The following is a 72,089-nucleotide window of genomic DNA, read 5'->3' as shown; positions in this document are numbered from 1 at the left end:
GCGTGCTGTCTGCTTCTCATGCCATGGTGCCTGATTTATGATTAGTCGTTAGCCCTGAATACGTATATGAGAGTCATGTATTCAGGGCTAGATTAGTCGTATGACTGTGTGGCGCACGGAACAGTAGATTTCCAAGATCAAACTGTGTCCCTCCACGCTACGTTGTAGGGTTTGTAGATCAGGCAGTGGGCGTGTACTTGCAAGAGCAACATATAGCGAGTCAGTCCGTCACCCGTGCGCTGTTCCCATGCTGGTAGTGACTATCTGGATATATTTCTGCTGATATAAAACAAACCTGTATTGAGTTTTAATTCCCATCGCAAGCAATCATGATACAACCTGGGCGGATGGATGTGGACGGTATGAAAAGTGTGTGCGTGGGTGGCTGCGTGCGCGCGCCTGTACATGTGTGCGAGTGAGAGAGAGAGGGAGGGAGGGAGAGATGGAGAGGGAGAAAAAGAGAGAGAGAGATCTGTCGATCAGCAGCTGTCTTTCTCTGACGAACGCTATACAATGGACGTTAATTAAGCGGCGGGGGAAAGCGTTATATAGGAGGACGATATGGACCAGAAAGTCATACTTTATTCGAATGTATTGTCTGACCCGTTTCCATTCACTTTTGCGCATTTAGTTTATCCGATTAAGCCTCATAATCCTCCTCCTCCAAGCGGATAATCTTTTTTGCGGATAATGAAAGTTTATTCGCAAATTGAAGTGTTTCCATATAAACATTTTGCGAATCAGCCGTTAATGCGCAAAAAGTAGTCTTATGGAAACACCACTTTAAGAAAGGACGACACAAGAAGTCCTATCTGCCTCCAGAACAAAAAGTGTGAGGTCACAGCTGAGGTGGAGACTGAGATGCACTTTCTATAAATGTGACAAATATAATAATATAAGATGAGAAATTGAGTCCTAGATGACAATGACAAACAAGACATTCTATTTGGAGAGAGACCTGCAGCACACTGAGCTGCACAATATGTGATGCATGTCACAAACTGAGGGACACTTAAACAAACAATCTTTAGGATCTCTGTTATTTTTTGTCATTAAATGTCTTGATGGATTGAATACAAAGGACCTCAATGGAAATAAGCCTTGGGCTTTTTGGGTCATCCTTTTAGCATTCTTTTAATCTGTATCTCACCTCTTTTTACTGTTAATAAAATATTCCATAGATTAATGTTGTGTGTTGCTCCCGTATGCAATTTACATCCGGCACATAATCCCACATCACACTCTGAACTCTGACTGACTGGGGAGGAAGTCTGGGAGATAGGTGGGTTAAAATAGGTTAACATATATTTTAATAAGAAAGACAAAAATAAGAAAACGAAGTTCTTTTACCCCATGTAGGCCTACTCCGCAATGTAGAAGATAGATAGCCTATCTTCCCCACGTACATTTCTGTGTTGTCACTGCTGTTATATCTGTACATCTGGCTCTGTCATTCAGTGACAGTTACACATCTCCTCCACCAGGGGGCGAAAGGCATTAACGCAACAGGGCGACTGGATCGGTTATTGCGCATGCGTTGAACACGTTGATCCGGAAGCCGGATCTTCCGGAAGTAGAATGTTTCTGGCGTGGCGTTTCCACAACAAAGGAACTGTTGGTGTTTCATGGTGGTTTTGGGACGCGACCTGGTGTTTACCAACGAACCTAAGCATAACGGTGGTTGCCGGGGGGCAAGGAGCTCCGCTGTGTTCACTTGGACCGCGCGGAGGTGCCGAAAGTCGTGGGACGAATATGTACTATTCTGTCCCTATCAGGACATAACTCGGACGGGCTCGCTCGGCGGCGGTTTCTCACTCAGTGTTGGTGTTTCATGGTGGTTGGGACACAGCGCGTGGTGAAAACCTTCTCATATTAAAAGTAGTTAAAACGCTTCAAATGGAGTCTGTACGGCTGAAGATAAATGAACACATGACGTCGGTGGGAGAGGAGATATTGTGTGTTTTGGAAAAGCAACAAAGTGTTGATGTTTGTCATGTGAAGCTCGATGTCAGAGTGTTTGTGTTGGAGCGCCTCCGTGTGGCCGCAGAGGTCATGTGCAGCCTCTTCCAGAGAGAGATGGAGACACTACACAACACTCAACTACACACTGCAGGTATGTCTGTTACACACACACCACCACACTACACACTGCAGGTGACACATATTAAATGGTTTCCTGGATTATCTGGCTTCTTGTAGTCCTATTGGCTCGGCAGATGTTGTTTCAGGAAGGGGGCGGAGCTCCCTTTGTCATTCATGCTGCATAATGTTCTTTCAATAAAATATCTTTACATATCCATCCACTTGTTTGTGGAATCTTACTTGTATGTAACAGTAAAGACATGCACTCCTAAAACACAGTTAAGTGGTGGCCATTGTCCGCGTAATTCCTCCATTATGTTTCAACTACGCGACCCTGTCGGTTGGGGTTGTTTCGAGGTCCCAGTCCAGTAGTCCAAGGCTAACCTGCTGCAGAAGTGAACACTAACTTGCAGACACTGGTGAATGCCACCCCAAAGCCTAAACCTTAACATTAAGCCTAAACCTAACTCTTACCCTAACCCTAACCAGACTATATATATATCAAAAGAACTAACATCGGTTGGGGAGGTGTAGTGCACTCTGAAATGGCCATCGATTGGATTAATGCTTTATTCTTCATACAAAATCAATTTCAGTTGTGCCAAACATCAAGTTAAATTATACGTATGTGCCCATTCTGCTTAACATTTGCCAACACTTTTAGAAAATAAAATAATATATCAAACAATGACATAGGCCTACTCAATGTGGATAAGCGGTAACCAAAAGGACCCTATGCCTGCAGCCTATGCATAATATAGACATGATGCAATTCCACCGAATTGTTTTTTTTTTTTTTTTTTTTATGATTGGTACTTTATTAAGTTTTCCTTTTTTTTTAACAAGACAATAATGACAATACAACATACAAACATACACATACAAAAAATAAAAATACAAAAATACAATATAAACAGTTTTCAAGCGCGCACAGGAACAACGGACATCCACAGTCAAACCCCCTATAAAAATGTTATTGTTCACGTTCACCAGTGAGTACAGGCTCGCTCACGAGCCGGGAACGCCGCCCAGTCCCAAGTCCTGCAGCAGGTAGTGACCCCACTTCAAATCGTATTTGTCCGTATTGTTAAGCAACCTGTAAGACAACCTCTCATAGGCCGCGACTTGACCTAAGGCTGCACTCCATTGTGATAGAGCAGGAACTGTTGGATTTTTCCACTCTTTGACCAGGAGCCTCCTGCCTAGCATGATAGCAGTCTGAATCCATTCGGCCAAACAGGGGGCAAAGGCGGACAGTATATTGGGGTCTCCTAAAATGAACAAGCTAGGATTGAAAGGGATGATCAGGCCTGTTATCCGCTGCAGTCTCTCGTGAATGCCCCCCCAATAGTCTTGGACTTTAGAGCAGCTCCAAAGCATGTGTACCAGCGTACCGTCTCCGTCTTTGCATCTCCAACATTCAGAGTTTTCAGTGAGGCCCACCCTAAATAGTCTTGAGGGAGTCCAGTAAATCCTATTAATTATTTTAAATTGAATCAATCTAGTACGTAGTTCTCTCGACATTTTCCTGATATTCCCCAGAATTCTGAATTCTGACCCATTCCCTGTCCGAGATTGTCACCCCCAGATCCCTTTCCCAAGGGATCTTGATTGCGTGCATAGTAGTATCGGATGCTTCACGAAGCATGACATAATATGCCGACGCTTCATGGCCAATCCCGAAAGTTTTTAATAGAATTTCTACTGTATCGGATTTGGGGGGGGGGGGGGGGTGTAAAGGAGCCGAATGTTTTTCCCAATAAATGTCTTAATTGGAAAAATCTCCATTGATGATTCTGTGGTATACCGAATTCAGTTTTTAATTCTCCAAATGATTTTAAGACAGAGCCATTATACAAGTCTCTCAGAGTTGAGATACCTTTTCGGTGCCATGATTCCCAATAGAATGGCTCTTTATTTATGCACAGTTTAGGGTTAAGCCATATCCCAGCAGACCAGTGAAGAAAGGGATCGAACTTGAACGTACATGATATTTTCTTCCAAACCCAAACAATATGAGATATAATAGGATGTTCCCTGGTTACAATATCCAGTTTAGTTGACAATGAGTCAAAGGGCTTGATTGGTGATAACACCGCACTCTCAAGACCATACCACGGCGGGGCCCTTTCCGGAGGTAAAGCCCACTGCATCATATGCCTCATAGTGAAAGCATAATGGTATAATAGAAGATTTGGGACACCCAGGCCTCCTTTGTCCACCGGCCTTTGTAATTTTTTCAAATTCATCCTGGGCCGTTTATTATTCCATAGAAATTTGTTGCAAATTTGGTCAAATTGTTTAAAGTAGTGCAGTGGAATTTTAACCGGGAGAGCCTGAAGCAGATAGTTAAGTCTCGGAGCGCAGTTCATCTTGATAATGTTCGCCTTACCCCACATTGAGAGATACAGAGATGACCATCGCTCTACGTCAGTCCGTAACTTATCCAGTAAAGGTTCAATATTAGTCTTAACCAAGTCATCCAATTTAGGTGGGAAAGTTATGCCTAAATATTTTAGGCCCTTTTGGGGCCATTCAAAGGAGCCCAAATTAAACAACGTCTTAGGACAAAATGAAGAGAGAGGGAGAGCTTCAGATTTGGACCAATTCACCTTATAGCCTGAGATAGATGAGAACTTATCGATAATGTTGAATAGCACCGGGAGGGATCGCTCTGGTTCAGAGACAAAAAGGAGGATGTCGTCGGCATAAAGCATCAGCTTATGCGTTGAGTGTCCCATTATTATACCTGGAAATGCCTGTTCTCTACGAATAGCCGCGGCTAAAGGTTCAAGGGCGACGGCGAAGAGCAGGGGAGAGGCTGGATCTCCCTGTCTGGTCCCCCTACCCAGCTGAAAAGGGGATGATATAATACCGTTGGTTAAGACCGAGGCAGTGGGAAGAGTATATATAAGTTTTATCCAATTGATGAATTTTTCGCTAAAACCAAAACTTTCCAAAGTGGAAAGCAGGTACAGCCACTCTACACGATCGAATGCCTTTTCCGCATCTAAAGAAATGGCCGCCAAGGGGGCGGAGTCATCTTGGGTGGTCCACATTATGTCAATCAGACGTCTAATATTGTCAGAGGAAGTGCGGGAGCGAATAAACCCGACTTGGTCTGGGTGGATAAGGGTCGTAATAACCTTGTCCAGGCGGTTAGCCAATATTTTCGAGAATATTTTACTGTCACATGATGTTAAACTAATTGGTCTGTAGTTTTTACACTCTAACGGATCCCTTCCTGCCTTAGGAATGAGTGTAATAACTGCTTCAGTTAATGAAGGAGGAAAGTGACCCTCCGACAGTGCCTCATCATACATTTTCAATAATAGCGGAGCTAGCTCCTCAGCGTAAGCCTTAAAGAACTCAGCCGTGAATCCGTCCAGACCAGGAGCTTTACACGTAGGCAGAAGTTTGATAATGTCTATAATTTCGCTTATAGTAATTGGCACATCCAGACGAGCAGTTTGGTCCTCTGACAGTTTTGGCAAGTCTAAGGTCGTTAGAAATGAGTCAATTTCGTCTTTGTCCACTCGTGACTCAGAAGTGTAAAGGTGTTTGTAAAAATCTCTGAACGCATAATTAATCCCTCTGGGGTCCGTGATAAGATTGCTGTCGCCGTCCCTAATAGCAGGGATTGCACTCATAGCCTCTCTTTGTTTTATGTATCTGGCGAGTAATCTTCCGGCTTTATCACCCTCCTCAAAATATTTCTGCCTAGCCCGGAATAGACTGAATTCCGCCTTCTGAGTCATAATAAGGTTGAAATCATATTTGAGTTTAGTTAAATCAGCCAAATTTTCCGTAGACATATCATTTTTGAATTTAGTTTCCGCACAACCAATCTTGCGTTCCAATTCTAGGAGCCTAGCCGCATTCTCTTTTTTTTTGTACGCCGCATGTTGAATTATGTGGCCTCGGAGAAAAGCCTTCAAGGCCTCCCAGGCGATCCCAGCCGATGGAGCAGAGGGCACGTTGGTTTCTATGTACAGGTTAATCTGTGCTCTCAATGATTCCTTAAAGGTCTCGTCCAAAAGCAGGCTAGAATTGAGTCTCCATCTGACAGATCTCTCAGGCTTACGAAATGACGACAGGTTTAAGTAAATTGGGCTGTGATCTGAAATAATTCTATTGCCTATTTCAGTTGTCACTACTGATGATACATAAGACTGCGAGACTAAAAAATAATCAATTCTACTAAAGGAGCCGTGAGGGGAACTATAAAAAGTATATTCTCTTTCCATTGGATGCATTAGACGCCATATATCTACCAAACCAAGTTCCGTTGTCATATCATTTAGAGCAACCTGCGCCCTGGATAAGCGGGGAGCTGACGAGCTACGGTCAAGTATATTATCCCGGACTTCATTGAGATCGGAGCCAAGAATAATAGGATGATCCCCCATTTCTCCAATCATCCGTTCAAGAACACCAAAAAATGAGGGGTCATCTACGTTGGGAGCATACACATTAGCTAATATCACAACGTTCCCTTGGATTTGACACAATGTTAACACAATTCTTCCCTCCTCGTCCCTGCTCTCCTTGATACATTTAAATTGCAGATGTTTACTAATCAGTGTGACCACCCCTCTGCTACGACTATTTCCCCAGGCTGCTCCCACAAATCCTACCCAGTCCCTACATAACTTCTTTGTCTCTTGAGTAAGTAAATGGGTCTCCTGCATGAACACAATATCACATTTTTTGGATTTAACAAAGGTCAAAACTTTTTTCCTTTTAACCACGTCATTGAGACCTTTGACGTTCCAGCTCATGAGCTTCAACCCACTTGAAGTGCCGGTTGACACAAGGTCAGCCAGCTAGTGCAGAGGTCTAACTGCAACTCCCCTCCCCTGTGCTTGCTTAGCTTGAAATATACATTATACAAAAAACACATAGACATACACTGAACAAAAAAAACAGCAGACACCCCCCTCCCTGACCGTCTGGTAAACCAGGCATAATCCCTGCCCTTAGATTGGTCCATGACTCCCTCCAACAGCTGCCTGAAATCGAACCCTCCCACACCCGCCCCACATCCACTAATCTAACCCCAGCTGGGCGGGAAGGGGTGGGTGAAACGCCCCCCCCCCCCCCCCCCGCTCCATCATTAACCATCGTATATTATAGTAAAGAGACAAAAATTATAATGATTGTAAAGTACACCCACCGACCTCATTCGATTTTTAATTATGCCCAAATTAGTAGTGCCGCTAGGACCCTGGATCATTCAGTCTAGCTCCCTCATATACCCGCATACACACACATGCACGCCCAGATTAACATACAGAGTGTGGGGCCAATAGCTTCATCCCCCACTTTATATAAGGCAAAGAACGAAAAGGAGATGGAAAACGTTGTTGGCCCCCGCCTACAATCTCGCACGCACATGTGCGCACGCACGCACGCACACACCCACACACACACACACACACACCCACACACACACACACGCACACACGCACACACACACACACACACACACACACACACACACACACACACACACACACACACACACACACACACACCAGGACCCAGCAGCAGCTACTCTCATTTGCAATTTCCCATCAAACAGCCAGCCCTGAATTGAGCCTGCTGCAACAGCCCTGAGAGTATCCCCGTTTTATCGGGGCCTCTTTTAGACCCTATGTGCAGTTGTGCACCTAACCCCTCAAACAGAAAATAAATAAAAATAAAACAACAGTTTACCTATATAAATGGGAGGCTCTTATGAACTGTCCCCCCATGCGCACACACACACATACACACAGAGAAGGCATACACACACACACCCAGACAAATAACTCAACATTAATCTGAAGTATTTTCATACTAAACAAACCCAAGCACACAGATACACACAGAACACATACCCACACACACACTCCCACAGACACAAATGCTGGCTGAGCGACAACGTGAGTACACTACATGAATTTACACTATCTAACCACCAGGTGACGACCCCTTCCATGTTTAGAAGGGTCAGAGGCCGTAACCTAGCAACAGAAGAGGCCATGTGCTTTGAGCAGCTGTAGCTTGTAGTTTTGATCAGAAGGAATGCACACACGCCCCCTAGTTACCGGGCAGGCCTCTTCCCCTTAAGACATAACTCCATGACGTCACTCATTCACACCCTCCCTTCACTCATACACAGTGCGCATGGCTTCGCAGCCCCAAGGAACCAGCCATACGGTTCACGTTTAACCCCACCTCATCTCGGGTCTAAATTGAATCCTTGAATTAGATTAAACACTTTGTTGAACACAACATTCACCTAATTACTTCTTCATAACTAAAAATTGTTACAGAAACACAATAGAATAAAAACTGAGGATGAAAGGTAAGAAATAAGAAAAATAAAAGATAAAAGCTATACATATATATATATAAATATCCACCTATACACACATACGTACATACATACGTGGGTGGGTGACGTGACGTAACGTTTTCGCTGTCCTCGGTGTCAAACATGTATAAATAAAAAATATATTTGTCAAAAGCCTTCTGAATATTGTGCAGGACATTAAGCTTTATGTGAACTTACTCAAGATTAAAACATTTCATTCCTCATTTCTTCAGAATCTTCAACCAAACATGGCAAAACTCATATGGTGTGACTGTCCTGACCTTGTTTCTCAAAGTGGGAACTTGAATAAAACTAAGAAAAAGAATTGCTAAAAATCATTTGAAAATGAATTTAGGCTAAAAAAAATGTCTATTTTGAGCCTATATCTTTTCAAAGTCAAAGCATAATGTTTTCAGTCATTTCTGATCAAAAACATTTTGTCCCCCAACCCAAAATCATTTGGTGTGACACTAGTTTGGAAAAATTAAACAGGCAATTATTTGGACACCTATTGGCTAGAGAGGTCCTTCTTCTGTAAGGCTATTCAGCACTCCCAGCACAACTGCAAGACAGGTGTCTGAGGTGAGTTATGATTTTAACATTTTCATGAAATGCCATCTTGTTGAAACGTTGACAAACTCACCATTCTGGATGTCTTTTGGTGTGACACCTTTTCTTTAAAAAAAGCTTAAGTTATTTGAAGTTTTGGTCATATTTCCATGTAGATCTAGGCTGCTTTGTTATAGCTAGCATGCTGTTAGAATGCTAATGTGTACATAGTAGCCTCAAGGTAAACCTAAATGGAGAAAACAGTAATATGGTGTGACACTTAATCATATGGTGTGACATGTCTGCTTGTCACACCATATGACTTGACTGTCACACCATATGATTTATACTGTATTTAACTACAGATATAACAACAAATAACAAAGTTCCATGTTTCTTTTGTACATTTAAACATTTGTTTTAAACATTTTTACATAAAATGTAATTTAGCTTCATTCAGTGATACTTCAAATTCATCAGACAGAGCAGAAACCCCTTCACAGAAACCTTAACATATTGTTTCAATCTAAACAATATTTTCTCTTTGTCTTAAACTATACATTCCATTTTCTTTTGTCAGCTGGAAAATGACAAGTGCTGAGAGAACGAGAAAGTACAGGGAGAAACTAAACAATGACCCAGCAAGGAGAGAGGAGCCAAAGGGGCGAGACTGCATTTTCTACGAAGAGCAGGAGGTTGTCTGTGGCATAGCAGAACCGCAACAAGGCAGCCGGTTTGCTACCCTCACCAAATACGACTGGCTGATGTACAATACAGTCTAAATGTATAATCTAATCTGATCTAATACTTTTGTACTTTGACTCACTGGACTGGACAGTGGACAGTGTTAAGGTAGGACCCGAGACAAAACTAGCGAAAATAGCTGATCTACAAGCTCTCAACACGTTGTGCTGCGAGAGCTTGTAGATCAGCTATTTTCAGAGTTGCGCAACCCAGCACTCTTTAGCTAGTGGAGATGTGGTGTAATGTCATGATTCCTAATTACATTTGTTCAACACAAAATGCTGTGTTCAAGTTCAGGAGACTTCGGAAAAAAGCAATTTACCTGAATGCTGAGTTCTGTTTCCACTAATTGGTGTTAATAAAATGTTGCCTTCAATGCCTTGGCTCCAAGTGTGGCTATGCGCCTTATTGTCCCTTTAGGATCCTTCTGCCGTGGGCCGGCAGAAGACTTAGGTGTGCGTAGCATTCCTGTGCACATCCTCATCATCCATCTACTACTACAATTCTTTCTTATCCCATGTTAAAGCCCTACAATAATATCCTGTTCAGAAATATTAAGGCCATGTTATCCTGGGTAATTGTTTAATCAATCAGTAAAGTTCAGTACTCACTAATAGGTAGGTTAAAACACAGTTTGCTTTGACACATGAAGATATGATCATACGGTGTGACACTAAATCATTTGGTGTGACATTCCAAATAGTGAGAAATCATACCTTTATTAATGATTAAACCAAAAAAATGTTTATGGATTACATAGAGAATATTATCAGGAAGAGTCACAAATATTTGTGTAATTTTAGAGAAAGTTTTGACAGAATACATTTAAAATATGTTGTAAGATCATGAACATGGGCCTCACACAGAGTGTCGATTATGAAAAAAATATACAGATATAATTAATTTTCAAAAAACTATAGTGGATCACTGGTTAGTTATGATAAAGGACTTTGATAAAGTGAGTAACTTAAGAAAGATGTACTCCATTTTCATTTTATGAACAATTATTTTCATGTCACACCATATGACGATTTTAGGCACAAGTACAACAAACTGCTGAATAAAGTCTGATTCCAATAAAATATCTAAAAACAAAATGTATTTCCATAAGGTTGAGAGTGAGTAGAACAAAAGTAAATAACTTTTATGCCTGCAATTTAAAGTTTTTTTAAAAACACATTTTTTGGGGCGTCACGTCACTGACCCACATACATACAAAGATCCACAAACCCATAAGTATAAAAATAAATACAGAAATAAAAATAAAAATATATAAAGTAAATTATAAAAAGAATCACCCCAGGCATGGGCCCCAGAATGAGTATATAATATGGCCTGCCTTAATACAGAGCACTCTTAAGTCACCAACATGAAACATGTTACCTATAGCAAAATACAAAATGAAAAAGAACCAAGATCCAAGACTAGGCCAAGTTTTAACATTGCCCCACCAGTTCTATCCTATACTATCCCTTACGAAACAGAATGGTAGCCTAGCTACACTTATTATAAAAAGTAAATACCATTAGCTTAAAAGCTAGGAAAACAGTAAAAATAGAAACTAAGGAATATAAAATGAGACCAAAAGAAAAAGAAACAAGGAAACAAGAATAGACTTGATTAAGGCATTAAAAGAAAAGGGTCATTGTAAATTAAACAAACAAAAGAAAAACAAAACAAAGAGAGAGGGTTAAGTAGAATAAATAAAAAATGTAGGTACTTGTACTCAAAGAGCTACCACAGCATCAGCGTGCGAAGATCACCCCAAGGATCGGATGAAGACCATGGCCTTTGAAGCATCTTCAAAGCGGCGCTTCCCCTGCGGCGTCCGAATGACCAGGACCGCAGGGAATTCCAGGGAGAAACGCACTCCCAAACCGTGGAGTGCTTTCTTGCTCTCCTTGAACTTGAATCGCCTCTCCATGACGAGCTTGGAATAGTCGGCGAACACCATGATGTGATGGTCGTTCCATACGACGTTGCCCATCTTCCGTGCTGCGTCGGCGACCAGGTTCCTATCCTGGAATCTCAGGAATCTGGCGATGATGGTTCTCCCAGCCGCAGGTTGACCACCGCCGCCGTCTGCGCCGCCCGTCTCCCCGTCTCGTAGTGGGCCGGTTCGATGTGCCCTCTGGAACTCCAGACCGTGAGGGAACTGTATGTTCAGCAGAGTTGGTAATGTGTCGCACAGAAACTTGATGACGTCACCCTGCTCGCAATGAGGTGGAAATCCAACTAGTCTTAGGTTTAAACGCCTTTCCCGGTTCTCAATGTCGTCCAATTTCAGTCGTAGAGCATCTAATTCAGCTGAGGAGGTTCCCGGTTCAGCGGCCCGTATGTCATCGACCGCCTCCTCCAGCGAAACCACCCGTCTTTCCACCTCGGAAATGCGGTTAGCTATGTCAGCTAGCTTGCTATCTGTAGCTTTCGTCGTCACACTAATAGCCTCCAACTTTTTATCATGAGCCTCGGATTTCGCCAAAATAAATGCAGTGAGTTTCTCAAACTCCTTACTCACGTCCCCAGACATCCCCCTGTTGCGAGTGTCCACGGTTTTATCTTCCAGTCGTGTCGGAGCCGGAGATGGGGGGAATAAGTATACTCTCTGCGAGTTACCCTGTGTTTGGTCGACGCTAGCCTCGTTGTTAGCCGCGTTGCTAGCTCCTCGTGTGTTGACCGACGACGTCACGCTTGCTTTAGCCGCATATGAGACTTTTCGTGTCTCTTGGGGCATTGTGGCACCTTATAAAGGTTTCTACAAGTCGGTTCGAAAAGTTTTTAGTTCTTTACTATTAAAAATAAGCAGAATGTGAAAAGATGTGAGAGCCGTTCTCCTCTACGCAGCCATCTTGGTTGAGCGCGTCACGTGACTCTCTTCCCACCGAATTGTTTTTATTTAGTAGGCTATTCTTTTTAAGAGCTTAATTATTAGGTCCCTTAGCGTGTTAAAGTGGGCGACTCAGCCAAAGGTTCAAGTAATGATGAAAATAGACGATCATCAAATAGACACACAGTCACCGCTGGCCTGCGGTTTTCTGGTATGAAGTTGCTTGTAAATAATGGTGGTTGCGGTTGTGAGCTTGTAGATCGGCTATTTTGAAATTGTATATAGGTTTGAAGTGCTCATTCGGCCTATAGTCGCTTCTCTTGGGCTTGTTTTCAGGACCTGGTTGCTTATTCCTTTAGCACAATCTGGCAACACTAATCGCATGGCTTTGAAGAGGGGCAGATCTACAAGCTCTCACGTCACCATGACTCAGCCATAAACCTAAAAGGAGTTTGTTGTCGGGGCGCCCTAGGGTGGATCTTAAATTACCTTTTTTAGATTTTCTTGAGTCTCACCCCCCAATTATGTTCCAATGTACAAAAAAATGCTTTGGTTAAAATTTGGTTGAATTTCAAGCATATTTAGAGGTAGCTCAATCAAGTCAAAGATTGTACATTTTATTGGTCAAAATCGAATTGCACTGCAGGCACATTTAAAGCTATACTGTGTAAGATTCTCAACTAGTGGTCAGTAGCCCTATAGCAAACCGCGGTCGCGTTCGCGTCTTTCGCCCGTTTTTCGTACCTTCACATGCACCCCCGCGTCTGCCTCCACAACGCCGAGAGCTATCTTTGGAGGGGTCCCTGGTTCCTGTGCGTTCAGGCATTCCGGAGAAACGGACTACTTCACCCTGCCTGGTAGACGAGATTACCTTTTGAGTAAAGAGACACACGGGCGACTACAAATATGGCGACCCCACTTCAAGATGCGCTGTGATTGGCCGGTAGTGTACCATGTGTGCATGATCGGCGATGTGATTGGGCAACGTATACACAACGTATACAGATGATGCAGATTACGTCAATTTTGCGCGAAATCCGGTCCACGGCCAGGATCATAGAAAACATATAAAGAGAAGGCTTTAGAAGCTGAAAATAACGGAGTGGGTGTTCTAAAACTTTAGCGATTTAACAGTTAGGACAATTTTAAGATTTGTTTTATAAAAAAAGTTACATGGTAAAACTTTAAGTTATACATTACACATTATTCTTATACTAAGCACAGAAATTATATTTTTTAAGCTTACAAATCTAAACACACAACTGATTACATGTTTGTCATAATATGTCAAACCAGAAGTAATGCATTCTAGGACATAGCAAAGCAAAGAATGACAAATTGCTATTTTTCATTTAACGTGCACAATGACATGTCTTTATTGCACACTCTTCATAACCCTAACCCAATCATACTCACAACACACAACAAGCCCCACTTCATTGTTTACCCCCAAAACCCCCGAAAGTCTCTGCAGTATAGTAATTCAGTAGTTACTGATCAATTAAAGTTTGTACGGCTATCGGGATACTTGTGCCGATGGTTCTGCACAATTTGCGGCAAGTATTGGAGTTGGGACTCATCTTTAGTATTGAGACCACAATATTCTTGTAGTAGGGCAACCCCACGCTCTGCATGATCATTGACAACATTCATCGCCTTCACTACAGCCTGAGCTTCTTGGTAGTCCACCCTGGGCTCCCACTCATCGGGATCAACGTCAGGGAAGTCATCTGGGAGATCCATCATTTTGAAAAGCACCTTGGATTTGGGAGACACAAAATCTTCAATGTTCCTCCTTGCAATTGTTCCAAGGTCAACAGTAATTCTCTTCATATGCCACTGTTCACCATAAGTGATTGGAAAACCTTTGAGAAGCAGCTTTAGACACCTCAGCATTTATTGATGAATAAAGAGCTCCAGGAGCTACCCATCATGCCCTTTGGATGGCAAAGGTTACGGTATTTATTGTTTGAAGATCTGGATGTTTCATGGCCAATTCAAACTGACCCTCAGGGAAGAAAAAGCATGCATGGATGTGTGCATTTTTGCAGTTTGTATTTATGTGAAGGCATGGATGATGGCACCTGTTGCTGTCAGCGCTCCACTAAATGACTTGGCAGCTGTTAAAATCATTGCTGGAATATTCATCAATAAATGCTGAGGTGTCTAAAGCTGCTTCTCAAAAGTTTTCCAATCATTTGGCTCCAGAGATCGTCGGACTTGCATTGTTTGACAGTCAAGTGAGCGTGCAAACGAAGAGGCTGATGGTGAGAGCTATGAAAGATGGAAATGAAGATGATGAACAGGGGCATATGAAGAGAATTACTGTTGACCTTGGAACAATTGCAAGGAAGAACATTGAAGATTTTGTGTTTCCCAAATCCAAGGTGCTTTTCAAAATGATGGATCTCCCAGATGACTTCCCTGACGTTGATCCCAATGAGTGGGAGCCCAGGGTGGACTACCAAGAAGCTCTGGCTGTAGTGAAGGCGATGAATGTTGTCATGATCATGCAGAGCGTGGGGTTGCCCTACTACAAGAATATTGTGGTCTCATACTAAAGATGAGTCCCAACTCCAATACTTGCTGCAAATTGTGCAGAACCATCGGCACAAGTATCCCGATAGCCGTAAACAAACTTTAATTGATCAGTACTGAATTACTATACTGCAGTGACTTTCGAGGGTTTTGGGGGTAAACAAGGAAGTGGGGCTGTGTGCTTGTTGTGTGTTGTGAGTATGATTGAAGAGTGTGCAATAAAGACATGTCATTCTGCACGTTAAATGAAAAATAGCAATTTGTCATTCTTTGCTTTGCTATTTCCTACAATACATTAATTCTGGTTTGACATATGACAAACATGTAATCAGATTTGTGTTTAGATTGTGGAAGCTTAAAAAATATAATTTCTGTGCTTAGTATAAGAATAATGTGTAATGTATAACTTAAATGTGCCTGCAGTGCAATTCGATTTTGACCAATAAAATGTACAATCTTTGACTTGATTGAGCTACCTCTAAAAATGCTTGAAATTCAACCAAATTTTAACCAAAGCATTTTTTTGTACATTGGAACATAATTGGGGGGTGAGACTCAAGAAAATCTAAAAAAGGTAATTTAAGATCCACCCTAGGGCGCCCGCTGGCCTAGTGGTCAAGGCGCATACCACATACTAGGCTATGATGCCTGCTGGCGTCGCCGGTTCGGTTCCCAATCCCGACGACCTTTGCCGCGTGTCATTCCCCATCTCTCTCCCCATTTCCTGTTGGTCTACTGTCCAATAAAACCAGTAAGACTCCAAATAGGCCAAAAGTTTGTTTTACCAATTATTACACTATGTGAACATTTACATCAACAAATCCCAAGTACTGGTTTTTAGGGGTGCTGAGTGTGGCGCAGCAGCGTGTCATGCATTTTCTGCAGGGCCTTGTCACACCTTTGCCCTGCTCATATCTCCGCATCAGTATGACATCACACTGCTGACATCAGTATGACATCACACCGTACACAAATGACCCTTATATAAGACCGGCATTATCTACCGACAGATTAGTAACAAGATGTCAAAATCGTTGAAGGTTGAATCTCCAGATATGGAGATAACCAACACATCCCTCCATATATGGAGATAACCGACGAATCTCACTAAGTCTGACCTCACAAGCCCCATATTTGGACACGAACAACATATAACTCCATATATAGAGACATAGCTGCTGACATCAGTATGACATCACACTGCTGACATCAGTATGACATCACACCGTACACAAATGACCCTTATATAAGACCGGCATTATCTACCGACAGATTAGTAACAAGATGTCAAAATCGTTGAAGGTTGAATCTCCAGATATGGAGATAACCAACACATCCCTCCATATATGGTGTGATGTCATACTGATGTCAGCAGTGTGATGTCATACTGATGCGGAGATATGAGCAGGGCAAAGGTGTGACGTGTGACCGACGGACGGACGGACGGCCGGTGGAGGTTTTGATACCAGTAAGACTCCCTAATCGGGAGATAAGCGACCGTTGGTCGCTTATCTCCACAAATAGGCCAAAAGTTTGTTTTACCAATTATTACACTCTATGTGAACATTTACATCAACAAATCCCAAGTACTATGCAGAACGACCCATTTCAAGTTTTTAATGTACAACAATATTTAGAAAATAGGTCTACAAGCTCACAATGCTACGCATTGTCCTCATCCCTTATATTCCCATAGGTTATATGGAGATCTCAGTGTTTGTCAGTCCTTGTTCATTTATGCCCATATAAGGACATCTCTATATCTACTGTAACAGTCCTTGTCCCTTTATGCCCATATATGGAGATCTCTTAACTGTAAGTCCTTGTCCCTTTTATGCCCATATATGGATATTCCTGATGTCATCAGTATATGAACATATATGGGCTTTCTGATATGCCCATATATGGAGATCTCTTAACTGTAAGCCCTTGTCCCTTTTATGCCCATATATGGATATCCCTGATGTCATCCGTATATGCCCATATATGGGCTTTCTAATATGCCCATATATGGAGATCTCTGTATCTCCATATATGGGTATAAAAGGATACTTCAGGTCTGACATCAGGTTTGTTTATATTGGGTTGCTAGGTTTGACATCACAAACTCCATGGGCCATCTGACCTAGAAATCTATATTTGGGCATAGATGACTCATCGTGATTTCAATCGCTATAAAAGGACTCTCAGTGACATACACTCTCCACAGATAAAGCAGTCAACCAGCCTACCAGTCAACCCATTCTTTGATTACTTTGTACAACTAGATTAACTTTTCAATGGCATCCCCACTGGAATTGACCGAAATGTACGACAGACAAGTCTGACCTCACCAGCCCATACTTGGGCATGGACAACTTATATCTCCATATACGGAGATGGCCATATATGGAGATACGATGACATCACAGAGTCCACAGCTGATGATGTGGCGTGATGTCATACAATACACAAACAAGCCCTATATAAAGGGGCAATTCTCACCAGGGAAGAGAGCATTCCCCACTAGCTGAGTATCTTAAGATGGTTGGATGTGATGATAAGCTATAAGCTTAGTTGATCCTGGCGATAAGGTCTGAGTCGAGGAATGCTCTCTTCCCTGGTGAGAATTGCCCCTTTATATAGGGCTTGTTTGTGTATTGTATGACATCACGCCACATCATCAGCTGTGGACTCTGTGATGTCAGAGTGATGTCAGACTGATGCGGAGTGATGTCAGACTCACACGTCGACCGCACGTGTGACCGACGGACGGCCGGTGGAGGTTTTCATAGTAAACTGCTCCCTGACGGTCGCAACTAAACTGCGACCTAACGGTCGCAATAAAGGCACCAGTAAGACTCCCTAATCGGGAGATAAGCGACCGTTGGTCGCTTATCTCCACAAATATCACAACCTCCACCTCTCACGTCATACGGGCAGCCATAGTTACACCTGGAATGTTGAATCTCCATATATGGAGATAACCTACGCATCACACAAAGTCTGACCTCACCAGCCCATACTTGGGCATGGACGACTTATATCTCCATATACGGAGATGGCCATATATGGAGATACGATGACATCACAGAGTCCACAGCTGATGATGTGGCGTGATGTCATACAATACACATGCCAAACTTTGCACACACACTCCTTGCCTGCCAATCCACAACCTCCACCTCTCACGTCATACGGGCAGCCATAGTTACACCTGGAATGTTGAATCTCCATATATGGAGATAACCTACGCATCACACAAAGTCTGACCTCACCAGCCCATACTTGGGCATGGACGACTTATATCTCCATATACGGAGATGGCCATATATGGAGATACGATGACATCACAGAGTCCACAGCTGATGATGTGGCGTGATGTCATACAATACACAAACAAGCCCTATATAAAGGGGCAATTCTCACCAGGGAAGAGAGCATTCCCCACTAGCTGAGTATCTTAAGATGGTTGGATGTGATGATAAGCTATAAGCTTAGTTGATCCTGGCGATAAGGTCTGAGTCGAGGAATGCTCTCTTCCCTGGTGAGAATTGCCCCTTTATATAGGGCTTGTTTGTGTATTGTATGACATCACGCCACATCATCAGCTGTGGACTCTGTGATGTCGCCACATCATCAGCTGTGGACTCTGTGATGTCGCCACATCATCAGCTGTGGACTCTGTGATGTCATCGTATCTATGAGTTGGGGAAAAGTGTGACGTGTGACCGACGGACGGACGGACGGCCGGTGGAGGTTTTGGTAGTAAACTGCTCCCTGACGGTCGCAATAAAAAGCCCAAAAACAAATCTTAGGAAAAAAAAGGAGTTTGTTGTCTAATCTCAATGTTGTCTCGTCATGGGCATGGCATCGGGGGTTAAAAAAAGAAGAAAAAAGTCAGCTTCATATATGAGCAAAAAAGGGTACATGCCCATATGGGCTGTCCAGATATGGGCATGAAAGGGACACGGACTAACAGATATGTATATCAGTTGGATTGTCGATGCAACAGAGGTGTGAGCGCTCCGTAGTGGCCCAAACTCTTGACCTATAGTAGTGAAAATAGCCAATCTATAAGCTCACAATGTCCCACATGTTGAGCTTGTAGATTGTTTTGTCTTTCTCTTTTTTTTCCGGATTAAAATATATTTTTACCTGGTGTTTACATCAGGATGAGGACAATTATTTTAGCTCTTAGAAGAAGTAGTGAGTAGTGACTGAACCTTTCAACTGAACAAAACATGGTAAACGTCTATAGTTTGATTTGATTACGTCACGGTATAATATACGGTTGCTGAATGATAACCAAAAGTTCTTTCTACTGGTGATTTCCACAGAGCACCACAGGGAGAGGTCTACAGAGTCTAGAGAGATGGCCTCCCAAACATATTCAGCGTTGTCAGAGGAACTGCAAGAGATGGACAAGGGACGTGGACTGTTTGATGCAACGATGCAACCTGTTGTAAAGTTGTACAGGATAGGTATGTACTGTTTTATTTTCTTTACAACCTGTTGTTAAGTTGTACATTATAGATGTACTGTTTCATTTACTGTGGTTTAATCCTATAGTAAAGTTGTACAGGATAGGTTTGCATTGTTTTATAATTGAATACAAGAACGCAAGCCCTAGAACACGCTCGCCCCGGGTAAAAATCCGGCGACCTCAGAAAAGTCACCATCAGGTATTCCTGAACGTAACCTCAGTAAAACTATCTATGCCCAAACGTAACCTTATTCATAAATGTAACCTTGGTAAAACTATACCTAAGCCTAACCTTATTCTTAAACACGCTCGCCCCGAGTATGAATCTGGCGACCTTGGAACTGTCACCACCAGGTATTCCTAAACATGGTAAAACTAGGTCTAGACTAAACCATATTCCTAAACTTGACCTCAGTAAAACAATGCCTAAACCTAACCGTATTCATAAACTTGACCTCAGTGAAGCAGTGTCTAAATGTCATGCCTAAACTTATTGCTAAACTTAACCTTAGTAAAACTAGGTCTAAACCAAACCATATTCCTAAATGTAACTTCATTAAAACAATGCTTAGACCTAACCTTATTCAGAAACCTCAGAAACCTCTTCCATCTGCAGAAAGAATTGGGTAGAGTGTGTTTTGCGTTGAGCATTTAGGTTACCCTTAATTCTTATGACAAATGGACCCTTACGGGTTGATTTGGTTCCATGTGTACACCCCCAGACTTAGACACCCGTAAGGGGCCATTTGGAACCCCCTCAAGGAACCAGGGTCCCTGGACCACACCTTGAGGCCCACTGGTGTAGCAGAGTGTTTCAGCACCCTAACACCTCATCCGCACAGCACACAAGCGAGCGACGCGACACGATGTCCCGCAAAATACTGTCCGCTAATGGAGCGTTGGCCATTGCGTTATGACGTAGTCTGAACCAATCGAATAAATACATTGTAATATAAAGTGTTTGGGGGGGGCGGGACATGGCCATTTACCTCTATGGACGTCGCCGCGAAACCTCACTCAAATAGAAGCTCCGTGAGCGAAAACAGGAGGGGTGGACGACGTCGCCGCATGACACGTTGTCACTCACGGTAGGTCAGGACGTCCTCATTGAAACAAATGTATTCAAATGAGATTTCATCACTCGCGTTGCGTCCCTCACTATCATTGGTAACACCTGTGAAGAAAGTAAGGAAGAGGCCCAGTCTATTTCTAATATGGCTGCTGTGCATGCAGTCAATGCGTCCTTGTCCGGTGACACACACGTAACTGCCTCTCAACGCTGAACCTCTCTCTGCTCCTGATGAGCCACACAAGGCTTTAAATAAAATACAATGTTGCTCTCTACGAACTGCCAGAGATGGTCAACCCACTTTACATATAAATACACAAGTATGGGTATGAAAACCATCGTCAGTAATAAATTGTAGAGCACTTCCCCATATCAAAGTCCTTAATTATTTAAGTCCTTATCCTATTCCTTCATTGCAGACCAGTGTGCAGAGTCCAGCCTGAAGGTGAAGATGAGTTGGAGTGTTTCTGTTAAAAAGGAACCTGAAAACCACCTGGACAACAGTACGTGTCATGCTATTTCTAAAAGTTTGAATGTTGGCATTTTTTTATGAATGTGAATAGACTTTAAGGTGTGGAAATGGAAAACATATTTACAGCTGAGGTTTTCCCAACTACCAAAGCTATGAAACAGTGGAAACACTGCATGAAATAATGTAAAGTTCAAACCATTCATGTTCTTTCTCTCATTCTATCTTTTTATTCTTCCCTAGACTCTGTTTCCCTCCCTGTGTGTAAAGAGGAGCTTTTCCCTGAACATCAGGAGGGGAGTCCCAGTCTGGAGGAACCACAACCTCCACAGATTAAAGAGGAACAGGAGGAGCTACTACAAGAGGAGGCTGATGGATCAGCGTTGACATTACTAGCAGTGAAAAGTGAAGGTGATGATGATAACAGAGAGACAGAGAATGTAGCCAGCACCTCAACTGAACACACGAAAACACAAGCTGATGTAGAGGACTGCGGAACATCACAACCAACTAGTGGTGACCAGCTCCTCTCTCCACACTGTTCTCAATCTGACGTCTCTGAAGACCGTGATGAGCGGAAGGAGACCAGGGAAGGTCAGTCAGTTGTAAACACATTGGATTCACACAAGACACAAACTGTGGAAGAACAAACATTGTCTGCAAGCCACAAGCTGTCCCAGGACTTGCTATCATCAAAACAAACTCACTCCACGCAGAGCCACACATGGAAGAAAGATTTTAGTTGTACAGAGTGTGGCAAAGTATTTAAGCGCAAGGAATATCTGAAGAAGCACACAGTTGTTCATATAGGAGAAAAGCCCTTTACTTGCACAGTTTGTGGTAAAGGTTGTAGTCGAAGTGCTAATTTAAAAGTACACATGAGAATGCATACAGGGGAAAAACCTTTTTCTTGTACTGTTTGTGGTAAAGGCTATAGTCAAAGTAGTGATTTAAAAGTACACATGAGGACTCATACAGGGGAAAAACCCTTTACTTGTACCATTTGTGGTAAAGGCTGGTGTCGAAGTGATAATTTAAAAGTACACATGAGAACTCATACAGGGGAAAAACCCTTTTCTTGTACTGTGTGTGGTAAAGCTTGTAGTCAAAGTCATGAGTTAAAAGTACACATGAGAACTCATACAGGGGAAAAACCCTTTACTTGTACAGTTTGTGGTAAAGCTTGTAGTCAAAGTCATGATCTAAAAGTACACATGAGGACTCATACTGGGGAAAGGCCCTTTACTTGTACAGTTTGTGGTAAAGGATGTGTTCACAGTGGTGATTTAAAAGCACACATGAGAAATCATACAGGGGAAAAACCCTTTATTTGTACAGTTTGCGGTAAAGCTTTTGGTCATAGTAGTCATCTGAAACAACACACAAGAACTCATACACGGTAAAGCCTTTTACATGTATAGATTTTGGTAAAGGCTGTAATCAAATGCAATCTATAAACGTAAACATGAGGTCTCATATAGGGGGAGAAAACACTCCGCTTGTATCCAGTTTGTGGTAAAGGCTTTGTTTAAAAGGGTAATCTAAAACACACAATATCATGCAGGGGGAAAGCCCTTTGCATGTACAGTTACAAAAAAAAATCACAATAAAAAGATTAAATCTATAAACATTTTGAAAGAAAACATAAGGACAACCCTGTTAGCTAGAGTTGGTGGCAAATCCTTGGTAAAGTTACTGAGGATTAATACGGCGCTATTATGGACGTTATAATTAATGCCAGGTCTTGTGGAGGTGTGACCAATTCCATTTTGTGACTATGGTTGCTGTAATAAGCACATCAGGGTGTGTCATGGTAAAACAGCCCTGAATTAGTCATGGGTGTGTTTGGGTGTTACTTTAATCAAACCAATCAGAGTATCTACTGCCATTCCCTTTAAGATCAGTGCAAGACACGTGTTAAGAGGTGAGACCAAAAGAGTAAGAAACATCATATTGAAAGGAGAAATGTCCAAGTGCATCCATGGCCATGATCATATGTGATTGCAATCCCAATGCTTGCATTATAAGCTGCAGCCTTTGACTGCATTTGAATGAAACCACATTTGATTTGAAGTAGGCTATCACCCACATGTTACTGATTCTAGACATTATTAGGACGTAAGAGGGGGGAACATCGCAGACGCACACATTCACTCACTTCTTTTGTTTCTCTTCTAATCTCTGGAAAAACGGCTAAACCGTAAACCATTCTCTGTTGTCATTATCTTGTATATTATTTTGTTTTGTACTTTTTCTCCCCCTTTTTTCTGATGTTTTCTGTACACCTTGTATTGAACTGTGAATAAAGTATATAAACAAGTTTCACTGTTACAAGTATTTTATGTGTGTTATGTATCGTAACAGAAATGTTCCATCAAATGTGTGGTTCATCTCTAACTGTTGTAGTTGTTATGGCCTAACCATAACAACTACAGCAAACAAATGCATGCCTACCCCTTAATAACTACTGTGAACAATACAGCAACACTTATTGCTATGTGTGGTTCTCCCTGTCTCTGTGTTATTTAATCTGCATCCTCCTGACAGAGTTCTCTATCCTGATTGGATACCATTTGCATCCCAACCTGAAAATTCATTTTCTGTTTAGAGCTGGAGAGACAGGGAGACCCCTGTTACTGATTAAACACTCCATAGCAATGAGTACTATCATAATATAAAGCTATTTAACATTTAATTTAACCACAGACTTAACTTATAGACTTAACCATATGCTTTTAAACTGACTATTTTCATTTTAGTCAGTGTACTTAAAACTATATGACACAGTATATTTAACAGCATCACAATGACAATTATAATGTTTTTTTTCTGCCTTTAATGATAGTGAACAGTAGACTAACAGGAAATGTGGAGAGAGAGATGGGGACACTCAGCAAAGGTCATCAGGACTCAAACCTGCGACACGCTGTCAGGCTGAATTAGCAGCGTGGTTCCTGGACCGCTACACTAGCTGTCATAATCATTCTAACCACCACTTTATCCATTAATACGCTGGCTATCAAGAATATCAGATCTACAAGATCACTGTGTGTGTGTGTGTGTGTGTGTGTGTGTGTGTGTGTGTGTGTGTGTGTGTGTGTGTGTGTGTGTGTGTGTGTGTGTCTGCGTGTGTGCGTGCGTGCGTGCGTGCGTGCGTGTGTGTGTATTTAATACAACACAATTTAGTTTGTTTTATTAGTTTTTTACATAAATCTCTTCTGGGTGTCCCTGGCACAAAACATTAAAAAACATGGGCTAATAAGAGCGTCAATGTTGGCGTAATTTCTGTGCATCAGGGGAGGGGGGGTTGGAATGGGGCTTCGGAAGGGGGGTGTTAGAAGTGGGGGTGACTGTGTGTCTGTGTTTTGACATAATACTGTGTATTTCTGTGCATCTGTGCTTCCCGGGTCAAAATGACCCGAACAGCACTTAAGGTTCAAAAATATGAGGGGGGTGTGGCATGGGTGTAGTGCAAAAATATTTTTTGTACATGTTCATCTCAGAAGAATCTTTAAGGCCAGTGAGTTTCAGGTGGAAAAAATGTAAACTTCTACCTTTTTTTTCCAAATGAAAATGTAAAACGGTCAAAATGACCCGAACAGAACTTAAGGGTTAAGGACTATTAATTCAGACCAAAGGTTTATGTGTTATGCCCAACTCAGGACATGATGCATGTTAGATGCAAAATGCACTAGTCATGCTGAAATACTAAAATATCTAAAAACACAGATTGAACACAAAAAAAATAACTCAGGATTGTGTTGACCGTGTCCCAAACAACAATAAAATAAGATAGTTACTGTACATAGCAATAAAGAAACTGCTGGCTTATTGTGTCTAAAAAGACATATTTAGCCACTTGTACGCATGCCCCCATGCGTACGCATGCCCCACATTTTAGAACGGGAAACATGATATAACATGATAAAACAATCGAACGAAGCAAATGAAAACATTTTAACACTCACTTTTTCTTTTCTACAATTACAATCTAAAATATGAACCCTTGTTGTAAAAAAAAACAAAGTTGTCCTTTAAAGTAAGAATTTCCAGTTTGCTGTGGATTCAAATGTAATTTCGGGAATGACCCAACTCAGTTTGAGAACAACTGCCCCCTAGGTCATACGCCAACAGTACATGAAGCAGAACTGCTCTTGGTTCCATACTGTTTTTCCATGCAATTTTCACACTTTTTCACCAATACTGTTAACCTGATCATAAACACACCTTCTTCCAGAAGAAGAAGGTGTATAGCCGGTGATGCGGCAAACGTCGTCTGCCGGCAGGCGGACGTCATCATCCTCATCGTCGTCATCACCGTCTCTGGCTGAAGGCCAGCTGATGCTATTGATGATGATCTGCAGAATGTCATCAATATCAAGGCAATATTTATCTTAGCTGTGACTTTAGCTCATAAACAAATGCATTTATTACAGGGACAGCAATTTAAAGACAGACTTAATTTAACTGGATCTTATTAAAAAGAAAAACACTGAATCAAGCTACAAACTTTAAAGATGTACTGGTTCCTTTACACAATAGTGAATGTGACGTTTAGAGTCACCCTTAACTTCAGAGTGACAGTACATACAAATAAGCACCTACATTAGGGCTGTAAGCGAAAGTTCTCAGGTTCGAACCTCCGTTCATTAGGTTGGCATTCGAAGTTCAAATGGGCTCAGGTTTGTTTGTATTTTCCTCCCCCCCCCCTCACATGAAATGTATCAGAACGTGATAGGCCTATTCAGAATATCACAGTAGTAGGGAAAGCAAAATAGGTTACCGGTAAACACTTAATGATGACTGTTAATAATTAGTTGTTAATAATTAGTTAATAATTTTGGCTTGTAGCAATCGAGGACCGTCCTCCGCTCCAATTCTGCTCCTGTTGGCAGAGGTGTCGCACCAAATTCTGGGCCCTGGATACAAGGATTCACTGCGGCCCCCCATGAATGTTCATAGGGGTAGGGGGTTGAGCCCATTTAGACATTATTACCCACTATTTTGCGCTTTAACTATTGAAAAATAGCAGATATACAAGCTCACAGCGCGGCTACAAGTGTCTTAATAATTAAGGCCCCTCCACCTTGGGCTCAGTCCCACTCCCCCCTCTTGTGACGCCCTGCGAACCACATGCATGTTTGTTCTCGTTCTGTGCCTTGCTGACAACGTTGCGTCACAGCAGCCACACGCTTGCTGACTGAGATCAGGTCAAACTCTGTGCTCCGAACACCCATCCACCCACCCACAGATGAAATAGCGTTTCTCCTAAGCATGAAGCAAATATGGATTTCATTGCAACCCCCCAAAGGATCCATAATGCAATTTCTGGGTTTGTTACTTTGAGACCTGATCAGCCCGTGGGCGATGCAGTCTCAATCCATGCGTCAGGAAAAAAAAAACTGCTTCGATTGGATTTTCCAAAACGGATCCCATCACCCCTCGAATTGAACCCCAACGCGGTTTTAAAGAGAAAAAGTAAGAGCTTAAACACAACTTGCAAGTGTTTTAATGGGTGAAAAAGCGCATTTCTTTTAACAAAGTAACAGGTTAAAGTACAGAACCAATGATGGATCGGAGGTTTAGTATTTATTAATTCAATTAAAATTCGATCATTCGGTGGTCCTTTAGGAAAACCTCACCTGAAGTTCGAATCCTTAAAACAGGGGTAGATTACAGCCTTAACCTACATACAGTAGGCACCATCACCAAATGCTGTGTGATGAAGGTGTGGCAGGATCAAGGCATCACTTCCAATAATGTTGTAAAGGAACCCATTAGGGCTGCAAGCGAAGTTTTCAAATTCATTCTACCAACAAACACAATATTTCTTGACTTGAAAAGTTTATCGAGCAGCACGTACCAGTGGATCGATCACGCCGTCTATCTCTCTGGGGAAGAGGATCTTCGCAGCGTCTCGTCTTTCTGTGACAAGTTTCCAGACTCCAGTTTGTTTCAATCCACGCCGCAGCTGCTTAACCTGGGACGACGTACGGGTTAGGACCTGTTTAAACATGGACAATATTATTTTAGACAGTTGCAAAAGCCTTTCAGCACAGGTACAGGTCTATAGAAGGTAAAAATGGAAAAGAAAGGTCTATAACATGGTATGAATACACCATGAAGCATCCAACTTGTATATCTGAGCACAACAGGCACATATGACTCCTTTCCTTTGGATCATTTAAACTGACAGACACATTGAATGCAAAAGACATCCAGGATCTGTTAACCAATTGAACTGAGCTGCACCAGGTAGGGCTGTCACAATTATTACATAATAGTCTAATCGCAAATATTGTGTCATAATCGTTTACATGTTGAAATTATATTTATACATATTTTCAAAAATAGTGGAAATAGCACACATCTACAAGCTCACATCTACAAGCTCACAACACGTCGCGATGTGAGCTTGTAGATTGGCTATTTACACTGTCAAGGTTCTTTTTCAAGTATGAAGTTGCAAGTAATTTCTTTGTATATTTAGTTTGTGTCATATCTGCCATGTGCAACTTCAAAGCCTACCAGTGTAGCCTATGTCACAAACACAATTAAATCGTTAATAGCAATTATTTGAGTGACAATTAATCGTCATGTAAAATGTCCCAATCGTGAAAGCCCTAGTGCGGAGTGAGTAACACAGATGTGTTCACTCACAGACGTGGCTCTGTTGCACTGTCAAATGTAATATCAACTCCCATTCATCAACTGAATGGGTTTGATGCTGTCAAAGGCTGCATCCTGAATTGTTGAAAACCTTTGCACTAAAGTGTTAACCGACAACAGAAATGCAAAAATGTATATAGTCTATTAAATAAGCTGACAGCATGGACAAGGAGCTTCTCGAAGACGATGTCTTTGGTTGTCGGAGTAGGTGGCTCCATGTCCCAGGGCAGGCAAAGATCTCGGATTTTAGACATGTCATCTTCCTGGATGTCTGCGAAATCTTTCTGCAACTGAGAGTCAAAGACAGAGTTCAGGGAACAAGTACTCACATATGTTACACAAGTTCTTATTTAGCTATCTATTTATTTCTTTAATTAATCTATTTATTAATCTATTTATTCATATTTTTCTCTCTTTTCAAATCTTTTATTAGATTTTAACATAAAGCCCAGGGGGCGAGTATACAATCACGTTCATGTATGTGGGTATAAACAATAGACCTAGAGTAAACTCCTTCCCCTATCCCACCCACCCCCCCTCCCTCAATCCCCCAGATGGTTGCAAAACAATCTGAAATGAAATAAAAAATACATATATACACAAATAAATAGCATGTTTAAGTATGTTGCGGTCTAAGTGGTCAAGGCAAAGCACGCCTCGCGGTTTGTGTGTTGTGGTAAAATATCATAAATGGGACCCAAATTTTATTAAACATTTTTTCAGAACCAGAGCCAATAATCGGAAATCTCAACATCTCCAGTTTAAGACAAGATCTCTCGAAGCCACTGACTGTGCGTGGGCGGGGCGACATCCTTCCATTTGAGGAGAACAGCTCGCCTTGCGAGCAGTAGAGTGAAATCAATCATGCGACTCTCTGCGTATGTGAAGGGGAGATCGTCCCCACTGGAAGTGCCAAATAAGGCCAAGGGTCTGGGTTCAGATCACGCTGTAATATAGTGGATAAAGTACTAAATACATTTTCCCAGAATGGTTGCAATTGAGGGCATGCCCAATATTGGTGGAGGAGGGTTGCGTCGTCACCCCTGCACCTGTCGCAAGTGGAAGCCACATCCGGATAAATATTAGCCAACTTGGCCTTAGAAATATGAGCCCTATGGACCATTTTAAACTGTATCAAACAGTGTCGGGCACAGAGAGAAGACTTGTGTATATAGGAGAAGATCAAGTCCCACTTTTCTTCCGTTAGCGTCACACCCAAATCCCGTTCCCAGTCTGCTATTATCTTATCACAGGGTGCAGACTTCAAATTAGAAATGTCATCATATAATACCGAAATAGCTTCCTTGATCGTTGGGTCAAAAGATAGGAAGTTATCGATCGGGTTAGCATGAGGTTGTTCAGGGAAATGGGTTGGGTATTTATTTATATTTTTCAATAAAAATAGCTAAACCCACCTCCTTTATGGTCTGCCTGTAGTCCAGGTCGGCAACATCGTCCAATTGCAGGAGAGGAGCTGCCGTATGTGCTTTCCCTCCGCAGACCACATGGACGATGGCAGGGCTCAAACCTGCTAGCCTAGGCCCCCCGTGAATTAAGCTTCGTACACACCGCCGGCGAATTGGCGAATAGCGAATTAGCGTATAATTCGCCTTTTGTTTAAAACCTTATAAAGTCAATGGAAGCATCCACACCAAACGCGAATTTAAAAAAAGCGAAAAGGCGTCTGTTTTTTATTCGCCCTTGTGTCGAATTTAGCGAACGTTCAAAGGCGAATTCCTCTCTCTCTCTGTATCAAAGTAAGCTCACTCTACCCTATTTCAAGAGAGAGAGAGAGAGAATGGTGGAGGGACCTTCACGTTACATTGAGGCCGAGGGGAACAGCGTCGTTCTCCTTTTCCGTGTCTCGTCTGCGTGGCTGTTTGGAAAAAGTAGCCTACTCGAATGTCTTACCGGTAAAAGCATGGTTTATGTGTTTGTTATTGTAGGCTACTTTATATCTGCAAAAAGACTAATGTTTAAAAATAAATCGCTGGGTATTAAATAGCCTACAATAGGATCCGAAATGAGTCGATTAGAAGGAAAGTACTGGAAATTCGACTCAAGTACAAATACCTACAAGTACAGGCTACTCAAGTAAATGTAGGCTACTTTTAGTTACTTTACACTGACTGTCTTTTTTTAGAGACCGAAATCCTTTTATTTCCGAGAGACCCGACCATTTAATCATTGTTAAAACCCTCTTTCATGTACTAACTCACTGCAGCCGTGCAGCGTGCGCTGTTAACTGATTGACAGGCAGAAGAAGGCTAAGGAATCTATAATATTAAGATCGAAACAAAAGCCAGAGATTAAAAGGAATACTTTTAGGCTATTTTCTAACTACAGAGAGTAAAGTCATGGTTTAACTTGTACGCGGTCGTGGCTGCATCATCCTGGCAGCAGGCTACGCATCACGCATGCATTACGCACGCACCAATATCTTTTCCCCCTGCTGTTAAACTGATCCTAGACCAGCATTATCATCTCACTGTTACACAGCCAATGAGCCATTCATCTCGCTGCCTCACGGCTAACAGACCATGATCCTAGGTCAGGCCATCCTAAACACAGCACACACGACACGTTAAACAGAACTCCAGTAGTTCGTTCCTTATAGCGCACGTCAGCGCGCGCACACACACATTGATTGATTGCTTTACAGTTTGCATAAAAAAAGCAGAAAGTACACACACAATACGGGTCCTCTTGGGTCCTCTCGGGTAATACACATAATGATTGACAGCCCCGTATTCCGAGGTGATGCGGCCACTCCGACCCGGCTATAAAACACTGACCGACACTGTCTACTCTGCCCCCGGCCGGAGCTGAGGGGAGGGGGAACGGAGAACGCGTTACGCGTGTTGTCACTTGTCTCTTCTGTTCTTTTTCTTATTTATTAGGCTAACAACCACGGCCAGGTCTCATCATCACTTGAGGATATAGTTTCCATTGTTTTATTTGTTTCCCTGTCTCCGTTCTCCTCTCTCCTCTCCTCTCTCTCCTTTCTTCTCCTTTCTCCTGTGGCTATGCAGGCAGATATCGCCCCCTCGTTTTTAGGCGAATTAAGCGAATATTATACGCATATTCGCGTCGCTTTTTGGTGTGTATGGAAAACGGCGAATGGCGAATTCTTCGCCTTTTTGGTTCGCTTATTCACGTCGCTTTCGCTAATTCGCCGGTGTGGACAGAGCTTGAGACTGTGACCCAAGATCCTTCCAACCATGACAAACAATTCGCTGTCTAGTAGGGCGGCAGCCGTCGATGGTACGAGATGGTCCTCTTCGCCCTCAAACAATTTGGTTACTCCTTCCCCTAAAATACGACAAGAGATAAATGTTAGCTCTGGTGCAGGGACAATTTAGAACAATAATTTAAGCATTAAGCAGAAGCTCTTAATCCAGACGATTTACAATGAGCAAGGTGATACATCATACATCAAAATGCAAAGAAATATTTGACTTATAGAACAAGGTGGCCAGTAAGCAAAGCAATACATGATCATGATACAAATGCAAAGCAATTAGGCTAATCTATATCTAATGAAAAACAGTGAAAGAAAAAAATATTGAAAGTTACATGTATGGTTGTTGAATAGCTTTTAAGGAACAAAGTCACATTATGTAAATAAACCCGTCTTGTCCTGTAACTTACCATCATCAAATTGGAAGCCATATTTCACCCTGTGAATAGCCGAGGAGAGGGCATATTCACCCCGGTTCCAACTGCGTTATCACCTGATCAGACATTTTAAAAACACCAAATAAACCCTTCATTCACAGTTCAGTTAACATGTACAATAGTAAAAGACTGTAGTTTTACTGGAACATTAGTAGACTGTGGTTGCACTCTTACACTCTGTTTTTATTCTTAATTTTATATTTTAGAACCAGTAAGACTCCCTAATCGGGAGATAAGCGACCGTCAGGTCGCAGCGTGATTTTAGGGCAAAATGTGTAATAGCAGTGTACAAAAATATGTTTGAAAAGATCAGCCTGATGGTGGCGCTATATGGGACAGATCCATGTTGATGACATGAGTGTGTAGACATACTGTGTACCGATTTGCGTGATTTTAGGGCAAAATCTGTTGGGGCAGTGTCCAAAAATGTTTGAAAAAAATCTGCCTGATGGTGGCGCTATATGGGACAGATCCATGTTGAAGACATGAGTGTAGACATACTGTGTACCGATTTGCGTGATTTTTGGGCAAAATCTGTTGGAGCAGTGTCCAAAAATGTGTTTGAAAAAATGGGACTGATGGTGGCGCTATATGGGACAGATTCATGTTGACGTCTCTCTCGGCGCCGCCGAGGCAGACGCGTGTGACGGACAGACTGACTGACAGACAGCCGGTGGAGGTTTTGGTGGTAACTGCGACCTGACAGGCACAATAGTAAGACCTGGAAAAGTATGAAATGAAAATCCACTTTTCCACACTTTCCATACACGAAAACAGTGATGTACAATCTCAAATGATCACATACCTTGCAGTCTGCATTTGAACGGTGCTGCCCACACCCTCCCTGGTTCTTTGTAAAAGGTCACAAGGTCTGCAACCTGCTGGTGGGGTTCTTCAGTGACATCCAAGGTCAAATGGATTGCCCTTTCGTGGCGCTTGGCGTGCAGCAGTTCCTTCGTAAACATGCTGATTGCAATTTCTGGATCTGCAACTGCTTTCCATGCTATGAAAAAGTAATATTGACACTACCGTTATGCACAGCTTGCTACATAGTATTGTCTTGCATTGTGTGAGACACCATCTTCCATCCAATAAAAATCACTACACAGCTCAAGGAAGCATGACTATTTCATGAATCATTGGTTTGATTTGATTGAAGACTTTATTAGAAGTTTGCATAGGTCATAGGAAAAGGTAGTTTCATGACGGTACAGTTCACTGGTACAAGGTCTACTAAAAGGAGATCCATGAAAAGACTAAGCTTATTTCCACAGGAAATAAGTATGATTTCCTTTTTGCTGTCACATTCTTTGAGCATGGTCTGTAGGTGCTCATAAAACAAACTGTCAAAATCCATTTCATGGTGTGACCATTCGATGACGCTACATCCAATTGTGTTTCTAACATATATTAATACTCCACCCGCCCTTTTCACCCCCATTCTATCCCTTCTAACATGTTATATCCAGGAAAAGTAATAGCTGCCTCTGATGATTTTGAACTCAACCATGTTTCTGAAAGGCCTAGTAAGTCCAGGTTAGAGTGAGACAGCAAAGTGTTCCAGTTGAGTTTGCTTTGCACGGGCGCTGCGGATGTTCAAATGTCCACCCAGTAGCCCCTTTGGTTTGGACTGAGGGTCCCAGATTATTTTTGCACGATTAAAAGTTTTGAACATTTTTGTCATACAGTATTTCTTGGTCGCTGGTTTTAGTCCCTTTAACTCTCCCCACGCTTTGAACGATCACGTTCGCCCCATTTTTTACAGAACCTCGATGCCAATTGTACGTTCTTTCGCTCGTTCTTTTGTACCTTGGTTTGATGTCTGTAAGCTCATGAGGGGTCCCGCCGCCGTGTACTGTAATCACATTTTCCGCGGTGATGGTGTAAAAAATCCATTATGCGTTAACATCAACGGAGAGCAATTCACTTCCTTGTTGATTTCTCTGGCTCTGAGGCTCTGTAGCCAGTGACTGCTCTGAATGTACGGCAACACATAGCAGGACAATTCACATTCATTCTCGCATGAGGCCGCCCTCTGCTGCCTGGCAGACCAAAGTGCACTATTGCACAATAAAAAAATAAAAATAAAATAAAAATAAATGTCTGTCTATCTACTATAACGTCGCAAAGGTAAGCCGCTTTTTGATGGCACCAGACCCAATAAATAAATAAATAATCTGGCAGTAGAAGAGTTAACGTTTGTTTCTTGGGACGTTGAGAAGATGTCGCAGTGGTACTTCCCGTTGTTTGGTACTCACTACCACCGCTGGCTATCAGTAGACACAAGCGTCCACTGCCGGCGCCGATCACCTCCGTGGCCGCAGATGCAATTTGAGATGTCGCAGTGGTTGTTTGGTATTCGTCACCACCACCGCTGGCTTTCTGTGGAGACACGTGTCTACCGCCGGCGCCGATCACCTCCGCGGCCGCAGACACAGGCCGAGCCGCGGCCCGCACCCCCGGCTCTTCCAACGGTGAAGACCGCGCCGCACCAAGAGCAGCCACGGCCCTCTGTGGACACAGCAAGCGTCCCCCGTCGTCCGCCGTCACAGCAGCCACAGATACGGGTAGAACTGCATGCGCATTCTGCGCCTCAAGCAGCGAAGACTGCCCAACTCCAAGAGCATCCACTCCCGGCGTGGAGATTATGGACATTACTGCCAGGGCACCCCCTCTCCTGCCATCGGCTCCCCGCATTTGATGGTGTCCCCCGCCGCCACTCACCCCCGGCACAGCCCCGCCAGGAATGGCCCGTGCAGTCATTACATCGAGGGGGGAAGCAGCCTGCCGTCGTCAATCAAGTGAGGTCCTGGGTTTGGCTGGATATCACCAACAGGAGAGTTGTTAAGGAGAGGATCACCCGAAATGGTCGGTTTGTTCTCTCTTTTCTCCCTGTTGAGCTTGTATGGCTCGTTGTTGGTGGAGTAGCTCGGCTGTTGTTTAGCAGAGTTGAGTAGGTTGCGTAATGGCTCTGTATGTTGAGAGTGATCTCTCGGCGGTAAGACTGGTTTGAGTAACAGCAACGCACGGATAGTAGGACTAACACGAAGACGTAACACATAACAAACGCTCTCTGAGCAACTTCAGATGGATTCTGTCGCTGCAATATATTGGCTTTGTGTATATAGTTGAAACACAAACCAGTTTGGGCAAGTTTGTAAAGTTTGACGTGGTTGTTTGTTTGTGCTCCGGCAGCACCTGTGTGTGTGTGTGTGTGTGTGTGTGTGTGTGTGTGTGTGTGTGTGTGTGTGTGTGTGTGTGTGTGTGCGTGCGTGTGTCATCTGTGCTGTACACTGTGCTGTACACAGCCAACCCACCACAAAACCCTTGGTTGGTTCAAATCATGTACCATATCCTCCAACTTTGCAATCAATAATTGTTTTTGCCTCTCACTAACAGTTTGTTGTCTGCTAGCTAGCTCCTTTCCTGTAAACCGTTTAATCTGGCTGGGTTTTCCATCACACATAGGATCGCATTCACATGAGGAAGCACAGAAATCACAGCATGAATGAATAGAGGATATTGCATGGCTTTTCTCTCCATCAAAGAGTTGCATCAATTTTGCCCGATGGCAGGTTTCTTTATCGGACAAATAAAAAAGTGGGACTGGGGCCCAAGGTGGAGGGGCCTTAAGTATTTTATATTTTAGCTATTGAAAAATAGCAGATATACAAGCTCACAAGCTTGTAGATCTGCTATTTTGTGTTGTGAAAATGTGTGCAAATCTTTGAATATAATTATGTATTTTTAAGCAAACATTTGTAACTCAAATTTTGCTTCTGGGGGGTCCCTGGAACTAAATATTTTGAGATGGGGGTCCGTGGCCAAATATGGTCCATGCTCAAGCTCCCTCAGCCCTATGTTCCCTCAGCCTTATGTTCCCTCAGCCCTATGTTCCCTCAGCCCTATGTTCCCTCAGCCCTATGTTCCCTCATCCCAAAATAGGACCCTATGTTCCCTCAGCCCTATGTTCCCTCAGACCAAAAATCTCAGTCCCCCATGGCATTGTTTCCGACGTCTCATTGTTCTGACGCCCCATTCGTCCGATGCTGGTGAATGCTAACCTGGTGAATGCTAACCTGCCGACGCTGTTGAATGCTAACCTGGCGAATACTAACCTGGTGAATGCTGACCTGCCAACGCTGGTGAGTGCTAACCCGTGAATGCTGACCTGCCGACACTGGTGAATGCTAACCTTTTGAATGCTGGTGAATGCTAACCTTGTGAATGCTGACCTGCCGATGCTGGTGAATGCTAACCTGGTGAATGTTAACCTGAAGAATGCTAACCTGATGACACTGGTGAATGCTAACCTGGTTAATGTTAACCTGGTGAATGATAACCCTAACGTCAGTAAAACTATGCCTAAACCTAACCCTGCAGGACTAAAGAGATGTCAGACTTATGGGCAGTCCCCTAATAGGCCCTATGTTCCCTCAGCCCACACATTTTTCTTTACACCTGTGTTGATGGTAACCACAACATCAAATTATACATGCACTGTTGAAAGCACATGTTCTGGGGATACTTACACGTGTACATCATGTTGCAAGGGATTATCCGTTTTGGTTAGAACTGATTAAAATAACTTTGTATTTAACACAGAAAGAAGGCTAATAGCCACCGTCAGGTCGCAGTTACTATCAAAACCTCCACTGGCTATCTGTTAGTCCGTCAGACAGTCCGTCTGTCCGTCACACATCACGTCACACTTTTGCCCTACTCATATCTCCGCCATCGTTGCCCCTATCCATGCCAAACTTTGCACACACACTCCTTGGCAGCCAAACCACAACCTCCACCCCTGAGCTCCAGGGACCCCCAGGGACCCCCTGCCAAAGCCTGCCAAAAAGTAAAAAAACAAATAACCACCCCAACGGGGCTGCTCACGGGGAATTCCCGGGGACCACCAACTCCTGGTGCTACAGAACGGATGCAAAAGTGGTTGCAAAAGTGGTTCATAGTGGAGGACCCCCGCCACTGCAGCGCACATAAAATGCCGTAACAAGGCCTACGAGCGACCGGGACCCGCGCGTCTGCACACTCCTTGACTGCCAAACCACTACCTCCACCCCTCAATTCTCACATGGCCCTCTTCTAGCGCCACCATGAGGCCGATTCTTGCAAAACACATTTGTGGACACTGCTCCTACAATTTTTTCCCCAAAATCACACAAATCGGTACACAGTATGTCTACACTCATGTCATCAACATGGATCTGTCCCATATAGCGCCTCCATCAGGCCAATTTTTTTTAAATACATTTTTGGACACTGCTCCTAAAAATGTTGCCCTAAAATCACAAAAATCGGTACACACTTGCTCTACACTCATGTCATCAACATGGATCTGTCCCATTTAGCGCCACCTTCAGGCCGATTTTTAATAACACATTTTTGGACACTACTCCTACACATTTTGCCCTAAAATCAGGCAAATCGGTACACAGTATGTCTACACTCATGTCTTCAACATGGATCTGTCCCATAGACGGGTTTCTGGTCCACGTCACACTGATGGGTCGGTACCAAAATTAGCCAATAAATAGAAACCATGCAGCGCTCCCCAAAACAACAGGTTTGGGGATTGGTGGGAATTGATTACATGATACATTCAGCTGTGCATTTAGTCTCAATGTTTGTAAACAAGAAACCGGTCTATATAGCGCCACCATCAGGCCGATTTTTTCAAACACAGTTTTGGACACTGCTCCTACAGATTTTGCCCTCAAATCACGCAAATCAGTACACACTATGTCTACACTCATCTCATCAACATGCATCTGTCCCATATAGCGCCACCATCAGGCCGATTTTTTCAAACACATTTTTGGACACTGCTCCTACATATTTTGGCCTAAAATCACGCTGCGACCTGACAGTCGCTTATCTCCCAATTAGGGAGTCTTACTGGTTATTAAGGCCATATCTGTGAATGCATGGGTAACAGGGATCTCCATATATGGGTAACTGGTCCGATATATATTAATAAAGGATAACATAAATTAAAAGTTCACATATGGGTATTCCCAGATGATGCCCTGTTAGGGGAACCACACCAACAGAATCCATATATGGCCAAGACTGGTGGTCAAGACAGATGGCACGACCTTGCCCAGTAAGACGCCCTTAATGGGACATCGGAACAATGAGATGTCAGACCAATGCCATGGCATCTATTTTGGGGCTGAGGGAACATAGGATCTATGTTATGGAAATACAATTTATATTCCCTTTCAGGCTATCGATCTATCGATTATTGAGTTATCGATTATTGATATTTATTATATATTTAATATTCATCTTACTTCGGTTATAATTAATATATGATATATATTCATGATGTTAATATATGACTGTATGCTGATGTTATGAATGTAATATGTAAGCAAGAGCAAGTAAATGAGTATGATAATATGTCTTATGAGATTAGGCCTCAGTGTACTGTGTACACGTAGTTATGCAGCAGCACGCTCATACAGTAAGGTCAAGTTCACTAGCTATTCCCCTGTAGGCAAGCGGCAGACCCAGACAGCAAGACGACAAGTTAAGGTGTTATGAACGCAAGAAGAATGTTTCTTATATCAGGCGTCAGTATTCTGGCTAGGGTAGTGACTACACACTACGGCGTAGAGCAGAGGGCCTTCCATTCTCAGTCGATAAGACTGGAACACATGTTCATGCAGCATTGGTCAGGGTAGTGTCGCCGCTCTCAGTCGCTGAGCGTTGAGCAGCACATTTCATAGTTAGGCAGAAGTGACCTTCCATACTCAAGTGTTGAGAGAACAAATCTTTTGGTCAGACAGAAGGAATGGCAGTCCTCAGAATTATCTTAACAATGTGTATGTATCCTTGCAGTATCTGTATTTAAGCTGCCTCAACATCCAGATCGGTGTCAGACTCCCGTTGCCTTCCGAGACAACTGGACCCTGTCCATCTGTCCTTCTTTCATCTCTTTTTCCTTTCGCCTTTCTTCTTTCTATTCTTTACTCTCATTTTCTCATTATTGTATTACATAGGAATTATTGTCATATTACTCTTATTGTCATCTGTTGTATTGAATAAATCTGTTATAGACATATCAGGGTCTAACTCTTCATTCTCTCACCGAGGAAATGTTCAATTTCCACAACAGTCTATTTTTGGGTTGAGGGAACATAGGGCTGATAGGGTCTATTTTGGAATTGAGGGAACATAGGGCTGGGGGAAACATAGGGTTGAGGGAACATAGGGTATAATAAATTGTTAGGGAGTGAGGGAACATAGGGCTGAGGGAACATAGGGCTAAGGGAACATAGGGCTGAGGGAGCTTGAGCATGACCCCGCCAAATACATGTCATTTTGGGGGTCCTTCACATGAAAAAGGTTCAGCACCACTGACATAGAAACATAGGTTTTTCAAAACAACAAGTAGGATTTGAAATATTCAAAGACTTGCACAAATGGGGGTATATCTGCTATTTTTCAATAGTTATAGCAAGAAATAATGCTTAATAATGCGTTCCCAGTCTAAATGGGTTGAACCCCCTCCCCTTATGAAGAACATTCATGGGGGGCCCGCTTGGTGGACCATAGTGAACAACCATATTCATTCCTGGAGAATCTACACCCATTCCCAAGGCAGAAGTGGCAACAACCCCTCTTAAAGTTGAGGAGGGGTCTTTCAAGGAGCCAGACGTGTCGCACCAAATTCTGGGCCCTGGGTACAAGGATTCACTGTGGGCCCCCCATGAATGTAGTATGAAGGTAGTTGGGGTTACAACCGAGGTATAGGGGTGGCAACAGAGATACTTGGAATGACTGGGAGTTTGCTCTGAGTTTGCTCTGGGATTTGTTCATCAGTGATCAAACAGAACCGCTCAATTACTGTTTCTGGAGTTAAGAGCCCATCTGTGGCCTGCTGACTGCTGGCTTTCAGGAACAGTTGTGCTGCAGCAGCCACAAGGTTGAGAACAGGGGAGAAGCCCTGGTTTAGTGGAGAACATGAACACTGCTCTGGTCCACGCGCACTTTTGTGAAAGCTGTGAAACACCCATAATCCAGTTGATCATGATGATGATCAATGGAAAAAAAGTTACATTTATTATCGTTTAAGACCAAGGCGCAAGTACTGTTTTCAGTTTTGTGAGGCGGAGAGAGTCACAGCCCCAGCCTGAAGCCTCAAAAGTCTAGTATCTGCCCTGGTTCCATAGGGATATCCCTTTGGAGTAATGGTTAAGATATTGGACTTTCACGCGGGAGACCCGGGTCCAAAGCTGGGTGGGGAGGTTCAGATCACCTCTGTTACATATATATATATATATATATATATATATATGTCACGGTTTGTTAGAGAAACAGGACGGTCGAGAAACGGAGCACTCGGTGTGCAGCACGGGGCGGAACAAGCGGTCGCCCACAGCAACATCCTCCAGGCGGAGCCGCGCCCGCTCGATTGTCCACGACATTGCAAGCGGCGCGCAGGCCAGCGGACCTTGGTCCTGCTCTTCGCCCCCGAGCACCGCAGGTGCGAGTGGCCGCGAAGAGCGGGCCAGGGCCGCGCGGCCGGCGGAGCGCCGCGCGAGTTACGAAGCCGTGGTGAATGCAATAGTTATCTTTATGCCCAGGCCGTAAGGCCTGGGCAAGCCCACGATAAACACCCTGTCCAAGTGACTACAATGGAGCTAATGGCTAAGCTAGGCTAGGCTAGGCTAGGCTAGGCTAGGCTAGTAAATACAGTCGCAAACGAGTGACGTCAGCGCCTTCACTAGTGAATGCGAGTGAATGGCTGTCGTCGCCACCTGGTGGTGATTAGTGTGTGGTGAACGACAAAACAAGCGCTCTTACAATGAACGTCCTGCGTTACCCAAACATCCTGTAACATATATATGTTACAGGATGTTTGGGTAACGCAGGACGTTCTATGTAAGAGCGCTTGTTTTGTCGTTCACCACACACCAATCACCACCAGGTGGCGACGACAGCCATTCACTAGTGAAGGCGCTGACGTCACTCGTTTGCGACTCTATTTGCGACTTTATTTACTAGCCTAGCCTAGCCTAGCATAGCCTAGCCTAGCCTAGCCTAGCTTAGCCATTAGCTCCATTGTAGTCACTTGGACAGGGCGTTTATCGTGGGCTTGCCCAGGCCTTACGGCCTGGGCATAAATATAACGATTGCATTCACCACAGCTTCGTAACTCGCGCGGCCGGCCCTGGCCCAAGGTCCGCTGGCCTGCGCGCCGCTTGCAATGTCGTGGACAATCGAGCGGCTCCGCCTGGAGGACGTTGCTGTGGGCGACCGCTTGTTCCGCCCCGTGCTGCACGCCGAGTGCTCCGTTTCTCGACCGTCCTGTTTCTCTAACAAACCGTGACATATATATATATAACATCATCATCATGATGACATCATCAAAGCATCTTTCAAGATAATATGAGGTTGCTATTTCATAATTAAGTGTACAAAAAAGAAGATGTATGTTTTGCTAAAGTTATTGAAATACATATCCCACAAGCAGGATGGGCGTTGGTTCCCACGGTCCATCTTCCGCCCACTCATCAGTGGGCTGATTGCTAACAGTATATAGGCTGCACAACTCCAGCTGTCTGTCTCTGTTCACCTGCTGCCACGCTGGTCGTGTGTAGGCCTACTCAGCAAACACTAACAGTGTCTAAAGTAATGCTGGCCGTTGGGCTACAGCGGTGCCTTCGTTTTACTCAGTGCAGGTATGTGTCTCTGTCTTGCTGCTAAGCAATTGCCAGTATATGCTGCGTAGTGGACTTGACTTTGACCGTGATTGTTTGTTGTCTTTCTAGTATTGTGCTACAAACACTGTCTGGAGCTGCTCTGTTGTACGGTGACCTATTGCCACGCACATCAGGTATGTTGGCAGTCCTCCCTCTCCACAGTATATGTTCGTTCGGTGTTTTCACCAGGTTAAACATTGGGCATTGTTTTGCCTTTCTAGTTTACTAACTACCTGGGGGCCGCTGCGCGGACAGGACATACATTGTGTGTGCCGCCTGAGTTAAAGTGGTAGGTTCACTGTTCATCTCTCTGCTGTCTCTTTGAATATAGGTATTATTAAATAGTATTTTAACACGACCACTTGCTATTTCAGGGCCGAAGACGCAACTGCTGCTTTGCTTCATGTACAGTATATCACTGACCACATTCCATTGAAATGGCCCACTGGCCACGGAACCGAGCCAATCAGATCCCTCCCTTGCTGGCTCTACACTAATGTGGACCATACTAATATTGTATGTCCGTTTGTTATTTCCTAAGTGGGCTTGATGTATTTATTTGGGTTATGAGGTTAGTTATCCATATTATCTGCAACCCTCCAGTCTAACTGTTTTATGTCTCACCCTCTGGAGTGAACAACTTTTATTATTCAATGAATGAGATTTTATTATTATTAGTGACAACTGTATAAATAAAGATTATGTATTTTTATATCTGAGCCATGTTTCTGCCTGCCTTATTCTTGTAAGAACGAACTTGTGTGTTCCTTTGAAAAGCAAGGCGTTTAAATTAGATAATTCTATTATAACTATTTCCGGTGGCGCAATTCAACCGGTGGCGTTGTCTGGCAATTACCTTAAATTATACCACTATGCCACACATACAAAGGATTGAATGAACAGTGCAAAACGCAGGTTACCAAGATGAACAATAATTCTTATATCTTATTCTTGTTTTGGGCCATTTGATGTTTTCTAAACATGTATAACATTACACAAAGTATGTAATGCACCACCGTATGGGCTGTGTGATGCTGCAGCGTGACACATAGTTAGCTTGTAGATCTGTTCCTTTGTCACGTGACATCAACCCAATTTGGAATAGAATTATACAATACCATTTGTTTTTTTCCCCTCTACACTGCCTGTCTTTGGGCATGGCACATAGGAGTAAGAGAATCATTATTGTGCTGAATGATTGTTAAATAGGCCTGGAAATTTGGTTAAATATTCTGGAACAGTTTTGGAAGTTCATTGGTAAAAATGTGTGGGAACCCTGGTTCTAACAGAACATAGACAGACACTGTAGTGACAACGGATTAACAAGAGGTGGCGCCAAACACACAAACAAGAACACCCAGAACAGCAGAGCAATTCAACAGCAAACCAAAATGGGTCCATGTGGTTCCATTTGTACACTCTGAGTTACATGGTAGATTGGATTCCTGGACAAAAACGTTATCACACTTTTAATTTAAACGTTTTAATTCACTGCTAGACAACATGAGCTGTCAAGTTTCACTTCCATGCTGACACTGCAGTGTGCGTGCGTGCGTGCGTGCGTGTGCATGCATGTGTTTGCATGGCAGAGAGAGAGAGAGAGAGAGAGAGAGTTTCTGTTTCACCAAAGAAGACGGTCAAGATTCATCAGTCACGTCTTTGCTGAACACATTCTGGTAACATTTCTAATAATTACACAATTATTATGGAGCATTAATGACCGATACAGTGTTGTTAATGATCAGTTTACTGCCAATATATTTACTCAAGTACTGTACTTTTTTCATATACAGTGCATGTATTGTACTTACACTTATTTGACGGCTTTGGTTACTGATAACTGCATGTTTTAGCATGTTATTATTAAATACCAAACATGAAGTGTTGAATTATGTATTTTCATAAGAAATGAATGTGTTATTTATTATAATACAATAAAATTATGGTGAACTGGGGCATTCTGCATAATGACTTATATTTGGTAATTATGTGTTACTTTATAGAACTAGTAATTCTCTTTTTTATTGTTGTCTTAGCACTCAAAATCCCCTGGTTAGGTTTTTTCTTTTTTGTCATCATTTCTATAATACTTAAATACTTGATTTTAATGGATGACAAATCTTTTTTTGACATTGTGTAACTTATCATTCATTACTATTTCCATTATGATTGTGTTGTCCGTATTAGAAGCCATGACAGGACATTATTATTGGCCTGCCGGTCTGGTGGTGGGCGTGGCTTTACTCCTTACCGCCAGCCAATCGCAGGACACGTGTGGAGGCCAAGATGGCCGACCGGGAGAGGCGGGAGTGGCGGGGAGAAACGGCTGGCTGGGTCCCAAAGGAGAGAAAGGAGAGCCAGGTAAAACTCCTCTCCTCTCCTTTCCTCTCCCCTACTCTCTCCTTCACTCTCTTCTCCTCTCCTCTCTCACTCTCCTCTCCTCTGTTGCCAATGCTTTTGTACTCCGAATTAAAGGACAGCTCCAGACTAAATAATATATATGCTAATTTTCCTACTTATATTGATCCCAAATTACAGTCCATGGGGTCTATTAGGCAAAAATGTGCCTGTTGTTCAGTTTCCAGCAGAACCCAGCAGCCCTCATGGCATAGAGTGGCCATGAGGGCTATCACATTTACACTATTTGTTGCGGTAAAACATGTTTTTCTTCCATGAATGTGTTACTAGTTGTCAATACAAACACATCCATGCCTTGGTTGTACCACACAAGCCGCCACAGTCTCATAAATCATGTTCTGGGGTGAGCATTCGGCACAACTGCCAATCAAAGTGACTGTACTGGCCAATCACAGCAGGTCTTTTCCGGGACTTGGCAAAACACATATCAGCATAACATCTGTTTAGCAGAGTGTGGCAGCTCGAGTGGGACAACGATGGCATGGATGCGTGTGACAACTAGTAACACATTCATGAAAAGAAAATCACTTTTGACCGCAATAAATAGTGTAAAAGTGATAGGCTTATGTTATGGGCTCCACTCTATGCTATGAGGGCTGCTGGGTTCTGCTGGGGAAACTGGACAACAGGAGCATTTCTACCTAATAGACCCCAATCCCCATGGACCGTCATTTGGGATCAATATAAGGAGGAAAATAAGCCTAAATGTTATTTTGTGCGGAGTTGTCCTTTAAGTTTGAACCTTTCGGTTATAAAATAGTTATTTATTTTTACATTGCAGTTCGGTTGTAAAATAGTTATTTATTTTTACATTGTAGTGATTGACTTTTACTCAAGTGAAAAGCGCAATAAATACGAGTGTCCTTCCTCCAGCCGCCCCAGTGCATGCTGGTCCTGTGGCGGTGGATCCCGGCGCCCTCCTCAGACTGAAGGGGGAGCGCGGGACCCGAGGGTTTCCTGGAGAGCCCGGTATGAAGGGTCTGTCGGGGGACTTGGGACCCGAGGGAGCGTCTGGTCCGCCTGGACCCCCGGGAGCTGCTGGAGGAGCGGACAGACAAGGTACATTCCAGCTGGGGTCAGGGGTGATCAAGGAAATAAAAAAACTAACTGCCCTCAAAATATTTAACCCAGGCCTGGAACCATTGTAAACCATTATTATATGCTTTAACTATTAAAAATTAAAAATGCAGATATACAAGCTCACAGTGCTGCACCGAGTGCCACGTTTCGAGCTTGTAGAGCTGCTATTATAAAAGAAAAAGAAAAAAAGTCTTTGAATATATCTTTTTAAAAGTGAACATTTTAAATTCAAATATTTGCCCTGGAACAACATATTTTGAGATGGAGGTCCGTGGTCAAATACATGTAATTTGGGGGGTCCTTGACATGAAAACGTTTGAGAATCGCTAGAATCGAGGCAAAGAGCAAAGAAAAAGAAGATTTTTCAAAAATAGCAGATCTACATGCTCGCAGAGCGGCACTCGCTCGCAAATTAATCTCATATTTTTTTATCTGTTCTAAAATCTACCTTAAATAGATATTAATACTCATTTCAACATGGGAGTACACTACTAGTTGCTTTATACAATGCAGCATGTTATTTATATTACAAATACTGTCCAGAAGAACAAACTTGAAAATATCTGTTTCCATTAGCACAGATTGAAATTTGCTTTTATACTAGGAATGTTATCACTTACACCCCAGCATCCTTATTCTGGAGGTAACATTCACCAAAAATATCTACAAGCTCAAAACAAGACATGTTGTGAGCTTGTAGAACCGCTATTTTGAACGTTGGTGTATGGAAGAATACTTCCGGTGTGTTTTACATAGCATAGAGGGTCTAAAAGTTCTAACTGAAGTAATATTGATATATTCTAAATATTATCAAAGTATGTACAATGTATTTTGTACGAGTTTAAAAAAAAACCATTTAAACAAGCCCAAATGCTTTCTTGTGATCTTTATCCTTTTAGTTGACCTTGTATTAGTGAACTGTAGTGTCCTGTACCTTTTTCCTATGCAAACTTCTGATAACATATTCAATCAATCAATTCCAAGGCACCCTGGTGCACTTAGAGAAAGTGCTGTAGAGACACTGTGATGGAGGAGGTCTTTAGTGACCACGGCCGTCATGTTTCAAGGCTAGTGTGACAGCTGTGGTGTGCAGCACAAGGCATAGGCCTACTGTATATGTTGTATATGTATATGTGCATTAATTAGTTAATAATGCGTTAACCTCAACAGCCTTAGTAATAATGCATTTACAGGTCTAAATGGGTTAATGAAAAGGTTAAATGCTGGTTAAAATCAAACCAAACACTAGCTGCAAACACTATGTTAAGCACGTTTTAGAATGTTAATGTCACTGCTTTCTGACTGTAATTTGGGAATGTTATGGATTTTGTAAGTTTTTTTCTTTTTTGTTATTCATTAGAGCTTCATGATATAAAAGGCCTAACCAGGGACTGGGTCTCAGCTCTAAACCCTATGCAACTTTAGGGGAACTATACTTAACCCCCGGTAGGGAGATGCTGCTATATGCAGCCAAGTTGCCATGACAACGGATACTCACACAAACCACGTGTGCACGTTAACGCAACAAAATAAAGACCAGCATTTCACAATTGCCACATCCATTTTACAATAATGAGGAATGGAAACTGGACTAAAATGACTGTATCTGCCGTGTCTCTCGCTAAACAAAGTACACAATAATCCAGCTGCATGGTCAGGTCAACCAAAGGCTAGGCTAGCTCGCTACACAAACACTCCACCGTCTTTAATTACTTCTAATCAAAGGAACTTCGGGCGGTCTGTTGTGATCTTTTGGCACTTTGGGTGAACAATACTTAGCCCCCGGTAGGGTGATGCTGCTGTATGCAGTGTGTGGGTGACTGGATAATAATATTCTGTTTATAATGGTTGTCATGTTAAAAAGAAAACTATTACTACAATCAAATAGAAATAAGCTTGCTACGTCTACATATTAAAAAATAAATAATATAAAAATAATTTAAAAAAGAATAAATACAACTTTTTTATGGACTTTTCGACTATTACCAACATATTTAGCTTGCTGCTTATTGCATACATTTCAAAATATATTTTCGTGAATGGATTTGTTACTCGGATTTCAGGAGGTGTAGTTCCAGACGCTAGTATATACGTAGCATTCGGAGATTGTGGAATAGTTGTCTGCCTATGCGAGACTATACTAATATATTTACTTTGTTGTCCCCATTGGTTCTCATATATGCTGACTTGTCCCCATAGGCTCCAGTCCTTCTCAGGCTCCTCAGTCGGCCTTCTCTGTGGTCCGGACGCTACCCTCCTACCCCGCCTACAACCAGCCAATCCTCTACCAGACCCAAGCCATCAACAGGCCTGGAGACATGAACCTCTCCACCGGACACTTCACCTGCAGGGTGCCTGGAGTCTATTACTTTGTCTTCCACGCCATGTCCAAGGTAAGATCTTTAGGTCTGCTGACTTAATGTGTTATAATATAATGTGTCTAAAACCAGAGCCATCTCCTTTCTATGGGAAAAGTGAGTTTTACCTGACGAGCATCACAGTGTCTCTACAGCAGGGCTTCTCACAGTGGGTGCTGTGGCACCCTAGGGTGCAGTAATGCAAGTCCAGGGTGCCTCAGAATACTTTGATAATATTTGGGATTCATCAATATTACTTCAGTAAAACCACTTAGATGCTTTGTAAAACACACCTGAGTTGCACTGTACTTGAGTTATCAGTTCCAATTATAGCAGATCTACAAGCTCACAATGCACCTTGTTGTGAGCTAGTAGATCATCTATTTTTGGTTAAGTGATTAAATGCCAAGTATGAAACATATTTTCTCAAGTTTGTTAATTGAAGATTCTGGACAATATTTGTCTTTGTTCAAATTGTAATGTAATGTAATAAACATGCTTTATTTGCATAAAGCAACTACTCCCATGTTGATACGAGTATTATTATCTGTTTAAGGTAGATTTAAAACAGATACAAACTATACGATAGATTGTGACTAATCACAATTAACTATGGACAATCATGCAGTTAATCAGATTAAACATTTTAATCGATTGTGTGTGTGTGTGTGTGTGTGTGTGTGTGTGTGTGTGTGTGTGTGTGTGTGTGTGTGTGTGTGTAGGTCAGTATGTGTATACGTCTGAAGAGTGAGGCTCTGGATCGTGACCTGGGCTTCTGTGACTTCAACACCAGGAGAGACACACAGGTCAGAGGTCAACTCACCACACACTCAGGGGCGTCACACCAAACTCTGGGCCCCCCATGAATGTTCTTCATAGGGGGAGGGGCTTTAACCCATTTAGACTGGGAACACATTATTATGCATTATTTTGTGCTTTAACTATTGAAAAATAACAGATCTACAAGCTCACAGCGCAGCACCGAGTCGCAGTACCGAGTCAAAGTCTTTGAATATTTCAATTCCTTAAGGTTTTTTGAAAAACGTGTTTCTATGTCAGTGGTGCTCAAACTTGTGCATGTGAAGGACCCCCAAAATGGCCACGGACCCCCATCTCAAAATATTTAGTTCCAGGGGACCCCGGAAATTTGAATTAAAATGTTCGCTTAAAAAATACATTATCCAAAGATTTTCACACATTTTCAAAAATAGCAGATCTACAAGCTTGCAGCGCGGCACTCGGTGCCCCGTTGTGACGCCCCTGCACACACCATTTAGATCCTACTTCTGGAGGAGTCTCCTGTCCCACATTATGTCCTGCCACACTATACTGTAGATGTTTTAACCTCCCCAGGGGGGTCCTCAGAGGATTAACTTAGGCCCCTTTTAGATTAAAACGAGCTTCGTGGAAAACGGCTAAGAGCCGTTTAGTTTTCATTTTTTATGTGGTCTTTAGATGAAAACGCAATTTGTCCATAAACGCGGTAATTTGCATGCCAGGTCGCTAGGTGGCGCATGTCGCCATGACCGCACTGCCCAAGTTCCGTTCTACTTACTAGGTCCTCCTCAGTCAGTCAACACAACGCACTGACCCGACACCGTCACACAGCACAGGCAGAGTGGCTGGCTAACTAAAAATGCTTAAAAAGTTTGTTCCAGACGGTCGGAACAGACACATGTACCATACACATCCCGGGACTATATTTATTCCTTATGATACGATACAGAAAAAGGCGTTCACTTCACGTTTCGTTTCTACACAGAGGACTGGAGTCAGTGCCTTTACTGCAGCTTATGGAGGGGATGATGATTACACACGTTGGATCGTGTCATGATAAACATTATAGGCTACTGTCGCTATTTTCAGCGTCGGCTATTTTTGCAGTTGTCTTCTATTTTCACAACGCACCGCGACGCGTTGTGAGCTTGTAGATCGGCTATTTTCACAACGCACCGCGACGCGTTGTGAGCTTGTAGATCGGCTATTTTCACAACGCACTGTGACACGTTGTGAGCTTGTAGATCGGCTATTTTCACAACGCACCGCGACGCGTTGTGAGCTTGTAGATCGGCTATTTTCACAACGCACCGCGACACGCTGTGAGCTTGTAGATCGGCTATTTTCACAACGCACCGCGACGCGTTGTTGTGAGCTTGTAGATCGGCTATTTTCAAATAGCTACGGTATAAATTAGGGCTAATGTTAGCAAATAAATGTACATCGGATGCCCACGTGGTGTCTAAAAGTCAATTTCTTTGATGTCGCTGGAGGCCCACGACGCGTTTGACGCGTTGTACAGTAAACTATGCTGTACTGTAGCTACTGCACTTGGCTACCGCGGTGATGAAACAAACTCCATTTCCCAACATGCAGCGCGCAATTACGTCACCCGGACGTGCTGTGTGTCTCGTTGACTTCCTGTTTAGCAGCTGCACAAAAATGCTGTTTTCTCCGGATTCTCTTCCTTTTTTCATTTTTTTCTCAAAACGGCAGCCTCTTCTACATGCCGTAACACAAACACTGTGGCTTAGAAATGATAAAAAACGGTCCTGACTGAAAGAAAAGATTTTCGCGAAATAAACAGGACATACTCGGATTACATTTACTCGGATTACTTTTCTCGCCAGTACTCTCGCCGGTAGGTAAAATGACGCGTTGCCATGGGCACCAGCAAATTAAGACAATAGCATCCACGTGGGCATCCGATGTGTTAATAGTTACTTTACAGTTTACACCACTGAACTGATGTTTAAAAAGCAATTAAATTGCTCTTCATTTAATAAGGTACAGTATGAGTATGAGCTCAAAGCTATTTATCATAGTGGCATAAAATAAAGGGGGAAAAAAGACGATATATTCGTCAATCGCCGATTATTTGTATGACAATTAATCATCTGGAGAAATTCCTAATCGTGACAGCCCTATTAGGACGTCCCACATCTTATCATTTTCAGTGGTTTGCTGCGTTTACGGTATTTAGATGAAAGCGGGAGATACAAAGCGTTTTTACCTTTTCCACTTTCAAAGGGGTTTTCACTTTGTTACGGTTTCACCCCCTGAAGACGCCATTTTCGTCTAAATGACCCCCCACAAACGACTATACATCATTACGTTTACAGTGAAGCCCGTTTTAATGTAAAAGGGGCCTTAATGTTCAACATTGTTTTCTAACTCAGCAGTAAACAGTCCAACATACAGTAGATGTATATCTGCACATTTCTGAAGCAGTAGGGCCGCAACAAGGCATTTTGGTGCCTGACTCACAACTGGCTGGGTGCCAAAACTTCCACTGGCTGTCAGTCTGTCTGTCACACGTCACACGTCACACTTTTGCCCTACTCATACCTTCGCCACGTTGCCCCGATCCATGCCAAACTTTGCACACACACTCCTTGGCTGCCAAACCACAACCTCCACGCCTCATTTCTCACATGGCCCTCTTCTAGCGCCACCATGAGGCCGATTCTTGCAAAACACATTTTTGGACACTGCTCCTACAGATTTTGCCCTAAAATCACGCAAAGCGGTACACAGTATCTCTAAAGTCATGTCATCAACATGGATCTGTCCCATTTCCCATATTCCCTCCTGATTGGCTTCATTGCCTTCTAAAGTTTGTGTATGCGACCTGGCAGGCACTTATCTCCCGATTAGGGAGTCTTACTGGTATAATCAGCTATGTTTGAATAGCCAAAGTATAGAATTATGCATTTTAGTTCAAATCTAAAATGACACAGATACTTTTAAGGGGTCATATAAAGACCCACCTGTTCTCCCTGTTTTTTCTTTCTGTGTGAGGAAGCCCCCCATGGTTCATGGCCACTCTGTCCTTCCACCTCAAGCAAAGTAATGTGGTCATCCTTGATAGGAATGCGCTTTGGGTCAACGGATGTTGTTTTTAAATGTTACAGAGCCGCCGCTAGGGTAGTGAGAGCGCTGCGGTCGCACAGGCCTCGCACCTGGGGTCCTTGCGCTTTTTTCTCGCTTCATGCTTGATGCACAATAGATGCATGCGGCCATGACTGATGATGATGATGATGATTCTGGTGGTGATGTCATTGCAGGTGCTGTCAGGGGGCGTGGTCTTGCAGTTGACCCAGAATCAGAAGGTGTGGCTCGAGGCTTTCAGAGACGAGAAAGGCCAAACAGATTCACACAGAGCAGACACCCTGGAGAAGGAGATCATCTTCAACGGGTTCCTTGTCCTCCCCTGAAAGCAACCAATCAATGGCTTCCTTGTCGTCTGAAAGCAACCAATCAATGGCTTCCTTGATTAATTAATCATCACATCAATACAAATATTGCTATTGCACCAGTGTTATATTACTTTACATGTTACTCCAATTTTATTTTGTATCTAATATTGAATATTAAAGGCTTGACAATTAAATCAATGAAATGTGTGTGATGACTTTCTTATTTTAAGCTGCTGGTCTCAGACACACGTCCATTTCAATTATGCTTTTAGATTTACATTATATTACATTGCTGAATAGTTATATTACTACATTCATTTATATGAAGCAAACGTTAAGAAGTCATTCTTGAACATGGACATGATTTGATTTACAACAGGGGTTGACACTAAGGTCTCAGAGGCACTTGTCCGTGGGCAAGTACAGATAATTTTCTACTTGCCCAAAAGTCAAGGCCACTTGCCCGAAAAGTAAATCGCCCATTAGAAAATGATAAGTAAAATATAACACTTTAAAGATGTCATACCTCAATCTTAAAAAAACCTACATAGTTATGATTGAATATGACTATGGGTTCACACCTATTTTATATGTTTAAGTGAGCAACAGTGAAAACAGCACATTATAGGTTAACAGTGCTCTTATTTTACATTCCACAGACCAGCAGACAGAGTGCTCTGTCCACGTTCAGGTGTTTAGTCAGATATCTGGTGGTGTGTTTATAGACGGTTGTTGCATTCCCTCTCAAATGAGCATTTGCTCGGTCGGGCAACCTGAAAGCAAACTCCACCTGCCCGAAGGTTTTATTTACCTGCCGGGGGCCGGTGGGCAAGCCTTAGTGTCAATGCCTGTACAATCTAGTGTGTAATTGTCTCCACCAGCCGAAGGCAGGGGGAGAGTATGTTTTCGCCCCTGTCCGTCCATCCGTCCGTGCGTCCGTCCGTCCGTCCGTGCGTCGGTCCTCCGAGTTTGTTACCAGCTAATCTCCGGCGCCGTTGGCCCGGTCGCTGCCAAAATGAGCACACGCACTCCCTGGATGCCAATTCAAAACCTCTGCCCCACATTTTTCAAATGGCCCTGTTCTAGCGCCACCATGAGGCTGATGTTTGCAAAACACATTTCTGTACACTACTCCTACAGATTTTGTCCAAATATCACACAAATCAGTAGTATCTCGACAGTCATGTTATCGACACGGATCTGTCTGATTGTCCATATTCCATCCTGATTGGCTGATATTGGCTTTCAAAGTTTGTAAATTAACATGCAATTAACATGAAATTGCGCACACACGTTCCCGAGGAAGAAATGCCACTTCATATTTTTTAAATCAGCCTCATGGTGGCGCTATAACAGGCCGATTCGTGGTTTTACCTATAACTCCACCGATCAGTTTCAAACTTTGTAAGCGCACTCCCTGGATGCCAATTCAGAACCTCTGCCCCACATTTTTCACATGGGCCTGTTCTAGCACCACCAGGAGGCCAATTTGTGCAAAACTACATTTTGGCCAGTACTCCTACAGATTTTGTCCAAAAATCACGCAAATCGGTAGACAGTATCTCTACAGTCATGTGATCGACATGGATATGTCTGATTGTCCATATTCCATCCTGATTGGCTGAGATTGGCTTTCAAAGTTTGTAAGATTGGTCCGTTTTGGACAAAATGCCTCAAATCACGAATGCAGAGTGCGATTAACATGAAATCGCACACACACGTTCCCACTAGGCCGAGGAAGAAATGCCACTTTTTAAATCACCCTTATGGTTGCGCTATAACAGGCAAATTTGTGGTTTTACCTATAACTCCACCGATCAGTTTCAAACTTTGTAAGTGCACTCGCTATAGGCCAAGGAAAATCCCTTTTCTTGCATTTTTCACATCAGCTTTTTATAGCGTCATCAGGAGGCCGACTTATGTAAGACACATTTTTGGATATTACTCCTTCAGATTTTACCCAAAATTAACACACATCAGTACACATTATCTCTACAGTCAAATGATCAAGACGGATCTGTCCCATATTAAATATTCCATCCTGATTGGCTAAGATTGGCCTCCAAACTTTGCAGGATTGATCCGTTTCGAACAAAAAGCCTCAAACACAGCGTGCAAATGTAATGAAATTGTGCACGCACATTCGCAAAAGGCCAAGGAAGAAATTGCACAACAAAATGTTCAAATCAGCCTCATGGTGGCGCCATGAAAGGTCTAAGATTTAGATTGGTGAAGAACACATGCCACCCTTTTTACATTGGCCTGTTATAGCACCACCAGGACGCAAGGATACCTGTGCTCGGAAGAGAACTTCTTCTAGTTCAAAATATATAAAAAAAAAAAAAAAACATTTCCAAAAAAGCAAAATATCTAAGAAAAATGTAAGAATTTCCATACATTACTAGAACACAAGTTATGTTTAAGGAGTAGTGAAAATAGACGATCTACAAGATCACAACATGGCGCGAAGAAAAACTTTCTGAGCTTTTAGATCTGGTATTTTCACTAGTTTGGGTCCTGGGAACCACTGTATATGGAGTAACGTTAACTCCATACACAGTACAAAACTATGGCAACACCTCTAAGTTTTCAAATAATCGTTGTGGAGTAAAAAGTAACGATAGGCCTGTTTGCCTCTGTGATGTAGTGGAGTGGAAGTAAACGTATTGAAATTTGGAAATACTCCAATAAAGTAAAATAAATAAATAAATAAATAAAAAGTGTACTTAAGTACAGTACTTGAGTAAATGTACTCGGTTACTTTACACCACTGTTTTATCACGTGTTGCTGAGTCTGCTGTTCATTGATACTTCTGCTTTCTATCTCTCTCTCTCGCTCTCTCTCTCTCTCTCTCTCTCTCTCTCTCTCTCTCTCTCTCTACTTCAGTTCAGTCCAGACACAGCTCTTGGTCTTAACAGTCTTCTTGCAGGTATGTCAATAACTTCATATTGTTGCTTATTTAAGAGTTAAAACCCTAACATAACAGATTTTTTTTGTTATATCCATTCTGCTCAAACAGAGTCAGTGTTACCAATGATACTAATGAAGGCTCTGTTCCATTCTGCTCAAACAGTGTCAGTGTTACAAATGATACTAATGAAGGCTCAGTTCCATTCTGCTCAAACAGAGTCAGGGTGCTGATATTGTGCATATTGGCACTGGAAACTCTCTGCTACACCAGTGTGTCTCAAAAGTGTGGTCCAGGGACCCTCATTGGTTCCTTGAGGGGGTTTCAAATGGACCCTTACTGGTCTGTAACTCTGAGCGTATACAAATGGAACCATTTGGTTCCATTTGCACGCTCACAGAGTAATGAGTCACTTCTACTTGTGTAGCAGTGTTTCACTGCCTCAGCCTGAGGACTTAAAAGTCTAATATCTCCATTTATTTTAGTGGCACCTGAAAACCACTCCCACTGCTATGGCCTATTCTTAGTGCTTGTCAGGGTGGGGGGTCCACAGTCAGTCTGGTCATTTATATGGTATAAATATAATGGAGACTTCATCTTTTTTATTTTATTTTCTTTTCTTTTCTTTTCTTTTCTTTTCTTTTCTGTCCCCTGTCACCAGGTAACCATGGTAACCATGGTCCATCGTTACGTCGTCGTGATAACGGGTGCTTTGATCTCATTGGCTGCCTCTCCGTCAGTCGCCATGGAGACCTGCACCTTTACAGGGACACCGGGACTGCCAGGTGTGTGTGTGTGTGTGTGTGTGTGTGTACAGTATGTCATGTGTTCATAGTTTTTTATGTCTATATTCTTATCTCTATTCTATTCGTCTGTCTGTCTGTCTATCTTTCTTTCTGTCTGTCTGTCTGTCTGTCTGTCTGTCTGTCTGTCTGTCTGTCTGTCTGTCTGTCTGTCTGTCTGTCTGTCTGTCTGCAGGTATCCCAGGGATACCGGGGAGAGATGGACGCGATGGAGTGAAAGGAGACAAAGGAGGTCCAGGTACAAACACCCCCCCCCCCCCCACACACACACACACACACACACACACACACACACGCTTCTCCAATACCTTTAGCCATAGCCGTTGTTGTTTCTCCTCCTGACCAGGGGTGGCAGCGCAGGCCAGCCTGGCTCCACAGAGAGGACAGAAAGGGGTGCAGGGATCCCCTGGACCTGCAGGCAAACAGGGTCCCAGTGGAGAGCGAGGACCCCAGGGACCCCCTGGAGAGCCTGGTCCTGCTGGGGAGACGTTGCTGTCCGGGTAATGAGCAATAAGGCACTGGATTGATTAAATACTTTATTAGTCATAAATGTACATGGAGGTACAGTCATACGTTAAGGATAACACAATACTTTATTAGTCATAAATGTAAACAGAGGTACAGTCAGACATTGAGTCTAAAAGGATAACACAATACTTTATTAGTCATAAATGCAAACAGAGGTACAGTCAGACATTAAGGCTAAAAGGATAACACAAAGAAGTCCAGAGGACTTGTTCCCATTGTTGTCCTGTGTATTCAATTCATCATCATAGCAAAAACAATCAACACAATAATCCATATCCTGAGCCATAACTGAGTTTTTATGTGGTGTCATTACTTCGACTACGGGAGGGTCACCAGCGTCAGCAGGTTAGCGTTTGGGTTAGGTTTATGCATGGAGGTTAACATTCACCAGCGTCGTCAGGTTAGCATTTACCCAGGTTAACATTCACCCGTGTCGAAATACTGGGACGTAGAACACATGTTATGTTGAAATATCGACACGCACCTTTTTTATGTAGCAGCTATAAAGCTGCTGAACAAAACCTAAGTCTGTCGCCTGTGCTAAACTGAATTGCATTTTATTGACACACTTTTAATGACTTTAAAGCAAAATTACCTGGTAATTACTGTACTGTAAAAGGAAGGGTTACCGCCTAGGCTACTATGCATAGGATATCATCAATAACAAAAGGGAAAAAAAGCCGTCATAAAGAAAAAGCAAAAAGAAAAGAAAAGAAAGGGAAATATAAAAATGATGAAATTATATGACCATTTGAGAACAAGCAGTTGCATGATGTCACCTTCTTAAACTATGTACTGTATGTTCCAGTGCCTCTGTGCAGAAGCATTCAGCCTTCAGCGTGGCCAGGGGGACTGCAGACTACCCCGCCAAAAACACACCCATCCGCTTCCTGTCTGTCATCACCAACATCAACGATGACTATCACCTGGACACTGGGAGATTCAGGTATCTGCCTGTCTGTCAGGATAGTAAGGTTATTTTTTACCAAAAAATCAAACCATCGGTTCGAAGTGGAGTGGTGAATTTGAGCAGCTATACCCTGTGTGTGTGTGTGTGTGTGTGTGTGTGTGTGTGTGTGTGTGTGTGTGTGTGTGTGTGTGTGTGTGTGTGTGTGTGTGCCTGTGTGTGTGTGTGTGCGCGTGTGTCTAGGCTGTGCAGCAGTGGCCTTCTCAATCTGTTCCTGTTTGTATAGTTTAAAAATCCGGCTACGCAACGTTGTACTAATTAAACATAACTCTGGCCACACACCGTTGTACTAATGAAACATAACTCTGGCCACGCACCGTTGTACTAATGAAACATAACTCACTTGGTAAAAGTTTATCCTAACAGGGACAGACAAACAGACACACAAAGTTGAATGTTGGGAGCCGGTTTTCACCGCTTCACCAATGTGTTTCTAGAGGTGTGTACTAAATGTTGAAATTGACATGCTATAAATTAACCGATTATATTAAGCCTTAAATGGTTCGGCCGCCGTGCAGAACCGTTTTTAACAGTCGATATTTTTTCACGTGCGCACGTGCACATGGGACCTCCCGGAAATGCTGATCTCCAAGTTGGGATGTCTGAAATAGGTTGGGTGTGGAGGGGAAAAAAACAGACCAAGTACCGAGTGATAGGTCAAGTTTACAAAGTATTGAAAATTTAAGTGATTAAATGTCTAAAAAAAAAACATGAATCCAACATTGACTGATGACAGTGCTGTCAAACAAGTCAACACAGTTGTATACAACATGTAGAGGGTCCCTGCTTCATCTGTCTCTCAGCTAAGGGGTCCTTGGCCTGAAAATGTTGAAGACCCCTGCAGTAGAAAGACAATAATAATAATATTTTATCCCTTTAGGTGCAGCGTACCAGGGACATACTACTTTGTGTTCCATGCGTCTGCTGCCAGCAGGTTGTGTGTGATGATGAGGCTGGATGATATGCCCTACACCGCCTTCTGTGACCAGCTGGACAATGGCAACACACGACAGGTAGCACACAGACTGACAGACTGACAGACAGACAGACAGACAGACAGACAGACAGACAGACAGACAGACAGACAGACAGTTAACAGTACAACTCCATGTTGTTTTTGTTGTTTTTAACACCTTTCCTTTAAACCTAGTCCTATTTTGCGCTGAAAGGAACAATGGTCACTCAGTCTCATGATAACCAGTGTGGTTGTCAGGACGCGATTCCCACTTGAAAATAAATTCCGTCCTCGTCCCTTTTATGCCCATATATGGAGATCCCTGATGTCATCAATTTTAAGCCCAGTGTTGGGTGTAACGTCGTTATAACTAACGACGTTACGTAACGACGTTAGTTTGGCGGTAGCGGAGGAACTTAACGAGTTACATTTTACAATATAACGGTTAGTTACTTAGTTATATTTTCGAAAAAGTAATCTCGTTATTTACAAAAAAAAGTGTCCCATTTTCACTGTTCATTTTGTTGCCACCGATTAAAAAAGAAGCCCCGAGTCACATTTCCTCCTCCTGTCTTATTCTGTCAACAAATACACGTGTGTAGCTGTCTGTCTGTCTGCCTGTCTGTCTGCCTGTCTGCCTCCCTCGTATGTCAGCCAATCACATTCCTTTCATCTCTCCAGCTCTGCAACGCGCGTCATGTTGAAACCAGGAAATCAACTCACTCACTGTTGTTGACTGTTGACTTGGTGCTCTCCATCCATGTCCCACAAAACAACGACAGAAGCTGCTGCGTCCGTCTGTAATATAGCCTACGTGTTGATCGTTCCTCACAACGGGGAGATATTAGTAGCGTCCGTGCCTTTAGTTGACCGTGTGTAAAAGTCCGCGTCGGTAGGGTATTAAAATGGATTTACTGTACATCATCGGATCGTATCTGGACGGCGGACAACGGTGGATTCGGACCCGGCCATTTAACTCCGGTATAGAGCCTCCATAACAACGCCACGGCACCGAGGTACTGTACAGTTTAATGTTGAGGAGCGTTGGTCTTTTGAAGAGGACGCATGAGCTAAAAGGAGGCTGCACTCTTGTCTTTTTATGTTTACCAAACTTCCACGCTGGTGGGTTTTAACACATCTGCCGCCCAGCCCGTTTATAAACGTTCTATTTTGCCCAGCTATTTACCGCCCAGCCCGTTTATAAACGTTCTATAGTCTTTTCATTGTTTTACAATTGATGGTGCTCCGGTGCTGCCTGTGACTTAATACAGTAGGGCAACATCAAAGGGAACCAGGTCATTCACGTGAATGAAGAAAAAAGGTCAAAAAACTGCATTGAAATACATGTTATCAGGCAATCCAAATACAAGAGAGAGAGAGGGAGAAAAGTCTGCAGCTGTTTTAGACGCGACAAGCCAGGCTAGCCAGCTAGCCAGCTGAGGAGAAAAAAGAAAGAAAAAAAAAGATCGGTTGGGTGGCTCGGTTGAGATTTGAATATAGGATATTTATAGTTAGAGTTAGAGTTTAGATAGTTGATTGATAGCCTAGAGATGACAGTAGAATTCGTTTAGATTTGAGTGTATTTAGGTGAAGACACTCTGTATTTATAGTGGGAGAGGAGGAGTGAGTGTGTAGAACGCGCACACACACAGGGGTGTCACAAGGGGGGAGTGCGAGTGGAAACCCTACACTACTAGGGCCCAAGGTGGAGGGGACATAATTATTTTATACTTTAGCTATTGAAAAATAGCAGATCTACAAGCTCACAGCGCGGCACTCTGCGAGCTTGTACATCTGCTATTTTTGAAATCCCCCCTATGAAGAACAATCATGGGGGTCCCGCAGTGAATCCTTGTGGCCAGGGCCCAGATTTTGGTGCGACACCCCTGGCCACACGCAGCAAAACAACATCCATCCATACGACACGACACACAATGAAAAAACCGGAAAAAACCAGGGTCCTACCTGATACACTGTCACCTCCTCCCCCCCAGTGCACTCCTGGCTCGTAAAGATATTCCATTGATAAACAAACAGTCTGCTGGCTCGTAAAACTATAATCCATGTGGCTAAACAACAGTAAGGAAAATGATCCAATGGTCCAGCAAACTTTTCTCTGCATCGATCTGAGTTTCCGTTAGCTAAGAAATCACGTGACATAACACAGGCAGGGGCGTCAATTGGGTATGGCAGGGGTATGCAGCTGCCAATGCCATACCTTGGCTACAGGGGGAAATAATAAAAATGTACTTTTCATCGTGCCTGCACGAGGGCACGCGTGCAAGACACCAGTCATGTTGCCATACCTTAGCTTGTTCTGAACTGACGCCACTGAACACAGGTGTTCCACAGGGGCGCGTGCGTGCTCGCGCATGTGGATGTGCGCGCGCATGTGGGGTGTGTGTGTGTGTGTGTGTGTGTGTGCGCGTGTGTTTGTGTGTGTGCCTGAAATGTCATAGGAGGAGCTCAGGGTGGTCCTTGTGCTTCGTGACGTTCGCGCGTGCGCGTGCATGCGCATGCATGTGTGTGAGTGTGTGCGTGTGTGTTGAGACTGAGTACACAGTGCCACAGTGCCAATTATTGGCTTGAAACAACAAAATCAACCCAATAAGAGACTTATTCATGTTATTTCATAAAAAGCCTTTTTTCTAGCCTTTTTAAACAAATTAGGCCATTTGGGGCAGGCGCAGTAGTCGCTAATAAATTCATTGAAAAATCATCATGGAACATAAAACTCTTGTTTATTTTTTTTTATAAAGTATAGATTTTAATCTTTCCATCGGTATACTCAATTTGTTCATAGACATAGAAACAAATTTTCAAAATATTACATTACAAATGAGTCAAAATGCTCCAAAACCCTGACATGTTTTGGAAGAGTTTAATAAAAAACGTGGGGCAGGCAATGTGTTAATGGTCGGTAACGGTAACGGTAGCTCGTTAAGTTACAATTGTCATTGGGTAGCGGAGTAACTTAACGGATTAGTTTTTCAAGTCAGTAACTAAAGTAACATAACGAGTTACTTCAAAATGTAACGATACCCAACACTGGTTAAGCCCATATCTGGGAATGCCCAAACTGTATACAGTATGCACATATTGTGTCGTTCTCTGTTGTTTCAGCTTCTCGCCCTTAGGGCGTCTTACTGGTTGCGACCGTAGGTCGCATTTACTACCAAAACCTCCACAGGCTGTCCGTGGGTGAGTCAGTCCGTCCGTCACACTTTTGCCCTGCTCATATCTCCACAACCGTTGCCCCCATCCATGCCAAATTTTGCACACACACTCCTTGACTGCCAAACTACAACCTCCAAGGACCCCCCGAGCCCCAGGGACCCCCAGGTCCCTGGGGGACCCCCAAGTGTAAAAAATTACCAAATGTGGTCACACGTCACACTTTTTCCCTGCTCATATCTCCGCAACCGTTGACCCGATCCATGCCACATTTTGCACACACACTCCTTGCCTGCCAAACTACAACCTCCAAGGACCCCCTGAGCCCCAGGGACCCCCAGCTCCCTGGGGGACCCCCAAGTGTAAAAAATGACCAAATGTGCAAAAATGACCAAATGACCACCCCAACGGGGCTGCTCACGGGGAATTCCCGGGGACCACCCACTCCTCGTGCTCCAGAACGGATGCAAAAGTGGTGACGCCCCCAGTGGAGGACCCCCTCCACTGCAGCTCACATAAAATGCCGATAAGCGTCCTACTGGTAATAATTGTGACCGCAGGGAGCAAGTTTACTTTGAGAAACAGCACAGCTTGTGGTTGTCTGGACATGTACAACTTTTTTTACGATCTATGGGATTGTCGCTCTGACATCATGCTCTGATGTCACTGTGATGTCAGGGGAAACACTCTTAACAGTCTTTTTTTGTTGATACGCCTGACACTGTGGTTCCCCTGGCACATCACTGTGACATCACAGGTGACATCATAGTGATATCAGATACTCAGAGCAGGGATCTCCATATATGGGCATAAAAGGGATTATGTTAGGGATCTCCATATATGGGCATAAAAGGGATTGTATCCCAGATGATGCCCTGTTAGGATAACCACACTAACAGAATCCATATATGACCATGACAGATGGCCAAGACAGATGTCGCTTTTCGTCCTTAGGCGTCTTGCTGGTGTTCTAATGTATATTTCTCTAGGTGTTTTCAGGAGGTGCGTTCCTCTACCTGGTGCCGGGTCAGGAGGTGTGGCTGGAGACCAACACCTATCGAGGCCTGACGGGAACCCTGGGAGGAGACAGCGTGTTCTCTGGCTTCCTGCTGCACGCCCACACCGTGCTGAAACCCACCGTCCCCCCCTACTGACCACACCGTGCTGAAACCCACCGTCCCCCCCTACTGACCACACCATGCTGAAACCCACCGTCCCCCCCTACTGACCACACCATGCTGAAACCCACCGTCCCCCCCTACTGACCACACCATGCTGAAACCCACTGACCACACCATGCTGAAACCCACCGTCCCCCCCTACTGACCACACCGTGCTGAAACCCACCGCCCCCCCCCCACTGACCACACCATGCTGAAACCCACTGTCCACACCCACTGACCACACCATGCTGAAACCCACTGTCCACACCCACTGACCACACCATGCTGAAACCCACTGACCACACCATGCTGAAACCCACCGTCCCCACCCACTGACCAACACACTCATTAAAGGAGTAGTTCACCCCCAAAATGACCTGTTTTCTATTGATTACTCACGCCATGGAGACTTGAGTTCAATAATATTTTTTAGTTTTTTGTAGCATCCTAAGACAAAAAAAATATTATAATAAATTTACCCCGATGGTTTCCCCATCCAGTGCCATGCTTTTGCGTCCCCATCCAGAATGGGGGTACATTTACTATAATCAAATTGTTTTCTTAGGAATGCAACAAATACAAAAAAATATTATTGAACTCAAGTCTCTGTGGCATGAGTAATCAATAGAAAGAAAAAGTCATTTTGGGGGTGAACTACTCCTTTAACACAGTGATTCTCAAAACCTTTCATATATATATTTTTTTTTTTGAAGGACCGAAAACGTTGCATAATAGAATTTAGTGCACTGTACATTTTATGCATTGTTTAGAGCAGTGGTTCTCAACCTGTGGGTCGGGACCCCCAGGGGGTCCTCAAATTATTTTGGGGGGTCCCCAAAGCTTAATCTGAAACCATGTTTTCTCACTCAACAGTAAACAAACCAACACACAGTGTAAGTGTATAGAGGGTATCTGCATATTTCTAAATTGACAATTTAAAGACTTTTAAGACCCTTTTAATACATCTAAATGAATAAAAAATAACATTGGCCATATATTGTCAAATATTAGAGTCATAAATTGTGAAAATAGCAGATCTACATGCTCCCAACTGAAACCTTTCAAACTGTGAACTCAAGAATAACACGTTGTTTCAAGACAATTAGGACAAATATGAGGAATAAAAGAGACATTTCTGAATGAATATTATGCTTTCTGGTGGATCTTTGCTGAATATTGTTGTGATTCATACTGTTTTTACTGTGTTTATGATCTAATATAAACCTAATAAACTGTGTTTATCATCTAATTTAAACCTAATAAACTGTGTTTATCATCTAATTTAAACCTAATAAACTGTGTTTATCATCTAATATAAACCTAATAAACTTTACTCAGTCATTCAGCTGTTCTGTCTTACTTTACACACACGCACAAAAATAAATATAGAAAAAACACATGCTGACTGGGTTGTGCTGATAGGCTATTTCAGTTCTGACCACAAGTTGATCAATGCTAGGCAATTAAGCCCTCATTTTTGGATTCAATAGATGAAGAGTACATTAATTGGTTCCATGTTGTGATTAAATGAGTTGCAGTATTTTCTTCGGACAGTATTTAATTTTTTACTTTTCTTTAATCAATCATTCATTGAAGGGCATGTTTCTCAATACCCCCTTTATTTGTAGAAGGAGGAATATATATATATATATATATATATATATATATATATATATGAGGCGTATGCTTGTAGATCGGCTCTCACTAGTTTACATCATTTTTAAAATGATAAATCCAAAACGAACGACAACGACAACACACACACACACACACACACACACACACACACACACACACACACACACACACACACACACACACACACACACACACACACACAGAGAGAGAGAGAGAGAGAGAGAGAGAGAGAGAGAGAGAGAGAGAGAGAGAGAGAGACATTGGGACAAAGTGACTGCAGAGAGAGTACAACACAACCACATCTTCCTCATGCAGCTTCATCTTTTCTACGGTTCCCCTGGCGTCTCCATGGCGACCGGGGACAAACGGTGTCAGGGGAGGAACATTGAACCCTGGGAAAAAGAGAAACAAACCCTGTCTTTCCCAGCATGTTTCATATAAATAGCTATAAATGTGATGATGCTTGATAATTCTCCTCCATGTCTGTCCCCACTTCCTGTTCTGAGCTCTTTCACTTCCTCCGGTCATTTTTTATATGGCTTCATAATAACGACCTTTGCAGGGACGTGCAGAGAATGTTAGAGAGGCAGGGGCTGACATTTCTAAAAGGGCCTTTTGGTGAAAACATCGAAAATAGCCAACCTCCAAGCTCACAAAGCGTCGCGCTTGTGAGCTTGGAGGTCGGCTATTTTCCGTGCTTGATACCACACTGAACTAAAGCATAATCAAGTCAATATTGGAGATGTGTCGCATGGCATGTATTTCTACACAGAGAGGGCAATTCTTTCAACATAAGACACTGCATTCAAGTTCAGGATAGTTTGAACAAGGCAATTCTGAATGCTGCCTTCATGGAAAGAGGGAATTTTCATTTCTTTCACCAAAGTAAAAACTGCATTCATGGTCCTGGGAGGGCACTTTTTACAGACGGATAAAAGGGCAGGGGCTCAAGCCCCCTTTGATGTCTGTGTGCACGTGCCTGGACCTTTGTGTTTCGTTTCACTTCCAGTTTTTGACTTTTTGAAAGAAAAAAGAAAATCAGGATGACTTTCATTTCTTCTTTATGAGAAGCTGAGCAAGTCAAGTCAAGTCAGTTTTATTTATATAGCACATTTAAAAACAACAGCCGTTGACCCAAAGTGCTTTACAAATACAATTAAAAAGAATAGGCCATCGTCTATTCACATGGCAGTGATACAGGCATACATAACATAGTAACACACGAAAGAACAAAACAAAGCTAATACAAAAATAAAACAACAAAACACCAAAAACATAACCGCATACAATATTAAAAGCGCAAGTAAAAAGATGGGTCTTCAATTTAGATTTAAAAACTTCAATGGTGGGGCTGTCCTTTATGTGGAGTGGTAAATTGTTCCAGAGAGTGGGTGCGGCGACAGAAAAGGCACGATCACCTTTAGTTACAAGGTGTGTGTGGGGAACTGAGAGGAGTTTCTGGGTGGTGGATCTGAGTAGCCTGACGGCAGGGGGATAGTTAATGAGGTCAGAGATATAAGATGGGGCAAGGTCATTGAGGGCTTTAAAAACAAATAGTAATGCTTTAAAATGAATTCTGAATTTAACTGGTAGCCAGTGCAATCTTACCAGTGCAGGTGTGATGTGATCCCGTTTTCTTGTTCCTGTGATGAGTCTGGCTGCGGCATTTTGAACTATTTGTAACCGGGAGATGGTGGACTGAGGCAACCCTAAATAAAGTGAATTGCAGTAATCTAAGCAGGGCAGTAATAATGTTTTTCAACCAGTGGTCCGGGGACCACCAGTGATCCTTGAGGGGTTTCCAGGTGGTCCCCAGCTAAATGATGAAAACAAATGGACCCTTTTCATTTCACGCTCTCTGGAGTTAAACTGTTGTTAAACATCTGCATTACTCCATTTAAGAACCCACGAAAACACAATATTCTATGTTTTGGGTCTGAGAGGCTAAATCTCATCAAATGCTGGCACAATTACAGAAAGAAATAATAGACTTTGATACAAAAAAGGTTGAAACACTGTCTGTGTCAATGTATATATTTGTAACTCTGAGTGTAACAATTTAACCAACCCATATAATAGGCCTATATGTCCAAATCTGTTACTTTTCAGGATTCAAATTCAAAAACTGCAAAGGTAGCAGATCTACAAGCTCCAAAAACAGAGTGACAATGTAATTTGGGCATTCATGATGATGATGATGATGATGATGAATGCAACTTATATATAGCACTTTTCTATACTCAAAGAAAGTTCAAAAAAGGTTCAAAAACAAAAAGATCTTTGTTGTTTTCCAATACAGTTGCAAAACATGGACACAGCTCTCTCTCTCTCTCTCTCTCTCTCTCTCTCTCTCTCTCTCTCTCTCTCTCTCTCTCTCTCTCTCTCTCTCTCTCTCTCTCTCTCACACAGGCGCACGCACACACAGAGCTTGGACACTCCTTTCTTTTTTCTTTTTCTTTTTTCTTCTCTTTTTTCAGTGAGTCTGACATCCAGAAGAACACAGGACAGACAGACAGACAGACAGACAGACAGACAGACAGACAGACAGACAGACAGACAGACAGACAGACAGACAGACAGACAGACTGACAGACAGACAGACTTCAGGACGTTGTGCTGTAGAAGAGCAGAGAATGGTGAGACTATGATTATTAATTATGACTTTAACAGAGAATTATGACAACTATGATATTAATGTAATCAAACTGCTCCATTGTGTCCAGAAGGCATATCATAATTGTGATCAGTCTAGACAGATCACTTTCCATTGTGTTCATTTTACACTGTTCTGTGCTTCATGGTCTGCCAGTAAATGTGTTTACTGAACTGTTGTCAGGGACCCCCAGAAGAGAAAGATTTATGTAAAACAAAACTTTCAAAACTTGAAATCACATGCAACACAGGCACATACGGTAGCCATGAGTAGCCTATGAGTACATGAGTATATACTGTATGAGTATCAATGTAGATGAATCATTTTCAGAAACCTCGTATCTCCAAGTTTCACATGTGTATGTTTTTTTTTCTTCGAAATTAAAGTCCTACTTCATCATACAAGAGTGTCGCACAAAAGTAGTGAAAATAGCAGATGGCGTTGTGTGCTTGTAGATTGGCTATGTTCACTATTTTAAATCATTTTCATCATCAAGGTGGATGGGCCTGGAATTATCTTATACTTTAGCTATTGAAAAATAGCAGATATACAAGCTCACAGCGCGGCACTCGGTGCCGCACTGTAAGTTGTAGATCTGCTATTTTTGAAAAGTCGCGAAAATGTGTTCAAATCTCTGAATATATGCATTTTTTAAGCGAACATTTGTAACTCAAATTTAGCTTCTGGGGGGGGGGGTCTCTGGATCTAAATATTTTGACATGAAATTGCGCACCACTGACATAGGTTTTTCAAAAAAACCTTAGAAGGACTTGAAATATTCAAAGACTTTCAAAAATAGCAGATCTACAAGCTTGCAGCACGGCCGTGCTGTGAGCTTGTAGATCTGCTATTTATTTCAATAGAAGTACCCAGGGCCCAGAATTTGGTGTGACACCCCTGCCTGACCGTTCTCAGCCTATCAAGGCGGGATGAATCAGCAGTTAATTTTATAGAAAATAGACTTATTGTGACGCATCGTGTGAGCTTGTAGATCTGCTATTTTCACCATTACACAAAATAAAGTACAAGGGGCAGTATATGATTGGATAATGCATTCTTATGCATGACTCTCATCTGTGTGTGTGTGTGTGTGTGTGTGTGTGTGTGTGTGTGTGTGTGTGTGTGTGTGCGTGTGCGTGTGCGTGTGTGTGTGTGTGTGCGTCCAGTGGGTCACATGGGTTTGTGCAGCCATCCTCCTGTCCTCCCACCTCCTTCAGCCAATCAGCACGGAGCCCAGCTGTGATGCGTACCGGGAGGCGCGGCCTGGCATCCCCGGGATACCGGGTGCCCACGGTTCCCATGGCAACGACGGAGGCAAGGGACAGAAGGGAGATCCAGGTGAATTTATTTATGTATTATTTCTAGTTTTAAATAATTCTTTGTGAAAATGAAAATAGAATAGAAAATTATTAAAAATGAATGAAAAAAGTTATCAAAAAAACACGGCCTGCTCATGTATTAGGCGGGTATTATGAGTCACCAGAAAAAAATAATGGGTGTTTTTAATGAATCTATCATGGTTAAAATAGAGTTTGAAGTTACAATGGGTGTGTATGGGGAGAAGCCCTGGAGGAGGAGGAACTGGTAACATTTACATCAAATATCTAAATATTGAATCAAACAAATTAAACTGTCCAGGGTGTTCATAAAAGCCTGATTAGACGATAAAATTAACAAAAGCTTATTTAAAAAGAAGTGGAATAACCCTTTAAGTAAAAGTATAAATTCTTGCAATGTAGAAATACTTGTTACAAGTAAAAGTTCAAAATGTAGGCTACCTATAATTGTTGGTATCAAAATATATTTTAAGTACCAGAATTAACAGTTTACAAGTTTCCAAAGTGTATACAAAGAATCCTTATGGTCATTTACCCATCTGTGTCCTCAGGTGAAAGTGGGCTCGTCTTAAAGGGACAGAGCGGGGAGGCAGGGCCGTCGGGACCCCCAGGACGGCCCGGTGTGCGCGGTGACCCGGGGTCACCTGGTCCCCAGGGTCCCCCGGGACCCCCGGGGCCCAGCGGGGGAGGGGTTTCCATGGCCCCCGGCGCCGCCCAGCAGAGGTCCTACTTCTCCTACAAGCGGACCCTCACCCAGCCCCCCTCTGCTGACACGCCTCTGAACTTCAACAAGTAAGACCACGCCCACCCCAAGTAGCCTATACTAGTTATTATAGACCAGTGGTTCTCAACCTGTGGGTCGGGACTCCCAGGGGGGTCCCCAAATGATTTTGGGGGGTCCCCAGATGCATTAACTTAATGTGCAGCATTTTGTAATGCTGTTTGTAAACAAACCAACATAGCGTTTAAGTGTATAGAGGGTATCTGGACATTTCTAAAGTGATAATTTAAGGTCTCTAAAAATGAAACATTTTATATTGGCCAAATTGTCAAATGTTAGACCCAGCAATTGTGAAAATAGCAGGTCTACATGCTCACAACGGCTTGCAACCTTGTCATACAAAATGTTATGCCACAACTCGTACTCGTCAGGGTGGGGGGTCCCCGGCAGAGATTCCGTTAGCCGGTATTTACCGGCCATTGGCCGGTTAAATGTTTAATTGGCCGGTAATTATAAAGTCCACCGGCCACCGTGGCCGGCTGGGAAAATGCCTCTTAGGCTATTTTATCATTTAATCTTATTGTACACATAATTATTTGTCTAAAGTAGTAAAGCTACAACCATTAAAACCTATCATAATTTTAAATTTGTATCATGTTCTGTGACTGTGATTCTGTCTGACGACAGCGGATCACCGCCACTGCTGCTTCTTCATGCTGCGCTGTAGAGGTGGGACGTTCGCGAACGAATCAAGTCTTTTGAACGGCTCCTTGAAATGAACGATAGCATTGTGAGCTTGTAGATCAGCTATTTTCAAATGGCAGATATGTACCTATATATGTCCGAAATAAATGTATATAGGGTTGAAGTTATTTGTAATTATAATCAAAATCTACAAAGTAACTACTAGAATGAGTCTTTTGAACGGCTCTTTGAAAGGAACGGATCCCAGAGATCCGGCTCACTTTAAATAGCCATAAATCCCATCTCTACTGCGCTGTGGGCATTAGATCAGTCTTCGTCGTACGATGGTTACGAGCATTGGAAATATCAGAGCTTCAAGCTCACAACAAGGCGAAACGCGCCGCGCTTTGAGCTTGTATATCTGCTATTTTAGACACGCACACGGCCTTACGGAGAAGCACACATTACGTTTCACAGCTGACAGTTCCAGCACCTAACAATCAGCGCAATACAGCGTGGTTTTAGTGTTATAATCAGAACAGAACTGGGGTTCTTCCGAGGTAATCTATACCAAGCTGGACCCAGTAGACGATAATAAAAAAGGGACCCGAACTCTGTGGAATCATGGATATTATACAAGCACGCACGCACATGACTTTCTGATCGCATGGATGTGATGCCATCGTGGTCAAAGCAACAGAGGCAAGTCAACCTTCCTTGCGCCATCATAACATAACATTAACAAAATAAAACAAATGTTGTGTGTAAAAGGTTTAATGAGACGTGAAGCCAAAATCATATACTATTAACTTATTAATTTGTAGGCCACTGTGTGGCAGGGCGCGCAAACGGTTCGCTTGAGTTGCGCGTCCCACTTTAACCTATTCACTTCTTTTTTTGGCAAGCGATACCTCTACATAAGTAGATAATAGGATATTATTTTGTTGGAACATATTGCAATTGCATCTGTGATAAAGAGGAAGGAAGCCCAGCGCAAACATAAAATAGTGTAATTATCAGTTGGGTGCACGGTGCACCATGCACATACAGTTCATCTGCAAACACGTATGTGACGTTCATTATAATATGGCCGATAAATTAATTGATTTGCCGGTAAAATATAATCCTGCCGGCCAAGGTGGCCGGCCCCAAAAATGCCTAGCGGAAACCCTGGTCCCTGGTTAAAATATGATTATTTTTGGGGTTGCAGCCTGACAAGGTTGATAATCACTGTTATAGACCAGCTGTTTCCCAAACACTGAGTCGGGACCGTTATAGACCAGCTGTTTCCCAAACACTGAGTCGGGACCATTATGTATTTCCCTTTTTTTTATTATTATTTCAAAACATTTCCAAAAAAACTTCCCAAAGAGCTTTTTTTTCATGACTGAAAACAAAATTCAATTATATATATTTTTTCAGTAATTATATAAAGAAATAAAAGAGGAATCATAGAAATTCTATACATTGGGTCTTGAGCTTAAACGTTTGGGAACCAATTATAGACTGTAAGTTAATATATGTGTGTGTGTGTGTGTGTGTGTGTGTGTGTGTGTGTGTGTGTGTGTGTGTGTGTGTGTGTGTGTGTGTGTGTGTGTGCGTGTGTGTGCGTGCGCGTGTGCGTGCATGTGCATGTGCGTGCATGTGTGCGTGTTTAGGAATGGACTGGAGCAGACCAATGAAACAGACACTCTGACTCAAGGAGTGTTCACCTGTACCATCAAAGGAGTTTATTACTTCACTTTCCACATGTCTGCCAAGGCCCAGGTCTGTATGTTCGTCTGTCCTTCCTGGTGAAGGATTTTTAGTCAAAATTAAATTTTTGTCACAGACATAGAACATGAGGAGACAATAATGTTACCAGGAACACGTAAAGTGATAGCCCTGATGACCCTTACGGGTCCATTTGGTTCCTTTTGTAGACTCTCAGAGTAATGGCGGTTGTTGAACAGACATGTCTTAGTGAAAGAACATAATAATGGTGTGTAAAACAAAATCTAGAATTTGTCTCAGGCTCATGTGTTTATTGATGGAACATGTATTTAAATAGGAAAGAAAAGAACCCAGGGGGGCATAGCGCCCTCCAGCGGCAATGATGTGACACTTCGGTTTACTATGACAGACACTCAGGTGGCAGGTTCTTATCAGAGATGTAGATACAGTGAAGTAGGCTATTTAAACATCTTTATCTCATAGTTAGGTGAATTATATAGCCTAAACTCTTTGTCTTGTAGATAAAGCAGAATTATAAACTTCTTTATCTTAGACACAGTAGAAGTATAAACTCCTTTTACCATGTAGATACAGTAGGAGAAGTAGGCCGTTTAAACGTATTTCTCTTGTAGATACAGTAGAATTATAAACGTGTTTATCTTGTAGTTAGGTGAAGTACAGTATAATCTCTATATATTGTAGCTGTAACTTACAGTAGAATAAGAAAATGTGTGTATCTTCTAGTTAGGTGAAGTATAAACCTGTGTGTCTGTTATTATCTTGTAGTTATAACTTACTGTAGAACTAAAAAACGATTTACCTTGTAGTTAGGTGAAGTGTAAACCGGTGTGTCTGTTATTATCTTGTAGTTGTAACTTACTGTAGAATTATAAACGTGTTTACCTTGTAGTTAGGTGGAGTGTAAACCGGTGTGTCTGTTATTATCTTGTAGTTGTAACTTACTGTAGAATTAAAAACGTGTTTACCTTGTAGTTAGGTGAAGAGTGTAAACCGGTGTGTCTTGTCGTCAACTCACACAGGTGTGCGTGAAGCTGAAGCAGGGGGCGGAGTCCAGGCTGTCCCTGTGCGACACGTCGGAGAACTTCCTGGTGGCGTCGGCCTCCACCCTCATGGAGCTGGAGGAGGGAGACACGGTGTCCGTGGTGCTGGGAGAGGACAGCACCGTGGTGTACAGCAGCAGCAGGGCAGACAACACCTTCAGTGGCTTCATGCTGTTCAACACATAAAGCTGGAATCATAGTCTCTGCCACAGGGGCGTCACACCAAATCCTGGGCCCCCCATGAATGTTCTTCATAGGGGGAGGGGGTTTAACCCATTTAGACAGGGAATGCATATTACGCATTATTTTGTGCTTTAATTATTGAAAAATAGCAGATTATACAAGCGCACCTAGTGCTACGCTGCGAGCTTGTAGATCTGCTATTTTTGGAAAATCTTGACAATTTGTGCAAGTCTTTGAATATTTCATTTTTTTGTCAGTGGTGTCAGTGGTGCTCAATCTTTTCATGTGAAGGACCCCCGAAATGATATGTATTTGGCCACGGACCCCCATCTCAAAAATATTTAGTTCCAGGGATCTGCCAGAAGCAAAATTT

General features: G+C 42.8%; 3 protein-coding genes across 3 annotated transcripts; all 3 read left to right on the top strand.

Annotated features, from left to right (window-relative positions):
* Positions 1-42,820: 42,820 nt before the first annotated feature.
* LOC308290468 (complement C1q tumor necrosis factor-related protein 5-like) lies at positions 42,821-51,245 on the top strand (the record flags this gene model as incomplete). The annotated part of the gene is made up of 6 exons (XM_080732315.1): positions 42,821-42,852; positions 43,364-43,537; positions 44,468-44,653; positions 46,874-47,067; positions 47,754-47,837; positions 51,096-51,245. Exons 2-6 carry the CDS (start codon positions 43,369-43,371, stop codon positions 51,243-51,245), a joined length of 783 nt encoding a protein of 260 aa, XP_080588441.1. The 5' UTR covers positions 42,821-42,852; positions 43,364-43,368.
* Positions 51,246-54,114: 2,869 nt separating this feature from the next.
* On the top strand, positions 54,115-61,844 carry LOC308281892 (complement C1q subcomponent subunit C-like). Its single transcript, XM_080722232.1, has 7 exons — positions 54,115-54,157; positions 54,798-54,921; positions 55,115-55,177; positions 55,286-55,439; positions 56,276-56,413; positions 57,315-57,447; positions 61,553-61,844. Exons 2-7 carry the CDS (start codon positions 54,804-54,806, stop codon positions 61,715-61,717), a joined length of 771 nt encoding a protein of 256 aa, XP_080578358.1. The 5' UTR covers positions 54,115-54,157; positions 54,798-54,803; the 3' UTR covers positions 61,718-61,844.
* Positions 61,845-65,891: 4,047 nt separating this feature from the next.
* LOC308291533 (complement C1q subcomponent subunit B-like) lies at positions 65,892-71,828 on the top strand. Its single transcript, XM_080733563.1, has 5 exons — positions 65,892-66,000; positions 67,184-67,355; positions 67,906-68,146; positions 70,418-70,526; positions 71,513-71,828. The coding sequence occupies exons 1-5, from the start codon at positions 65,998-66,000 to the stop codon at positions 71,717-71,719; spliced, it is 732 nt and encodes a 243-aa protein (XP_080589689.1). The 5' UTR covers positions 65,892-65,997; the 3' UTR covers positions 71,720-71,828.
* Positions 71,829-72,089: the final 261 nt, after the last annotated feature.

The sequence above is a fragment of the Nannobrachium achirus genome (genome assembly GCF_963921795.1).
Source record: "Nannobrachium achirus genome assembly, chromosome: 1".
NCBI lineage: Eukaryota > Metazoa > Chordata > Actinopteri > Myctophiformes > Myctophidae > Nannobrachium > Nannobrachium achirus.
The sequence above is the reverse complement of the archived record's forward strand: the minus strand, read 5'-3'. Positions and strand labels throughout refer to the sequence as shown.

Excerpts from the sequence above, each read along its gene's own strand:
- LOC308281892 (XM_080722232.1), top strand. The coding sequence starts at position 54,804 with ATGGTAACCATGGTCCATCGTTACGTCGTCGTGATAACGGGTGCTTTG. Across the intron at positions 54,922-55,114 it reads AGGGACACCGGGACTGCCAG|GTATCCCAGGGATACCGGGG; the intron begins GTGTGTGTGTGT and ends GTCTGTCTGCAG. Across the intron at positions 55,178-55,285 it reads AGGAGACAAAGGAGGTCCAG|GGGTGGCAGCGCAGGCCAGC; the intron begins GTACAAACACCC and ends CCTCCTGACCAG.
- LOC308291533 (XM_080733563.1), top strand. Across the intron at positions 68,147-70,417 it reads ACGCCTCTGAACTTCAACAA|GAATGGACTGGAGCAGACCA; the intron begins GTAAGACCACGC and ends GTGCGTGTTTAG. Across the intron at positions 70,527-71,512 it reads ACATGTCTGCCAAGGCCCAG|GTGTGCGTGAAGCTGAAGCA; the intron begins GTCTGTATGTTC and ends CAACTCACACAG.